Genomic DNA, 72,089 nt, shown 5'->3' on the forward strand with positions numbered 1-72,089 from the left:
TGCAAAGGGTTTAAAAGTCAAACATTACAAACTACATATAACAAGAAAAACACGTAAAACACAAAAACATGACAAACACATGCTAAACCGTGTCAATTTCATGTCAAATTTTAAACACGGACATGACACGACACGAAATTGTGTATTTTACACATAACACGAATACAAATTTGAATTTCGATTTCGTCACAATTTTGTTTTGTTTCGTATCATAAATTGACACCCCTACTCATTTCTTATTAATTTATATACGAGTGTTCAGATTACATGACCAAGAATGTATGAGATTGATGGGTTTTAGCCATAAGAACATCCTATGTGCTCATACAAACCCTAATGCTTGGATCTAGGTTTCTCTATTGTACATGCAAGTTATCCAAGACTATAAACCCTAATTCTAGCATTCAAGTAATCATATTAACATGAGAATAGGTTTAAGATGTTACCTTGATTGTTATGTAGTAATAACAATCACAAATCTCCTTGTATTGACTTTAGAAAGCCTAGAGTCACAAATGTCACTCCTCTAATGGTTCACAAACACCATAAGCAAGAGGATGAAGAGGAGAGAGGATGGAGGCTGACCTAAAACGTGTGTAACCCTAGAATGAAGCTTCACCACGTTTTTGAGCCTTAAGGGTTCTATATATAGTGAGGCTATTAGGGTTATCTAACAAGGAAACCCTAATTTGGATGCTTAAGCCCTAAGCAACCCATGGATCCCTTTCCTTAAGGCCTTGGACGATTTCCCCATGGGTTTCCCCATAGAATTCGTCCACTCCTTAATATAAGGCAATCCATGGCCCAAATTGCAATTATCTTATAATTACAATTCCAGTCCCTTAAGTTTAATTAATCTCTTTTAGTCACAAAACTAATTACCAATTAATTCTTGACTAATATTAATTAACCAATATTATTTCTCCTTTAATATATTATTCTCATAATATATTAATAAATCATATTTAATCCTTTCTCTCCATAATTCATCCTATCAAGTTGCTTTGGTGAAGGCAACCCAAAAGGACCATGCACCATCGGGTCAAGTACATACCAAAATAGTTATGGACTTAGACACTAATCCAACAGTCTCCCACTTGGATAAGTCTAATAACTATTATGCGTATGAATTCAGATCCTGATCTGCAATTGTAGCTTTCCAAAGCCGTTGTCAACTCTGATCCTATCAGATACGCGTGTCCTTTAGATAAGGGATCATATACTCCTCCATTCTAGATATCGTAAGACATGATTTCTAATCATTCTTCTTTGTACCATATCTCGACTTCCGATTTATGACGACTAACTAATTGAACAAATCAAATTAGCCCTAGCCCGGCTGAGCATTTACGTTTGTCATCACTAAATCATCGAGGGGACCAAAGATATCGCTTTTATCCTACTTTGGATAAAAGGAACGGATAAACTTTGATACAATGCTTGCTTGCACTTACTCACCAAATCACACACAACAATATGTTTTATAACACCAAGTTACTAGTGCGTTTACATATTATCAATGTGCAACCGATTTGCAAGATACAACTCACACATCTCGGTTTCAAGAATATAAGATGTTATCGTCTCACCAATCACTCGTGATACAATTCATGGAGTGATCCAAGTGAGTGTGGGTTTAATCCAATGCTCAAATTCACATTCATAAGCACTCATGAACGTTGTAGCAAACATTTGCTTATGTCTAATGCCATTTAGACAATCCACACACCAATTCACGACAGTCTTCATTCATACCTACTTCCAACATATGAACGAATGTGGCCCGTTCGAATAATTTGACTGTTCTTAACCAATTAATATATTCAGGAAGTCAAAACATGCAAAGTGAAACACAAGAATAATACTAATCCCATATGGCCTCAACCCTTTGAGCATAAATAAAACACCTTTTATTTATCACCATATCGATTACTCATTATTTGTTGTTTCGGTTAATCAACTTCTTACTTGAATTATTACACTTGTCCCATGCTCCGAGCATGCACACAATGTTTACCTATGGTTCTTACTTTGTGAAATAGATCAAATTGAACACATTTCCAACCATTCTCATTTCACAACTCCAAATCCTTTTCCATAAGTTTAAGAACATCAAATTCTTGCCACTTATAGAATATGTTAGATTCTAACATTTTATGCAATGATCCTTTCGTAATATCACTGCACCAAAGTCACAAAGACCATTGCCAATGATATTACAAATTCCTCTATCGGAGATTGTTACAAGACAATTCCTTAGATATGATGTCTCTCACTCAAAGTACTTTCCTTTGAACATCCTTTTGCATAAAAGTTTCTAATCTAGACATATATTTTCAATATTCAATTCCCAATATGGACACGTTTCCATATTTTCCATATGACAACTTATAGAATCTTATCTATTCATAATAATGTCGATATGGTCCATCCAATATGGAAACATTTCCATATTTTCCAATACTATACTTCCAACTACTCACAAGCGACCAATCATCGGCGAACTTTGGATTGTCCTTTGATAGTTGTTTAATTATTTTAGTCAAAACCGATTCTAGTCCCTTTTCCCTCTAAATGCGCTAGACATTTGGAAAATTTTAGAATGGTCAAATATTATAGCCTATGCAATCGATCCTATACTCGAAGCGTGTGGGACACGATGCATAATGTCTTACATAAAGATTTGATACTTTATCAATCTTCCGCCATAATAGTTCATTTGCTATGTTCTCAAAATTCGAATTATGAAGAGGAATGCCGTAATCATAATCGAAATTTAAGAACACACTATGTACCTTTGACTAAATTTATTAACATTCCACAACCTAAGCCTTTAGATTTGGAATGAAGCATAATATTCTCTCCCTTAATTATAGCAAAACAACTTTACAACCCTTACGACTTTGCAAGGTATAACTCTTGTTTTCTATAATTAATATTGCCAACTTGCAATACGTGCCTTAATAATCATACAATCATAACATTTATGCTCCCACTATCATGATGATTATTATAAACATAACACTTATGCTCCCACTAGCTTCGACATGTATTCATAAACATCTTAACTTTCAGAAAAACAATACCTATTGAATTTCTTAAGTCCATGTTTCTAATACTTAATGCTTTGATAACCTTTTATCAAGGCTTTTTGAACTTATACACCTTTGCCTTAGATAGTTCATATGTGTGTCTAAACAATTAAGACTAATTGCCAAACCTCACAATTCAAATTATGGAAAGGGATACTGTAACCATAATCAAATTCGAGAATGCAATTTTTCAATCACTATCTTCTTAAAATCTCTATTAGTGAAAGCATTTCCTCACAGTCATTTTCATGAAGGAGGGAATCTTATGACACTTAGATTTAAACGGTGTATGTGTTCCTATCCATGTGAATTTGTTAAAACCAAAGTTTACGACAAATTCAAACTCATATGGATCGAACTTTCTTAATCTCGATTTCTTGCCTTATGGTAGCACAGCTGCCCACCATGTCTTCCAAGTAGTTAAGTAGCTCACCCTTTCCTATCAATGTACCTTTCATTGATTAAGGTGCCTTGCCTTTTATGCGTTCAAATGAGAACTCATAGACTCACATGCATAATTAACTCAATTGGAATGGCACAGAAACAAAATAGTGTCAACACGATAGGTTGTAAACCTCAACTCGTGTGCTAGTGATGATCGATAAGGTCTATTTTGATTTGTTCTTGAAACCTTTCAAGAGCATTAAGACTCCCACTGACTCCTTGACATATAAGATTCTCTTGTCAATAAACATTTCTTGACAAGCAAATATTCAAGAGTTAGTGTAGCTTTTATCAAAACACTTCATAAATTGGTCCTAGTTGGTCTTTGTCTTATCCAAGACATCACAACTTTCCACATTTGATGAATGTTATAAACCTTCTTAATACTTATCACTCAATTTCACAATCTTAGCTCTAAGACTTGTTTTGGAACGAAGTATGATTGACTTCTTGATTTAACCATTTCCTCAATTCTTGATTCCTCTTCTTAGACATACAATTGTACTAAGACTCACTTAGAGGATCAATTGAGATATGGTTCTTAATCATTAAGACCTATCATAAAACATAAAAGGTACTCTCCCTTTCTTCTTAGAATGGAGAAACTATTATCTTTCTGCCTACTTGATTCTTCTTATTCGTTCTGCTTAATCTTGTAAGTATAATCATATTTGCTAAACCTTTAGTAAATCATGATGAATATCATTGTTACTCTTATGGTGGACTTGATTAACACGCAACTTTGTGTGCTCGATCTCCTAGTCTTATTGGGTTAAGAACATATGATTTTGGACATCAAGCGCCTAATAGCCATACAAAGTCATAAAGTTGGAAACTTTATGACTCTAACATCATTTTGGGCTTGAATATGAGTTTTAGACGGAAGGGATTAATGGAATAAGCTCTTAATGAAATTTTGGAACTGGGCAGTGTAAGCTGGGTGTACCTGGAGGTACGTTGCGCGTACGCGGTCAGCGTCCTGCTTTTTGGTCAACATTAGAGTAAGTTGGGAGTTCTCTCTTGGTACGCAGGGCGTACTCCGCTGGGAAGGGATATTGACTTTTGGGACCTTGACCGTTGACTTTGACTTTAATCAGGGTGAACCAAGTTTGACTTAAGGGTATTTTAGGTATTTTGAGCTATAGGTAAGCCTTGGTCTCTATTTGTTGAATATGTGACCTGTAGAGCCCGCTTTCGGAGCAGAGATTCATTCAAATTGTTTTCAGGCTGGGAGGTGAATTTTCCTCACTGTAGTTTCAGGTCGAAGGCACCAAGGCCAGACCATTGGATTGATATCCTGGTTTACCGTATGTTGCTATGTTGTAGTGCTTAGTTAGATATGTATCCTAGCTTATATGATGTTGCTATATGGTAGTGATCTGTAGATCTGCCTGCTTATCTATTGACTGATTATATATTTAGATGTTATGTATATGTCGATATGTTATGGTTTTTGGTTGAGGCTTTACTACTTTGTGTGTGAGTCAACAAACCAGGGGTATTCCAGTCTGATGACTAAGTGGGCCTGAGGGTATTCCGGTTTGTCACAACCGACATTTTTCTAGGAAATTTTATTCTCATGTAAACATCATCCATTGTAAAAGCTTGTACTATAAGTGAATAATATACTCTATGCTCATTCTGTTGGAATAGTGTCTACGGCTGCAACTATATTAGGCAAGTATTTGACCCGATTGTGCATGGTAAACTTCTAGATCTGATTTTGTATTGTTCTTATACCTAATTAGTCATTAGAAGTCTTGGATTCAAAGCATGTTTAATTAGAGAAACCTAGATCCAAGCATTAGGGTTTGCATGTGCACATAGGAATGTTCATATGGCCAAAACCCATCAGTGGTATCAGAGCCTAGATTGGTTTCTATTAAATTGTTGCTTGTTTGTTTGAATCTTACTTGTAAAATTCGAATTTTGTGTTTCTGAGTCATGGACTCGGCGAGTCCCATTGTGTTTTGTGATTAAAAGTTTTGATTTAGAAAATTTAAATTTCAAACCCTAGAATTTTACAAGTTTAAAATACAACCCTATACTAATATAATATTACAAGATTAATATATATATATATATATATATATATATATATATATATATGTATGTATGTATAACTAAAATGCTAGTCTTACCGTTAGTAGGCCTCATTCACGAAGCCGATCTATAAGGTGGGTATAAGGTTGCGACCTATAAAATGGCGCTTAATGGGTGTACACTCACACCCACCGCTTGCTTGATCGGTGGAGGGTCGTTAGCCGAACGGGTAGGATAGGGCAACTTCATCCTCTCATTAAAAGTATAATATGAAATACAAAGTAACTACATGTTTTTTAAAATTTCCCAATCTTAGTTACTTTAGGAAAAGTGAATTGATGCAATCCCATGAAATTACACTTTGCACCCTTGCTAAGAAGTTAGTGGAGCGTGTGTGGTTTACCGGCACAATAATTGGTTCTAAGCAAAGGTGGCAAAGGGTGATTCATTGTTTATCATAGTTCGATGGAGCGTGTGTGGTTTACCGGCACATCGAATAGGTGATCGTTACAATGAAGGCACCATGTGAATTTGCATGGTAATTCACACCCGCTTTGTGATCCTCGGTATCCCAGTCACAAACAAGAGGGGCATATCGAGATTTAAACATGCCATTGAAATGTTTCAATGAATCTCATCTAAACCTAGGAATTCTTAAATTCATTTAGAACTTAAAGTTAGGTTTTCATGGTGGAGAATTAGTGAATCGTCATTCACTTACCTTCAAATTGTTTGCATGTTAGATTACGGCATCCCTTTTCTAATATGTAAATATTGTTGTTGGATCCTAGCCCTAATTTTTCTTATTGGGTGATAATTAGGGATTCATATTCTAATCTATCTTTGTCCTTTCTATTTGTAGATGTCGAACGCGAACAACGTTGCTGCTAGTTCTTTCACATTGATGAGCCTTTGTCAAAAGGTCACTTTCGATGGGACGAACTTTAGCGAATGGATAAGATACATTCGCACTATTGCTCGCTACGAGGACAAGGAGTATGTCCTCGATGAGAAGCTCGAGAAAATCAATCCTGAAATCGCTACTCCGGCTGAAATGACCGCTTTTGAAACTCACGAGCGTGATGCAACGAAGGTTCATTGCATCATGATAGCCACTATGAACTCCGAATTCCAAAAGTCCTATGAGGACATGTATCCGTACGAGATGCACCAAGACTTATTGGAGAGATACCACCAAAATGCGAGACAAGAGCGTTATGAGATTTTCACTAACATGATTTCCGCTAAGATGGGTCATGGAGAGTCTCTTACCGTGCACCTGCAAAAGATGCAAAGGTATGTCGACCGTCTTCGCAAGTTGAATGTTGACTTTGGGGAAGACTTGGCGATAGACATGGTGCTTCACTCTTTGCCTCCAAGCTACAATCAATTTAGGATGACCTACCACATGAACAAAAAGGAGGTCACCCTAAGCAAACTCCAAGGTCTCTTGAGGGTCGCTGAGAGCAACTTCAAGGACAAGTCTATTGCACCAACTCCTAATCCACCCGCTGCTCCTGTTTTGGCTATTGGACAAGGAAAGGGAAAGAAGAGGAAGGCTTCATCTAAGAACTATCGCAAGGTTAAAGCCCGAGATGGTGCCTCTTCTAGTGGGACCAAAGTTGATCCTGCTAAGCCCTGCCCTAACCCAAAGGAGGCAGAGTGCCACCACTGCCACAAGATAGGACATTGGAAGAGAAGCTGCCCAGAGTACCTGCAAGCCATCAAGGAAGGAAAGATCAAGCCGTCTTTCACAGGTATATACATAATTAAATCTAACGATTCGTCTCATGCTATTTCTTGGGTTCTTGATACCGGTTGTGGTTACCACATTTGTTCTAATGTGCAGGTATATACACAATTAAATCTAACGATTCATCTCATGCTATTTCTTGGGTTCTTTATACCGGTTGTGGTTACCACATTCGTTCTAATGTGCAGGGACTAAGAAGAAATAGGGATGTGGAGCATGGAAGGATTAATCTAATCATGGGGAACAGAAGATCGTCGCCTGTGACCAAGATTGGAGTGTATTCTTTAGTGCCTAGGAATGGTTTAAGTTTAGATTTGAACAATTGTTGCTATTCGCCAGAAATGGCTAGAAACATCATTTCATTTCATGGTTTGTTTAGACAAGGTTTTAGATTTTCTTTTAATAATGAGAATGGTTCTATTTTGGCTTATCTAAATGGTGTCTTTTATTTTGAAGCGATAGCGTGCAATGGAATTTATGAAACTGTTATGATTGTTGATAACTTAGGAAATGATGTTTTGAACATAGATTCTTCCAATAGTATGGATAAAGCATCCTTGTGGCATTGTCGTCTTGGACATGTCAACAAGAAACGCATAGCCCAACTCCAAAAGGATGGAGTGTTGGAGTCATTCAACCTTAGGGAAGATGACACATGCGAGTCTTGTTTGCTTGGAAAGATGACTAAGTCACCCTTCGCTGGTTCTTGCGAAAGGGGTGAGGGTCTATTGGACCTAATACATACCGATGTATGTGGACCGTTTAGATCAACCACGAAGGATGGGAACCGCTTCTACGTGACTTTTACCGATGACTATACTAGATATGGGTATATCTATTTAATCAAGCAAAAGTCAGAAACTTTTGAAAAGTTCAAAGAGTTCAAGAATGAAGTGGAGAATCAATTGGGTAGGAAAATCAAGATGCTTCGATCCGATCGAGGTGGAGAGTCTTGAATTCCACGATTATCTCAAGGAGTGTGGAATAGTTTCACAATTGACGCCTCCTAGGACACCGCAGTTGAATGGTATGGCAGAAAGGCATAATCGAACCTTATTGGATATGGTTCGCTCTATGATGAGTCGTGCTTCACTACCTATCTCTTTTTGGGGGTATGCCTTAGAGACTGCCGCCCATATCCTTAACTGAGTCCCTACTAAGAAGGTTGCCAAAACACCTCACGAGATGTGGACAGGGAAAGCTCCCTCGTTAGCACATATCAAGGTTTGGGGTTGCGAGGCTTTCATAAGACGAGATACTCACGACAAGCTTGAACCTCGTAGTGAGCGATGTATTTTCATCGGCTACCCACAGAAATCCTTTGGATATATCTTCTATTGCTGAAACTTCTCCAAAGCAAACACTATGGCCAATAGCTCCTTCTCCGTGGTTGAGTAGTTGCTTTGAGCATTGTCTAGTTTCCTTGATGCATAATAGATCACGTGGGAGGCCCTCCCGTTCTTTTGACCCAAAACGGCGCCTATCGCATAGTTGCTTGCATCACACATGATCTCAAAGGGGAGATCCCAATTTGGTGCTTGCATGATGGGGGCGGATGTAAGCAACTCTTTGAACTTGTCAAAAGCTTCTTTGCACGCCTCGTTGAACTCGAAATCAACCTCCTTTTGCAAGAGTTGGCACATTGGTCTTGTTATCTTTGAAAAATCCTTGATGAACCTTCGATAGAAACCTGCATGGCCCAAAAAAGAACGAACTTCCCGAACACAAGTCGGGTAAGGTAAGCTTTGAATAACATCAATTTTGGCCTTATCTACCTTAATTCCTTTTTTAGACACAATGTGACCCAAAATGAGACCTTGACTCACCATGAAATGACATTTTTCAAAATTTAGAACCAAATTTGTCTCAATGCATCTTTTTAAAATTTTGGTGAGATTGGTCAAACACTCTTGAAAGGAGTTGCCATATACCGTGAAATCGTCCATAAAAACCTCAATTATGTTTTCAACGTATTCCGAAAAGATACTAACCATACAACGTTGGAAAGTGGTCGGGGCATTACACAATCCGAATGACATTCTACGGTATGCGATAGTGCCAAATGGACATGTAAAAGTTGTCTTTTCTTGGTCCTCCGGTGCCACCGGGATTTGGTGAAAACCGGAGTACCCGTCTAGACAACAATAATGGGATTTCTTGGCCAACCTTTCTAACATTTGGTCAATGAAAGGCAATGGGAAATGATCTTTTCGTGTGCTTGCATTGAGTTTGCGGTAGTCAATACATACTCTCCACCCGTTTTGCACACGGGTGGGGACCATCATACCTTTGTTGTTTTCGACCACGGTGATTCCCGTCTTCTTTGGAACGACTTGCACCGGGCTCACCCACTTGCTATCCGAGATTGGATAGATCATCCCCGCATCTAGGAGCTTCAAAATCTCTTTCTTGACCACTTCCATCATTGGCGGATTCAACCTTCTTTGTGCGTCCCGTCTCGGCTTGCATTTATCCTCCATTAAGATTTTGTGCATACAAGTGGAGGGGCTCAATCCCTTGATATCCGCAATCGTCCATCCCATGGCTTCTTTATGCTCCTTCAACACCTTGATGAGTTGTTCTTCTTCAAATTCGGTTAAGTGAGTTGAAATGATAACCGGAAGGGTTTCATTCTTTCCCAAATAGGCATACTTCAAGTGTTGAGGTAAGACCTTCAATTCCAATTCGGGCGGTTGAACAAGGGATGGGGGCAATTTTGTATGAGTTGGGGGCAATTCAACTTGCTTGACATCTAATCTTGTGGATTTCTTCATCTCCATTTTATTTACCAACTTCTCAACTTCCGGATCCAAAGAATAAAGTTTTAATTGCTCGGCTAGCTTCCCACAATCGAATCCTTTGCTTAAGATCATCTCCAATATATCACCGTTAGATAACTCGAACAATTCTTGAGTGATTGGCTCGACAACATCAACAAAGTACAAAGATGAAACATCACTAGGATATCTCATGGCATCATAAATATTAAAACTTATTGTTTCGCCATCAAACTCCATTGTCAAACTTCCCGCATACACATCGATCTTCGTCCTAGCCGTCTTCAAGAACGGTCTCCCAAGCAAGCTTAGAGCCGATTTGGAGGACACTTGCTCATCTAGATCAATCACATAGAAATCCGTCGGGAAAACCAATTGGTTCACTTGCACTAGGACATCTTCCAAAACACCTCTAGGAAAGACACTTGATTTATCCGCAAGAGAGATTATGACACCGGTTTCACTTAAGGGTCCGACATTCAATGATTCATACACCGAATAGGGCATGACATTGATAGAGGCACCAAGATCAAGCATAGCACTACTAAAAGTGACATCTCCAATCTTGCAAGGAACCGTGAACATCCCGGGATCTTTGCATTTGGGTGGAAGTTTCCTTTGTAAAACCGCGGATGCGTTTTCATTCATCAAAATTTTCTCATTTCCCTTCAACTTCCTCTTGTTGGTGCAAAGTTCTTTCAAGAACTTTGCATATCTCAGAATTTGCTTGATTGCATCAAGTAGAGGGATGTTTACTTCCACCTTTCGGAAGGTGTCCAAAATCTCTTTCTCCTCCATATTCTTCTTTGAAGTTGCAAGTCGGGAGGGGAACGGTGGTTGAGTGGTTATCGGTGTTACTAAAGGGGTAGTCTTCTTTGGGGCTCCGACTTGTGCATCGTTCTTGACTATAGGTTGTTCAATGGGAATGATCTCTATTTCTTTTTCTTCTTCCCTTGGCTTCTTCTTTGAAGTACTTTCTCCGGCTTGTTTGCCACTTCTCAAGGTCACCACATTGACATTTGGGTTCTTTTCGGTTTGAGAAGGGAGTTTACCACGGGATTCCAACTTGCTTATAGATGTAACTATATCTCCCATTTGTGCTTCAAGGTTGGAGATACTAGTCCTTGTCTCTTTTTGGAATTGTTGGGTACTAGTGGCTAGAGATTTAACAATGTCTTCAAGAGACATTCCGAAGCTACTTGGTTGAGATTGAGGAGGTTGTTGATGATGATGTGGAGGGTGTGGTTTGGTTTGATAGTGTGGTTGTTGATGTTGGTATTGAGGTTGTGGTGGTGGATAGGACGGTCTAACCAATGCATTTTGAGGCAATGATCTTGAGTTGTAGCTCATGTTGGGATTTGGCTTCCAACTCGAATTATATGCATTTTGGTAACCGGATGGTTTGTTGTGGTAGTTTTGGAACTCTCCCGTGGCATTCACATGTTCCGCATCTTCTTGAAGGATGGGACACATATCCGTAGGATGTCCCATTGTTGCACATATTCCACACACCATCACTTGTGGAGTTTGTCCCATGGCTAGCTTTTGGACAACGGAGGTTAGATCTTTTATTTGAGACTCAAGATTTGATGTTCCCACTTCATTGACTTTGTGTTGTGTGTCTCTCTTCATGTCTTGGCGAGGGCCAAAATGTTGTGAATTTGCGGTTATGGTGTTGAAAAGTTGTATTGTTTGTTGTGGGGTTTTACTAAAGACATCTCCACCACTTGAGGCATCAACTAGTCTTCTCTCCATTGGCAACAATCCCTCATAGAAGTGTTGAATGAGGAGTTGTTCCGGAATTTGGTGTTGTGGGCAACTATAGCACAAGTTGTTGAACCTCTCCCAATAATCATGGAAAGTCTCATTTTGACATTGGCGGATTCCACAAATCCCATTTCTAAGACTTGAGACTCTTGAGGCGGGATAGAATTTATCAAGGAAAGCTCTTTCCATGTCGGTCCATGAGTTGATCGACCCCGGTGGAAGATAGAATAACCAATCTTTTGCTCTATCGGCCAATGAAAAGGGGAATGCCCTTAGCTTGATTTGGTCATCGGTTGACCCTTGTGGCTTCATGCTAGTGCAAATAATGTGGAACATCTTCAAATGCTTATGAGGGTCTTCATTCTCCAATCCATGAAAAGTTGGTAGATGATGGACTAAACTTGACTTCAACTTCGAGCCTCCTTCCAAAATCGGGTAATTGATACCGGTTGGAGTTTGTGTAACATTGGTATCCATCATTTGCCTCAAAGTTCTTTCGGGAACTTCTCCTCCGTCCGCCATTGCAATTGGTTCAATAATGGGTGGGTTTTGTTGTAGGGGTGGTGTTTCGGGAATTTCTTGGCGAGGGTCGGGACTAGAATCGGGTTCTATATCATTTAATGAAGCGGTTTCAACTTCCGGGTCCCCGTGGGGGTTAGAAGTTTGACCAAGTTCAACTCGTTTTTCCTTTGCCAAATGCCTTGCTTCTTTTTCGATTTTCGGATTGTAAATCAAGTCACCTGTACGCTGAGATCTGGGCATAGAGAAACAAATTGATTAAAAATAAACCAATCCCCGGCAACGGCGCCAAAAATTTGGTGGTTGTCGAGGCCAATACAAATAATAACCCTAAATATTACACACTAACATAGTGTATAGTGGTAAAGGGATCGAATCCACGGAGATTGGTTCAATTTATAACTCTATGAAAAATCTCTTTGTAAAAATACTTGTAAAATGACAATAAAAATAAAATGGGGGGTTTTGATGTTTTGAAATACTTGAAACAAACTAGAATTAACTATGATTTAAATAGACATATGCAACAAAAATAAGATTTTGATGTAAAATCAATAAGGGAGAGATGGTTGACTTAAAGTTTCCTCACTTTGACTTTTGATGAACATATCATTAGAATCCAATGGTGCAATACTTTGATTTAAATCCTTAATTTGGCTATAGCAATCCAAGGAGCTTGAGATTACCTAGACTTTTCTTAATTGTTGAAATGGCTAGAGAAGCTCATAACAATTTCCTTAGTCAAAGTCACTAATTCCAAATAGCATGTAATTAGTGAAAGTCAACTAACATTAAGAACCAAAAAGTCACCAAATCCAAGAGGGGTCAAATGCTTTCACCACCATGTTGGAGGAAATGTTTTTATGATTGTGTGAAGCAAAAACAACACAAAAATCATTTGTTGCTTGCTAATTTGAGGATCATTTACTTAATCAAGAAATTAGCCAACTAATCACCACAAACATATTTAAACTCATGAATAAAAACATACTAGTAGTGATAATATGATAAAACACAAAACAATTCCATAAAGATTTAAGAACAAGTTCATGGATTCTTCAACATCCAACAAAAGTTCAAAAGATTCAACAAAAAGTCAACCAAGATTTGTTTAGCCAAGCATGGCTAAACTCAAATGAACAAAGTTAGATAAGATTGTACCAAACATTTGACAAGATTCAAGAGATGAAAAGAAGATATTCTTCAAGTGTTCTTGGCCTCCAAAAGTGCTCCAAACTCCAGAGAGAAAGTCTCAAAATCGGACCTCCAAGATTAGGCTAAAGAGGCACACCAAACTTCCCAAAATAGAGCTCTTAGCAAAATCCCGAAATTGCCCTAGTCAGGAACCCATGCGGGCCGCGGGGAATCTTACGCGGGCCGCGGGCTCTGACGGGTATTTTTGGGCTTCTTCAAGTTTTGGGCCCCCACAGCTAATCCATTGGCCCAGTTCGAATCCAATCAACTCCTAGCCCATTTTTCTTCAGTATTTCTTCAACTAAAGCCCAATTTGTCCATCCACATCACTCTAAACTTTCGCAAACTCCCAAATATTGATCTTGCACACTCAAGAATTCTCCCGCGTATTTCAAATTTAAAGCTCAATTCTTCCAAGCCTTCAAGCAATTGACAAGTCCACCCCATGAGTCACCTTCATAGCCATCAAGCACGAAATACCCAATTCCCTTCAAGCCCAATCGCCTCCCAAGAGTGCCGCTCCGCTAGTTTCCAAGAAAATCTGCAATAATGCTCAAGAAACTAGAAAGCACCTGAAATGGTCCTCAAGTAAGACAAGACTAAATGAACTTGGGACAAACTACCCTAGAAATAAAAAGAATGGATAGAACCATGGAACCTGTTCGATGTTAGTCAACATGGTCAGAATTGATCTCGCTGCTGTCTCACAACTTTTTCATCCGATGACAATGGGACCAAAAACCACAGCCAGGACAACTCATCTAGGTGAATAAGTAGGGATGGTCAGTCGTAGTCTTAATGGAACATGCATACAATGAAGAACATATGTAGTAGCGAGAAAGCAACTGGATGGGCTCGGGTGGAGCTCTTCTTTAAGTGCACACTCTGATCTCACGTCTGTCGGTTTCTCTCATGTGTAACTTGGTTTAATCGCTCGGGCACCGTTGTAGGAATCGGTTCACTTAGTGTTGGCCCAAACCTCCCATAGTATCCGACTCGACAGTCTCCCTAACATCACCAATTTGCGAAGAAAAAAAACAACTCGATCTATATACAATAAAACAGACCTATACAAATGAATATCAAACGTCGGGTGACCAAGATGTTGGGAAATTTGTTCAATAATTGAACCGGCCACCTATCTAAGATAGTTGCAACTGAAAATTTGCATGCTTTTTTTTTTAATAATTGAAGGTAATGTATTAACTATCGAAATTTTTAACAAGAAACCCTTTGACTCAAAATTTGGTTCCCAAAGGTGTGTAAGTGGAACCGAAAGGGTAATGATATAATCTGAATGGCCTAAGTGTGAAAATGACCATGTGTGGAGCATAAAGATGTAATGTAAGCTCCTTTTCAAACTTGTGGTTTTTCAAAGATAATGAAAATGTCCAAATGTGGACTAAAAGACTCTCTAAAATTCTAAGAAAATCGCAAAAAGATATGGTGATGTAAAGAGACTGGATATGGATTCTACTCGGGGACAAGCACCAATGCTTCATCCTAACAGTTCAAACATGATCAAGTGTGATCCTCTCGGCGGTAGTGACCGCAAGGCTAAGAACATCCATTGCTATAGTATATCCAACAGTTGTTAGTATTGTATGCATAATTTTTCATGAAACTACCTGGCCATGATCACTTACCCCTTTAAGCTACCAGCATCTGATCCCAAGTATGAAATCCCAAACTGCAGCCAATGGTCCCGGTTCGATGGGTGAGATAGCAACAAGATCCTGGACCAATAATGATACAATAATTGTGAACCTGTTCCATGGTATCCAAGAGAGGTGAGAATAAACAGACAACAAAAATGCATGAATGCTAATGCCTTAGGCTAAATGTTATGCAAAAATATAAAAGGTGAAAAAGAAGAAAATAAAATCTTTTTGGAATTTTAAATAAATAAAAAAAATGAATGAAAATTAGCTTAATAATAAAATGTTAAGCAACCTAGTTAAAAATGCATGAAAAAGTAAAAGGTAAGGGAAATGCCCCACCCCAAGCTTAAGAACAAGCATTGTCCTCAATGCTTAAGGAAAGGGCGGAAAGGACCTAAATCGGAGGGTCGGGCGGCGGGAAATGCCCGTGGCGATAATGGTAGTCCCATATATCTTGGACCTGGCGGGAAATGGGAGGGAAGGACTGCTCCAATCGATCAACGCGACTCGCCACATCTTGGATGGCTCTCGTATTCTCTTGCGTTTGGGTATCGATGCGCTGCACCGTGGAGAACATTGTGGCAAATTGATCAAAGAACGTAGGGGGGAAATATGGTGGGACTTCGTGTCCCCCCTGCTGCTGCAGCTGGAACTGAGGCTCGACGAATTGCTGTGCAGGCTGAAACTGGTCATCCTCATCATCTACAGGTGGAGGGTAGTCTGATGGAATGATCCATTGCTCGATATCGGTCGGCTTAAAACTCCCTATATACTCATGGGGGTGAATGAGGTATGGTTGGTTGTCAAGGATCCACATGGGACCGACGACCGAATCCCGGATGAGTTGCATTCGGCGAAGTGCGTTGCCGTCAAAGCTAGAGGGGCCGGAAGCCTTCTCGAATGGAAGAGTAGAGAGATGAAGTTGAAGCGGTGGCCGGGATGCAATGAGGGTGATTATTCCCCCAATGAAAATGTCTCCTTTGTCCATAGTTGTGAGGTTGTAACACTTGGTGAAGAAAAAGGAGGCAAAATCAGGCCGCGGACCGTTCTCACGAGTCATGCACCAAAGGAAAAATAATTCCGCCTTTGAAATTTGTCCCACTTCGGAGCGGGCGAAAATGGTGCATGTGAGAACTCGATGCGCTAGGCGCAAACATGGGTGGATTATGGAGGAGGCCTTTGACGAAGACGATGAGTATTGTGGCTCGTTGGTAATTTGTTGCCAAAAGTGATGCTCATTGAAGTTTCCGGGCCATGGGTCATATTGTTAATATAGGTTGTCCACTGGAGTGCCCATCAGGGCGTTCACGACCCAATGCGGTAGGGATCGTTTCTCACCGAGCATTTGGAAGGTGACAGTTTGGGCTTCCTCCTCGGAATTGAGTGTGGCAAGAAATTCCAAGGTGGGTTCAACATAGGTGGCGACGTGGTTATAGAGGAATTGACCCCACCCGATGTTGTTAAATAACGCTTGGACTCCATCGAGCACCCCAAGACTAGCAAAAGATTCCCTATGGAGGAATTTTGTTGACTTGACTTGACGCTTATTTGAAACGAGAAAATCATAAGTTTTACGATCCTCGCGATTCAACAAACGAAACGGGGGATCCTTGGATTTTCCCTTCGACCCTCCCTTAGAGGAAGTTGCTCCCGTCCCCGTTTTTGCACGCTTTGACATTTATTCGGGACAAAATTTTACCAATAATAATTTTCAGCCACAATAAAGGCACACAATACCAACAACAAATGGGAAATTGGGATGTAAACAATCAAGTTATAGGAATGAGATTACCCAATTTCTTAGACCCGGGATGAACTAGTGCCACCAAAAAGATTTCATCAAGACATACCCCAAGCTTGCAATTTTGCTCCGTATTTGACGCTTTAATCGCTAAAACAACCCCACAAACTAGCTTCAAGATGACATTCCGGCGAATGGAGTGGCGGCACCCGGAATTAGACGGAAATTTTTCGTGAGTTTTTGCGAGAAGATTGGTATGCCTAGAAAGCTCTTGATGAGAGAAACAAAACCCCGTGCTCGGATTCTCCAATGGTGGCCGGAGTTGGCCGGAAAACGCGAAAGAAGGTGGTGGTGGGTGGTGGTGGCGCCCGGAATTCCGGCCACAGATCGGACCGGAATTTGGGTGGGGTTTGTAGAGGATGAAAAATGGAGAAGAATGGCGGTGGTTTCGCGAGATTCCGACCGGTAGAACTCCGGGAAAATGGATTTTAGTGAGAAGTGGGTTTAGTGTTCTTGAGCTTCTAGAGAGAGAATGAAGGAATTTGTTAGGTTAGAATGAAGAAGAAGGGTGCTGGAGGTGTTTAATCTTTGGTCAAGGAAGGTCAAATCCGGATCAATGTTGGTCAACTCAGTAAACCTCTTGGTCAACGAAAGTCAAGGCAGTCAACAGCTCAAAACATCAGTCAAATCGACCAACACGCGGGCTGGGCGCGGGCCGCGTGCTGGCCGCGTCTAGCATCCTCGAATACAACAGAAACAAAAGCAAAAAATACGACTTCTGCGCAGGTTGGCCGCATGAGCTGGTTTGCTCAAAAAATTGTCAAGTGCTTCGAAAATCCACGCGGGTCAGGCGCGGGCTGGCCGCGGGTACTGAATTGAATTTGAGCTTTTGGTCCACGCGGGCTGGACTCGGGTCGCGGGCTGGCCACGTCTACTTGCTAGAAAACCTTCTGAACCTTCTGACCTTTTATGCGGGCTGGGCTCGGGCCGCAGGCTATGTTGCACATCAAAAATTGGATTTTTCCAAAAAAAAACTGATTTTTAAGCCAAAACGATCCCCGTAAGGCCCGTTATCAAAAATTTGACAAAATTTGGAGTAAAATGGGGATCGATTGGTGAAACCTTTCAAAAATTGGAGTAAAATGATTTATTAGAATTTGAAAAAATGGTGAAAGCACATTGCTTTCCAAAAATGCCCTTCTTTAACGTCTTTGGCGAGACGTTCTCCTAGCTTTTTTTCAACACATCGGGACATCCAAATGGATGATTTCAAGGGCATTAGCACTGTAACCTTCATAGAATGGCTTCAACCGGTGCCCATTGACTTTGAAAATTTGTCCCGTCTTTTCGCTTTGAATTTCCACCGCCCCATGGTCAAAGGTCTTAATCACAACAAAAGGTCCAATCCATCTTGACCTTAGCTTGCCTGGAAATAACTTCAATCGTGATCGGTATAGTAAGACCATATGCCCCGGTTCAAAATGCTTCCGGGTGATGGACTTGTCGTGGAAGAGCTTCGTTTTCTCCTTGTAAATCCTTGCGTTTTCATAAGAGTCGTTTCTCAATTCTTCTAGCTCTTGGAGTTGAAGTTTCCTATGCCTTCCCGCCTCGTCAATGTTGAAATTGCATTGCTTGACCACCCAAAATGCACGGTGCTCTAACTCGACGGGAAGATGACATGGCTTTCCAAAGACCAACCTAAACAGGGACATTCCTATCGGGGTCTTGTACGCAGTCCGATAGGCCCATAAGGCATCGTCTAGTCTCAAACTCCAATCCTTCCTTGTCGGATTCACTGTTTTCTCTAGAATAGACTTCACTTCACGATTCGAAACCTCCGCTTGACCATTTGTTTGAGGGTGATAGGCGGTAGAGACACGATGGGTCACGTTGTACTTTTTCAATAAAGCTTCCATCATTTTGTTGCAAAAGTGCGTCCCTCTATCACTAATCAAAGCCCTAGGCACACCAAATCTCACAAACACATTAGATTTTAAAAACTCGATAACTGTTTTGGCATCATTCGATCTTGTGGCTTTGGCCTCAACCCACTTAGAAACATAGTCAACCGCGAGCAAGATGTCAATGTTTCCAAACGAAACAGGAAATGGGCCCATGAAATCAATCCCCCATATGTTAAAAATTTCACAAACAAGGATTGGATTTTGGGGCATTTGGTTCTTTTGCGAAATGTTTCCCGTCATTTGACACCGTTCACAACTTTTGCAAAACAAGTAGCAGTCGCGTGACATGGTTGGCAAAAATAGTCCACATTCAAGAACCTTTCTCAAGGTTCGGCTAGGTCCGAAGTGTCCCCCACAAGCAAATTCATGACAAAATTGCAAAATGGATTGGTGCTCTTGTTGGGGTACACATCGCCTAATGATTTGATCGGGACAATGTTTCCACAAATAAGGCTCATCCCACATATAATATTTTGCATCACTTTTCAACTTTTCTTTTTGAGCACGTGTGAATGTGTCGGGATACCTTTTTGTGACCAAAAAGTTAACGATATCGGCATACCAAGGAATAGATTGAGTAAGGGAAAAGATATGCTCATCCGGAAACTCGTCCCGCAACGGGAGAGGAGTTTCATTTGAAGTGATCCGGCTTAGATGATCGGCCACGAGGTTCTCGCATCCGCTCTTGTCCCGGATTTCCAAGTCAAATTCTTGTAACAGTAGGATCCACCGGATGAGTCTCGGCTTTGCATATTTCTTGTTCATCAAGTACTTGAGAGCCGCATGATCCGAATACACTATGACTTTGGTGCCAAGTAGATATTGCTGAAACTTCTCCAAAGCAAACAATATGGCCAATAGCTCCTTCTCCGTGGTTGAGTAGTTGCTTTGAGCATTGTCTAGTGTCCTTGATGCATAATAGATCACGTGGGAGGCCCTCCCGTTCTTTTGACCCAAAACGGCGCCTATCGCATAGTTGCTTGCATCACACATGATCTCAAAGGGGAGATCCCAATTTGGTGCTTGCATGATGGGGGCGGATGTAAGCAACTCTTTGAACTTGTCAAAAGCTTCTTTGCACGCCTCGTTGAACTCGAAATCAACCTCCTTTTGCAAGAGTTGGCACATTGGTCTTGTTATCTTTGAAAAATCCTTGATGAACCTTCGATAGAAACCTGCATGGCCCAAAAAAGAACGAACTTCCCGAACACAAGTCGGGTAAGGTAAGCTTTGAATAACATCAATTTTGGCCTTATCTACCTCAATTCCTTTTTTAGACACAATGTGACCCAAAATGAGACCTTGACTCACCATGAAATGACATTTTTCAAAATTTAGAACCAAATTTGTCTCAATGCATCTTTTTAAAATTTTGGTGAGATTGGTCAAACACTCTTGAAAGGAGTTGCCATATACCGTGAAATCGTCCATAAAAACCTCAATTATGTTTTCAACGTATTCCGAAAAGATACTAACCATACAACGTTGGAAAGTGGCCGGGGCATTACACAATACGAATGGCATTCTACGGTATGCGATAGTGCCAAATGGACATGTAAAAGTTGTCTTTTCTTGGTCCTCCGGTGCCACCGGGATTTGGTGAAAACCGGAGTACCCGTCAAGACAACAATAATGGGATTTCTCGGCCAACCTTTCTAACATTTGGTCAATGAAAGGCAATGGGAAATGATCTTTTCGTGTGCTTGCATTGAGTTTGCGGTAGTCAATACATACTCTCCACCCGTTTTGCACACGGGTGGGGACCATCATACCTTTGTTGTTTTCGACCACGGTGATTCCCGTCTTCTTTGGAACGACTTGCACCGGGCTCACCCACTTGCTATCCGAGATTGGATAGATCATCCCCGCATCTAGGAGCTTCAAAATCTCTTTCTTGACCACTTCCATCATTGGCAGATTCAACCTTCTTTGTGCGTCCCGTCTCGGCTTGCATTTATCCTCCATTAAGATTTTGTGCATACAAGTGGAGGGGCTCAATCCCTTGATATCCGCAATCGTCCATCCCATGGCTTCTTTGTGCTCCTTCAACACCTTGATGAGTTGTTATTCTTCAAATTCGGTTAAGTGAGTTGAAATGATAACCGGAAGGGTTTCATTCTTTCCCAAATAGGCATACTTCAAGTGTTGAGGTAAGACCTTCAATTCCAATTCGGGCGGTTGAACAAGGGATGGGGGCAATTTTGTATGAGTTGGGGGCAATTCAACTTGCTTGACATCTAATCTTGTGGATTTCTTCATCTCCATTTTATTTACCAACTTCTCAACTTCCGGATCCAAAGAATAAAGTTTTAATTGCTCGGCTAGCTTCCCACAATCGAATCCTTTGCTTAAGATCATCTCCAATATATCACCGTTAGATAACTCGAACAATTCTTGAGTGATTGGCTCGACAACATCAACAAAGTACAAAGATGAAACATCACTAGGATATCTCATGGCATCATAAATATTAAAACTTATTGTTTCGCCATCAAACTCCATTGTCAAACTTCCCGCATACACATCGATCTTCGTCCTAGCCGTCTTCAAGAACGGTCTCCTAAGCAAGATTAGAGCCGATTTGGAGGACACTTGCTCATCTAGATCAATCACATAGAAATCCGCCGGGAAGACCAATTGGTTCACTTTCACTAGGACATCTTCCAAAACACCTCTAGGAAAGACACTTGATTTATCCGCAAGAGAGATTATGACACCGATTTCACTTAAGGGCCCGACATTCAATGATTCATACACCGAATAGGGCATGACATTGATAGAGGCACCAAGATCAAGCATAACACTACTAAAAGTGACATCTCCAATCTTGCAAGGAACCGTGAACATCCCGGGATCTTTGCATTTGGGTGGAAGTTTCCTTTGTAAAACCGCGGATGCGTTTTCATTCATCAAAATTTTCTCATTTCCCTTCAACTTCCTCTTGTTGGTGCAAAGTTCTTTCAAGAACTTTGCATATCTCAGAATTTGCTTGATTGCATCAAGTAGAGGGATGTTTACTTCCACCTTTCGGAAGGTGTCCAAAATCTCTTTCTCCTCCATATTCTTCTTTGAAGTTGCAATTCGGGAGGGGAACAGTGGTTGAGTGGTTATCGGTGTTATTAAATGGGTAGTCTTCTTTGGGGCTCCGACTTGTGCATCGTTCTTGACTATAGGTTCTTCAATGGGAATGATCTCTATTTCTTCCTCTTCTTCCCTTGGCTTCTTCTTTGAAGTACTTTCTCCGGCTTGTTTGCCACTTCTCAAGGTCACCACATTGACATTTGGGTTCTTTTCGGTTTGAGAAGGGAGTTTACCATGGGATTCCAACTTGCTTATAGATGTAACTATATCTCCCATTTGTGCTTCAAGGTTGGAGATACTAGTCCTTGTCTCTTTTTGGAATTGTTGGGTACTAGTGGCTAGAGATTTAACAATGTCTTCAAGAGACATTCCGAAGCTACTTGGTTGAGATTGAGGAGGTTGTTGATGATGATGTGGAGGGTGTGGTTTGGTTTGATAGTGTGGTTGTTGATGTTGGTATTGAGGTTGTGTTGGTGGATAGGACGGTCTAACCAATGCATTTTGAGGCAATGATCTTGAGTTGTAGCTCATGTTGGGATTTGGCTTCCAACTCGAATTATATGCATTTTGGTAACCGGATGGTTTGTTGTGGTAGTTTTGGAACTCTCCCGTGGCATTCACATGTTCCGCATCTTCTTGAAGGATGGGACACATATCCGTAGGATGTCCCATTGTTGCACATATTCCACACACCATCACTTGTGGAGTTTGTCCCATGGCTAGCTTTTGGACAACGGAGGTTAGATCTTTTATTTGAGACTCAAGATTTGATGTTCCCACTTCATTGACTTTGTGTTGTGTGTCTCTCTTCATGTCTTGGCGAGGGCCAAAATGTTGTGAATTTGCGGTTATGGTGTTGAAAAGTTGTATTGTTTGTTGTGGGGTTTTACTAAAGACATCTCCACCACTTGAGGCATCAACTAGTCTTCTCTCCATTGGCAACAATCCCTCATAGAAGTGTTGAATGAGGAGTTGTTCCGGAATTTGGTGTTGTGGGCAACTATAGCACAAGTTGTTGAACCTCTCCCAATAATCATGGAAAGTCTCATTTTGACCTTGGCGGATTCCACAAATCCCATTTCTAAGACTTGAGACTCTTGAGGCGGGATAGAATTTATCAAGGAAAGCTCTTGCCATGTCGGTCCATGAGTTGATCGACCCCGGTGGAAGATAGAATAACCAATCTTTTGCTCTATAGGGGAATTCCCTTAGCTTGATTTGGTCATCGGTTGACCCTCGTGGCTTCATGCTAGTGCAAATAATGTGGAACATCTTCAAATGCTTATGAGGGTCTTCATTCTTCAATCCATGAAAAGTTGGTAGATGATGGACTAAACTTGACATCAACTTCGAGCCTCCTTCCAAAATCGGGTAATTGATACCGGTTGGAGTTTGTGTAACATTGGTATCCATCATTTGCCTCAAAGTTCTTTCGGGAACTTCTCCTCCGTCCGCCATTGCAATTGGTTCAATAATGGGTGGGTTTTGTTGTAGGGGTGGTGTTTCGGGAATTTCTTGGCGAGGGTCGGGACTAGAATCGGGTTCTATATCATTTAATGAAGCGGTTTCAACTTCCGGGTCCCCGTGGGGGTTAGAAGTTTGACCAAGTTCAACTCGTTTTTCCTTTGCCAAATGCCTTGCTTCTTTTTCGATTTCCGGATTGTAAATCAAGTCACCTGTACGCTGAGATCTGGGCATAGAGAAACAAATTGATTAAAAATAAACCAATCCCCGGCAACGGCGCCAAAAATTTGGTGGTTGTCGAGGCCAATACAAATAATAACCCTAAATATTACACACTAACATAGTGTATAGTGGTAAAGGGATCGAATCCACGGAGATTGGTTCAATTTATAACTCTATGAAAAATCTCTTTGTAAAAATACTTGTAAAATGACAATAAAAATAAAATGGGGGGTTTTGATGTTTTGAAATACTTGAAACAAACTAGAATTAACTATGATTTAAATAGACATATGCAACAAAAATAAGATTTTGATGTAAAATCAATAAGGGAGAGATGGTTGACTTAAAGTTTCCTCACTTTGACTTTTGATGAACATATCATTAGAATCCAATGGTGCAATACTTTGATTTAAATCCTTAATTTGGCTATAGCAATCCAAGGAGCTTGAGATTACCTAGACTTTTCTTAATTGTTGAAATGGCTAGAGAAGCTCATAACAATTTCCTTAGTCAAAGTCACTAATTCCAAATAGCATGTAATTAGTGAAAGTCAACTAACATTAAGAACCAAAAAGTCACCAAATCCAAGAGGGGTCAAATGCTTTCACCACCATGTTGGAGGAAATGTTTTTATGATTGTGTGAAGCAAAAACAACACAAAAATCATTTGTTGCTTGCTAATTTGAGGATCATTTACTTAATCAAGAAATTAGCCAACTAATCACCACAAACATATTTAAACTCATGAATAAAAACATACTAGTAGTGATAATATGAAAAAACACAAAACAATTCCATAAAGATTTAAGAACAAGTTCATGGATTCTTCAACATCCAACAAAAGTTCAAAAGATTCAACAAAAAGTCAACCAAGATTTGTTTAGCCAAGCATGGCTAAACTCAAATGAAAAAAGTTAGATAAGATTGTACCAAACATTTGACAAGATTCAAGAGATGAAAAGAAGATATTCTTCAAGTGTTCTTGGCCTCCAAAAGTGCTCCAAACTCCAGAGAGAAAGTCTCAAAATCGGACCTCCAAGATTAGGCTAAAGAGGCACACCAAACTTCCCAAAATAGAGCTCTTAGCAAAATCCCGAAATTGCCCTAGTCAGGAACCCACGCGGGCCGCGGGGAATCTTACGCGGGCCGCGGGCTCTGACGGGTATTTTTGGGCTTCTTCAAGTTTTGGGCCCCCACAGCTAATCCATTGGCCCAGTTCGAATCCAATCAACTCCTAGCCCATTTTTCTTCAGTATTTCTTCAACTAAAGCCCAATTTGTCCATCCACATCACTCTAAACTTCCGCAAACTCCCAAATATTGATCTTGCACACTCAAGAATTCTCCCGCGTATTTCAAATTTAAAGCTCAATTCTTCCAAGCCTTCAAGCAATTGACAAGTCCACCCCATGAGTCACCTTCATAGCCATCAAGCACGAAATACCCAATTCCCTTCAAGCCTAATCGCCTCCCAAGAGTGCCGCTCCGCTAGTTTCCAAGAAAATCTGCAATAATGCTCAAGAAACTAGAAAGCACCTGAAATGGTCCTCAAGTAAGACAAGACTAAATGAACTTGGGACAAACTACCCTAGAAATAAAAAGAATGGATAGAACCATGGAACCTGTTCGATGTTAGTCAACATGGTCAGAATTGATCTTGCTGCTGTCTCACAACTTTTTCATCCGATGACAATGGGACCAAAAACCACAGCCAGGACAACTCATCTAGGTGAATAAGTAGGGATGGTCAGTCGTAGTCTTAATGGAACATGCATACAATGAAGAACATATGTAGTAGCGAGAAAGCTACTGGATGGGCTCGGGTGGAGCTCTTCTTTAAGTGCACACTCTGATCTCACGTCTGTCGGTTTCTCTCATGTGTAACTTGGTTTAATCGCTCGGGCACCGTTGTAGGAATCGGTTCACTTAGTGTTGGCCCAAACCTCCCATAGTATCCGACTCGACAGTCTCCCTAACATCACCAATTTGCGAAAAAAAAAACAACTCGATCTATATACAATAAAACAGACCTATACAAATGAATATCAAACGTCGGGTGACCAAGATGTTGGGAAATTTGTTCAATAATTGAACCGGCCACCTATCTAAGATAGTTGCAACTGAAAATTTGCATGCTTTTTTTTTTAATAATTGAAGGTAATGTATTAACTATCGAAATTTTTAACAAGAAACCCTTTGACTCAAAATTTGGTTCCCAAAGGTGTGTAAGTGGAACCGAAAGGGTAATGATATAATTTGAATGGCCTAAGTGTGAAAATGACCATGTGTGGAGCATAAAGATGTAATGTAAGCTCCTTTTCAAACTTGTGGTTTTTCAAAGATAATGAAAATGTCCAAATGTGGACTAAAAGACTCTCTAAAATTCTAAGAAAATCGCAAAAAGATATGGTGATGTAAAGAGACTGGATATGGATTCTACTCGGGGACAAGCACCAATGCTTCATCCTAACAGTTCAAACATGATCAAGTGTGATCCTCTCGGCGGTAGTGACCGCAAGGCTAAGAACATCCATTGCTATAGTATATCCAACAGTTGTTAGTATTGTATGCATAATTTTTCATGAAACTACCTGGCCATGATCACTTACCCCTTTAAGCTACCAGCATCTGATCCCAAGTATGAAATCCCAAACTGCAGCCAATGGTCCCGGTTCGATGGGTGAGATAGCAACAAGATCCTGGACCAATAATGATACAATAATTGTGAACCTGTTCCATGGTATCCAAGAGAGGTGAGAATAAACAGACAACAAAAATGCATGAATGCTAATGCCTTAGGCTAAATGTTATGCAAAAATATAAAAGGTGAAAAAGAAGAAAATAAAATCTTTTTGGAATTTTAAATAAATAAAAAAAATGAATGAAAATTAGCTTAATAATAAAATGTTAAGCAACCTAGTTAAAAATGCATGAAAAAGTAAAAGGTAAGGGAAATGCCCCACCCCAAGCTTAAGAACAAGCATTGTCCTCAATGCTTAAGGAAAGGGCGGAAAGGACCTAAATCGGAGGGTCGGGCGGCGGGAAATGCCGTGGCGATAATGGTAGTCCCATATATCTTGGACCTGGCGGGAAATGGGAGGGAAGGACTGCTCCAATCGATCAACGCGACTCGCCACATCTTGGATGGCTCTCGTATTCTCTTGCGTTTGGGTATCGATGCGCTGCACCGTGGAGAACATTGTGGCAAATTGATCAAAGAACGTAGGGGGGAAATATGGTGGGACTTCGTGTCCCCCCTGCTGCTGCAGCTGGAACTGAGGCTCAACGAATTGCTGTGCAGGCTGAAACTGGTCATCCTCATCATCTACAGGTGGAGGGTAGTCTGATGGAATGATCCATTGCTCGATATCGGTCGGCTTAAAACTCCCTATATACTCATGGGGGTGAATGAGGTATGGTTGGTTGTCAAGGATCCACATGGGACCGACGACCGAATCCCGGATGAGTTGCATTCGGCGAAGTGCGTTGCCGTCAAAGCTAGAGGGGCCGGAAGCCTTCTCGAATGGAAGAGTAGAGAGATGAAGTTGAAGCGGTGGCCGGGATGCAATGAGGGTGATTATTCCCCCAATGAAAATGTCTCCTTTGTCCATAGTTGTGAGGTTGTAACACTTGGTGAAGAAAAAGGAGGCAAAATCAGGCCGCGGACCGTTCTCACGAGTCATGCACCAAAGGAAAAATAATTCCGCCTTTGAAATTTGTCCCACTTCGGAGCGGGCGAAAATGGTGCATGTGAGAACTCGATGCGCTAGGCGCAAACATGGGTGGATTATGGAGGAGGCCTTTGACGAAGACGATGAGTATTGTGGCTCGTTGGTAATTTGTTGCCAAAAGTGATGCTCATTGAAGTTTCCGGGCCATGGGTCATATTGTTAATATAGGTTGTCCACTGGAGTGCCCATCAGGGCGTTCACGACCCAATGCGGTAGGGATCGTTTCTCACCGAGCATTTGGAAGGTGACAGTTTGGGCTTCCTCCTCGGAATTGAGTGTGGCAAGAAATTCCAAGGTGGGTTCAACATAGGTGGCGACGTGGTTATAGAGGAATTGACCCCACCCGATGTTGTTAAATAACGCTTGGACTCCATCGAGCACCCCAAGACTAGCAAAAGATTCCCTATGGAGGAATTTTGTTGACTTGACTTGACGCTTATTTGAAACGAGAAAATCATAAGTTTTACGATCCTCGCGATTCAACAAACGAAACGGGGGATCCTTGGATTTTCCCTTCGACCCTCCCTTAGAGGAAGTTGCTCCCGTCCCCGTTTTTGCACGCTTTGACATTTATTCGGGACAAAATTTTACCAATAATAATTTTCAGCCACAATAAAGGCACACAATACCAACAACAAATGGGAAATTGGGATGTAAACAATCAAGTTATAGGAATGAGATTACCCAATTTCTTAGACCCGGGATGAACTAGTGCCACCAAAAAGATTTCATCAAGACATACCCCAAGCTTGCAATTTTGCTCCGTATTTGACGCTTTAATCGCTAAAACAACCCCACAAACTAGCTTCAAGATGACATTCCGACGAATGGAGTGGCGGCACCCGGAATTAGACGGAAATTTTTCGTGAGTTTTTGCGAGAAGATTGGTATGCCTAGAAAGCTCTTGATGAGAGAAACAAAACCCCGTGCTCGGATTCTCCAATGGTGGCCGGAGTTGGCCGGAAAACGCGAAAGAAGGTGGTGGTGGGTGGTGGTGGCGCCCGGAATTCCGGCCACAGATCGGACCGGAATTTGGGTGGGGTTTGTAGAGGATGAAAAATGGAGAAGAATGGCGGTGGTTTCGCGAGATTCCGACCGGTAGAACTCCGGGAAAATGGATTTTAGTGAGAAGTGGGTTTAGTGTTCTTGAGCTTCTAGAGAGAGAATGAAGGAATTTGTTAGGTTAGAATGAAGAAGAAGGGTGCTGGAGGTGTTTAATCTTTGGTCAAGGAAGGTCAAATCCGGATCAATGTTGGTCAACTCAGTAAACCTCTTGGTCAACGAAAGTCAAGGCAGTCAACAGCTCAAAACATCAGTCAAATCGACCAACACGCGGGCTGGGCGCGGGCCGCGTGCTGGCCGCGTCTAGCATCCTCGAATACAACAGAAACAAAAGCAAAAAATACGACTTCTGCGCAGGTTGGCCGCATGAGCTGGTTTGCTCAAAAAATTGTCAAGTGCTTCGAAAATCCACGCGGGTCAGGCGCGGGCTGGCCGCGGGTACTGAATTGAATTTGAGCTTTTGGTCCACGCGGGCTGGACTCGGGTCGCGGGCTGGCCACGTCTACTTGCTAGAAAACCTTCTGAACCTTCTGACCTTTTATGCGGGCTGGGCTCGGGCCGCGGGCTATGTTGCACATCAAAAATTGGATTTTTCCAAAAAAAAAACTGATTTTTTAAGCCAAAACGATCCCCGTAAGGCCCGTTATCAAAAATTTGACAAAATTTGGAGTAAAATGGGGATCGATTGGTGAAACCTTTCAAAAATTGGAGTAAAATGATTTATTAGAATTTGAAAAAATGGTGAAAGCACATTGCTTTCCAAAAATGCCCTTCTTTAACGTCTTTGGCGAGACGTTCTCCTAGCTTTTTTTCAACACATCGGGACATCCAAATGGATGATTTGAAGGGCATTAGCACTGTAACCTTCATAGAATGGCTTCAACCGGTGCCCATTGACTTTGAAAATTTGTCCCGTCTTTTCGCTTTGAATTTCCACCGCCCCATGGTCAAAGGTCTTAATCACAACAAAAGGTCCAATCCATCTTGACCTTAGCTTGCCTGGAAATAACTTCAATCGTGATCGGTATAGTAAGACCCTATGCCCCGGTTCAAAATGCTTCCGGGTGATGGACTTGTCATGGAAGAGCTTCGTTTTCTCCTTGTAAATCCTTGCGTTTTCATAAGAGTCGTTTCTCAATTCTTCTAGCTCTTGGAGTTGAAGTTTCCTATGCCTTCCCGCCTCGTCAATGTTGAAATTGCATTGCTTGACCACCCAAAATGCACGGTGCTCTAACTCGACGGGAAGATGACATGGCTTTCCAAAGACCAACCTAAACAGGGACATTCCTATCGGGGTCTTGTACGCAGTCCGATAGGCCCATAAGGCATCGTCTAGTCTCAAACTCCAATCCTTCCTTGTCGGATTCACTGTTTTCTCTAGAATAGACTTCACTTCACGATTCGAAACCTCCGCTTGACCATTTGTTTGAGGGTGATAGGCGGTAGAGACACGATGGGTCACTTTGTACTTTTTCAATAAAGCTTCCATCATTTTGTTGCAAAAGTGCGTCCCTCTATCACTAATCAAAGCCCTAGGCACACCAAATCTCACAAACACATTAGATTTTAAAAACTCGATAACTGTTTTGGCATCATCCGATCTTGTGGCTTTGGCCTCAACCCACTTAGAAACATAGTCAACCGCGAGCAAGATGTCAATGTTTCCAAACGAAACAGGAAATGGGCCCATGAAATCAATCCCCCATATGTTAAAAATTTCACAAACAAGGATTGGATTTTGGGGCATTTGGTTCTTTTGCGAAATGTTTCCCGTCATTTGACACCGTTCACAACTTTTGCAAAACAAGTAGCAGTCGCGTGACATGGTTGGCAAAAATAGTCCACATTCAAGAACCTTTCTCAAGGTTCGGCTAGGTCCGAAGTGTCCCCCACAAGCAAATTCATGACAAAATTGCAAAATGGATTGGTGCTCTTGTTGGGGTACACATCGCCTAATGATTTGATCGGGACAATGTTTCCACAAATAAGGCTCATCCCACATATAATATTTTGCATCACTTTTCAACTTTTCTTTTTGAGCACGTGTGAATGTGTCGGGATACCTTTTTGTGACCAAAAAGTTAACGATATCGGCATACCAAGGAATAGATTGAGTAAGGGAAAAGATATGCTCATCCGGAAACTCGTCCCGCAACGGGAGAGGAGTTTCATTTGAAGTGATCCGGCTTAGATGATCGGCCACGAGGTTCTCGCATCCGCTCTTGTCCCGGATTTCCAAGTCAAATTCTTGTAACAGTAGGATCCACCGGATGAGTCTCGGCTTTGCATATTTCTTTGTCATCAAGTACTTGAGAGCCGCATGATCCGAATACACTATGACTTTGGTGCCAAGTAGATATTGCTGAAACTTCTCCAAAGCAAACAATATGGCCAATAGCTCCTTCTTCGTGGTTGAGTAGTTGCTTTGAGCATTGTCTAGTGTCCTTGATGCATAATAGATCACGTGGGAGGCCCTCCCGTTCTTTTGACCCAAAACGGCGCCTATCGCATAGTTGCTTGCATCACACATGATCTCAAAGGGGAGATCCCAATTTGGTGCTTGCATGATGGGGGCGGATGTAAGCAACTCTTTGAACTTGTCAAAAGCTTCTTTGCACGCCTCGTTGAACTCGAAATCAACCTCCTTTTGCAAGAGTTGGCACATTGGTCTTGTTATCTTTGAAAAATCCTTGATGAACCTTCGATAGAAACCTGCATGGCCCAAAAAAGAACGAACTTCCCGAACACAAGTCGGGTAAGGTAAGCTTTGAATAACATCAATTTTGGCCTTATCTACCTCAATTCCTTTTTTAGACACAATGTGACCCAAAATGAGACCTTGACTCACCATGAAATGACATTTTTCAAAATTTAGAACCAAATTTGTCTCAATGCATCTTTTTAAAATTTTGGTGAGATTGGTCAAACACTCTTGAAAGGAGTTGCCATATACCGTGAAATCGTCCATAAAAACCTCAATTATGTTTTCAACGTATTCCGAAAAGATACTAACCATACAACGTTGGAAAGTGGCCGGGGCATTACACAATACGAATGGCATTCTACGGTATGCGATAGTGCCAAATGGACATGTAAAAGTTGTCTTTTCTTGGTCCTCCGGTGCCACCGGGATTTGGTGAAAACCGGAGTACCCGTCTAGACAACAATAATGAGATTTCTCGGCCAACCTTTCTAACATTTGGTCAATGAAAGGCAATGGGAAATGATCTTTTCGTGTGCTTGCATTGAGTTTGCGGTAGTCAATACATACTCTCCACCCGTTTTGCACACGGGTGGGGACCATCATACCTTTGTTGTTTTCGACCACGGTGATTCCCGTCTTCTTTGGAACGACTTGCACCGGGCTCACCCACTTGCTATCCGAGATTGGATAGATCATCCCCGCATCTAGGAGCTTCAAAATCTCTTTCTTGACCACTTCCATCATTGGCAGATTCAACCTTCTTTGTGCGTCCCGTCTCGGCTTGCATTTATCCTCCATTAAGATTTTGTGCATACAAGTGGAGGGGCTCAATCCCTTGATATCCGCAATCGTCCATCCCATGGCTTCTTTGTGCTCCTTCAACACCTTGATGAGTTGTTATTCTTCAAATTCGGTTAAGTGAGTTGAAATGATAACCGGAAGGGTTTCATTCTTTCCCAAATAGGCATACTTCAAGTGTTGAGGTAAGACCTTCAATTCCAATTCGGGCGGTTGAACAAGGGATGGGGGCAATTTTGTATGAGTTGGGGGCAATTCAACTTGCTTGACATCTAATCTTGTGGATTTCTTCATCTCCATTTTATTTACCAACTTCTCAACTTCCGGATCCAAAGAATAAAGTTTTAATTGCTCGGCTAGCTTCCCACAATCGAATCCTTTGCTTAAGATCATCTCCAATATATCACCGTTAGATAACTCGAACAATTCTTGAGTGATTGGCTCGACAACATCAACAAAGTACAAAGATGAAACATCACTAGGATATCTCATGGCATCATAAATATTAAAACTTATTGTTTCGCCATCAAACTCCATTGTCAAACTTCCCGCATACACATCGATCTTCGTCCTAGCCGTCTTCAAGAACGGTCTCCTAAGCAAGATTAGAGCCGATTTGGAGGACACTTGCTCATCTAGATCAATCACATAGAAATCCGCCGGGAAGACCAATTGGTTCACTTTCACTAGGACATCTTCCAAAACACCTCTAGGAAAGACACTTGATTTATCCGCAAGAGAGATTATGACACCGGTTTCACTTAAGGGCCCGACATTCAATGATTCATACACCGAATAGGGCATGACATTGATAGAGGCACCAAGATCAAGCATAACACTACTAAAAGTGACATCTCCAATCTTGCAAGGAACCGTGAACATCCCGGGATCTTTGCATTTGGGTGGAAGTTTCCTTTGTAAAACCGCGGATGCGTTTTCATTCATCAAAATTTTCTCATTTCCCTTCAACTTCCTCTTGTTGGTGCAAAGTTCTTTCAAGAACTTTGCATATCTCAGAATTTGCTTGATTGCATCAAGTAGAGGGATGTTTACTTCCACCTTTCGGAAGGTGTCCAAAATCTCTTTCTCCTCCATATTCTTCTTTGAAGTTGCAATTCGGGAGGGGAACAGTGGTTGAGTGGTTATCGGTGTTACTAAATGGGTAGTCTTCTTTGGGGCTCCGACTTGTGCATCGTTCTTGACTATAGGTTCTTCAATGGGAATGATCTCTATTTCTTCCTCTTCTTCCCTTGGCTTCTTCTTTGAAGTACTTTCTCCGGCTTGTTTGCCACTTCTCAAGGTCACCACATTGACATTTGGGTTCTTTTCGGTTTGAGAAGGGAGTTTACCATGGGATTCCAACTTGCTTATAGATGTAACTATATCTCCCATTTGTGCTTCAAGGTTGGAGATACTAGTCCTTGTCTCTTTTTGTAATTGTTGGGTACTAGTGGCTAGAGATTTAACAATGTCTTCAAGAGACATTCCGAAGCTACTTGGTTGAGATTGAGGAGGTTGTTGATGATGATGTGGAGGGTGTGGTTTGGTTTGATAGTGTGGTTGTTGATGTTGGTATTGAGGTTGTGGTGGTGGATAGGACGGTCTAACCAATGCATTTTGAGGCAATGATCTTGAGTTGTAGCTCATGTTGGGATTTGGCTTCCAACTCGAATTATATGCATTTTGGTAACCGGATGGTTTGTTGTGGTAGTTTTGGAACTCTCCCGTGGCATTCACATGTTCCGCATCTTCTTGAAGGATGGGACACATATCCGTAGGATGTCCCATTGTTGCACATATTCCACACACCATCACTTGTGGAGTTTGTCCCATGGCTAGCTTTTGGACAACGGAGGTTAGATCTTTTATTTGAGACTCAAGATTTGATGTTCCCACTTCATTTACTTTGTGTTGTGTGTCTCTCTTCATGTCTTGGCGAGGGCCAAAATGTTGTGAATTTGCGGTTATGGTGTTGAAAAGTTGTATTGTTTGTTGTGGGGTTTTACTAAAGACATCTCCACCACTTGAGGCATCAACTAGTCTTCTCTCCATTGGCAACAATCCCTCATAGAAGTGTTGAATGAGGAGTTGTTCCGGAATTTGGTGTTGTGGGCAACTATAGCACAAGTTGTTGAACCTCTCCCAATAATCATGGAAAGTCTCATTTTGACCTTGGCGGATTCCACAAATCCCATTTCTAAGACTTGAGACTCTTGAGGCGGGATAGAATTTATCAAGGAAAGCTCTTGCCATGTCGGTCCATGAGTTGATCGACCCCGGTGGAAGATAGAATAACCAATCTTTTGCTCTATCGGCCAATGAAAAGGGGAATGCCCTTAGCTTGATTTGGTCATCGGTTGACCCTTGTGGCTTCATGCTAGTGCAAATAATGTGGAACATCTTCAAATGCTTATGAGGGTCTTCATTCTTCAATCCATGAAAAGTTGGTAGATGATGGACTAAACTTGACATCAACTTCGAGCCTCCTTCCAAAATCGGGTAATTGATACCGGTTGGAGTTTGTGTAACATTGGTATCCATCATTTGCCTCAAAGTTCTTTCGGGAACTTCTCCTCCGTCCGCCATTGCAATTGGTTCAATAATGGGTGGGTTTTGTTGTAGGGGTGGTGTTTCGGGAATTTCTTGGCGAGGGTCGGGACTAGAATCGGGTTCTATATCACTTAATGAAGCGGTTTCAACTTCCGGGTCCCCGTGGGGGTTAGAAGTTTGACCAAGTTCAACTCGTTTTTCCTTCGCCAAATGCCTTGCTTCTTTTTCGATTTCCGGATTGTAAATCAAGTCACCTGTACGCTGAGATCTGGGCATAGAGAAACAAATTGATTAAAAATAAACCAATCCCCGGCAACGGCGCCAAAAATTTGGTGGTTGTCGAGGCCAATACAAATAATAACCCTAAATATTACACACTAAAATAGTGTATAGTGGTAAAGGGATCGAATCCACGGAGATTGGTTCAATTTATAACTCTATGAAAAATCTCTTTGTAAAAATACTTGTAAAATGACAATAAAAATAAAATGGGGGGTTTTGATGTTTTGAAATACTTGAAACAAACTAGAATTAACTATGATTTAAATAGACATATGCAACAAAAATAAGAGTTTGATGTAAAATCAATAAGGGAGAGATGGTTGACTTAAAGTTTCCTCACTTTGACTTTTGATGAACATATCATTAGAATCCAATGGTGCAATACTTTGATTTAAATCCTTAATTTGGCTATAGCAATCCAAGGAGCTTGAGATTACCTAGACTTTTCTTAATTGTTGAAATGGCTAGAGAAGCTCATAACAATTTCCTTAGTCAAAGTCACTAATTCCAAATAGCATGTAATTAGTGAAAGTCAACTAACATTAAGAACCAAAAAGTCACCAAATCCAAGAGGGGTCAAATGCTTTCACCACCATGTTGGAGGAAATGTTTTTATGATTGTGTGAAGCAAAAACAACACAAAAATCATTTGTTGCTTGCTAATTTGAGGATCATTTACTTAATCAAGAAATTAGCCAACTAATCACCACAAACATATTTAAACTCATGAATAAAAACATACTAGTAGTGATAATATGATAAAACACAAAACAATTCCATAAAGATTTAAGAACAAGTTCATGGATTCTTCAACATCCAACAAAAGTTCAAAAGATTCAACAAAAAGTCAACCAAGATTTGTTTAGCCAAGCATGGCTAAACTCAAATGAACAAAGTTAGATAAGATTGTACCAAACATTTGACAAGATTCAAGAGATGAAAAGAAGATATTCTTCAAGTGTTCTTGGCCTCCAAAAGTGCTCCAAACTCCAGAGAGAAAGTCTCAAAATCGGACCTCCAAGATTAGGCTAAAGAGGCACACCAAACTTCCCAAAATAGATCTCTTAGCAAAATCCCGAAATTGCCCTAGTCAGGAACCCACGCGGGCCGCGGGGAATCTTACGCGGGCCGCGGGCTCTGACGGGTATTTTTGGGCTTCTTCAAGTTTTGGGCCCCCACAGCTAATCCATTGGCCCAGTTCGAATCCAATCAACTCCTAGCCCATTTTTCTTCAGTATTTCTTCAACTAAAGCCCAATTTGTCCATCCACATCACTCTAAACTTCCGCAAACTCCCAAATATTGATCTTGCACACTCAAGAATTCTCCCGCGTCTTTCAAATTTAAAGCTCAATTCTTCCAAGCCTTCAAGCAATTGACAAGTCCACCCCATGAGTCACCTTCATAGCCATCAATCACGAAATACCCAATTCCCTTCAAGCCCAATCGCCTCCCAAGAGTGCCGCTCTGCTAGTTTCCAAGAAAATCTGCAATAATGCTCAAGAAACTAGAAAGCACCTGAAATGGTCATAAAAATAACAAAAGGGAAAATATGCATGGAAATTAACTAGAATGCGAATGAAATATGCTAAAAAAACTAGAAAAAGAAGTAAATAAAATGAAGCTATCACTCGGAGAGGCTTCCTATATTTTGGGAATAAGGATAGTAAGACAGAGAAGTAAGAGACTAATAGGACTTAGTCAGAACACTTACTTAGAGAAGGTACTAAAACGTTTTAGTATGGAAAACTCGAAGAAGGGAGAATTACCGATACAAAGTAATGCCAAGTTGAGTAAGACTCAAAGTTCGAGTACCGAAGCTGAGATAGCTGAAATGAGCCGAGTACCATACCCTTCCGCAGTTGGCTCAATCATGTACGCTATGACTTGAACTCGCCCTGATGTAGCCTTTGCTTTGAGCATGGTTAGTAGATATCAAGGGAACCCTGGCAGAGCCCATTGGATTGCGGTAAAGAATATCCTTAAGTACCTTCGGAGGACGAAGGACTGGTTTTTAGTCCTCGGAGGGAGTGATGACTTGAAGGTGCGAGGGTATAGTGATGCCAGCTTTCAGACCGACAGGGACAAATACCGTTCGTAGTCGGGCTTGGTCTTTACCCTGAATGGAGGAGCAGTGACTTGGAAAAGTTCCAAGCAAGAAACTGTAGCTGATTCAACGTGCGAATCAGAGTACATTGCAGCGAGCGAAGCGTCAAAGGAGGCGATATGGTTGAAGAACTTCATTGGTGATCTTGGAGTTGTACCTGCCATAAAGGAGCCCATGGAGATTTTATGTGATAATGAAGGAGCGGTTGCCTTGACCAAGGAACCGAGGGATCATGGTAGATCTCGACACATTGACAGAAAATATCACTTTATTAGACATCGTGTAGAAGAAGGACAACTCATAGTGAAGAGGATATCATCGGAAGATAAGCCAGCAGATCCACTTACGAAGAGACTGAGTAGGGTTAAGCACTTGCAGCATGCTAGGAGTATTGGGCTGAAGGATGATATTAGCATAGAGTAGATAGTAGTAGAAATGTGTAATAGATAAATGTAGTTAACATTTGAAGATTAAATAAAAGAGTATTATTTATGAGTAATGTTACTGTCTTATGTTAATCATTTACTATTGTTTCATTTTTTGCATGTTTTGACTTCCAGAATAATTGAGTTTATTAAGAATAATCGAATTATTCAAATTATCCACAATCGTTCATATGTTGGAAGTAGATATAAATGAAGATTGTCATGAATTGGTGTGTAGATTGTCTAAATGGTTTTAGACATAGCAAAGGGTTGCTGCAACATTCATGAGTGCTTATGAACTAGTTTTGAGCATTGGAACAAACCCGCACTTGCTGGAATCACCATATGGAATATGATATAAAAGGGTGATCGCAAGACGATAATATCATATAGTCTTAAAACCTAGATATATGGTTTGTTATTTGTTAATTGGTTATACATTGATAATGCGAAAACGCATCAGTAACTCGGTGTTATAAAACGCATTGTTGTGTATAGTTGATTAATGAATAAGTAAATACATATAAGTCGAAGTTTATCTGTAACTTTTATCCCAAGAGGATAAAAGCGATATATCGGCCGCTCGATGATTTGATTTGACTTATGTGTCGGGCCCGGTCAGAACTGAATTGATGTGTTCGATTAAGTGCTATGTCAAATAAATCGGAGATCGGGAAACCAAAATTCTAGACTAATTATTCCATAGAATTGTCAGCAGTATATCTAACAGAGGACTGTACGATCCCTTATCTAAAGGACAAGATTGATTAGATCAGAGTTTGACAGCGTCTTTGAGAGCTACGATTGCAAATCGAATTGTACTTGTGCATATAGTTACTAGACTTATCCAAGTGGGAGACTGTTGGAATAGTGTCTAAGGCTGCAACTATATTAGGCAAGTATTTGACCAGATTGTGCACGGTCCTTTTGGGTTGCCTTCACCATAGCAACTTGATGGGATGATTTATTATGAGAGAATAGATATTATTAATATATTATGAGAATAATATAAGGAATAATAATATTGTTATTTGATTAATATAAGTCATAGATTAATTAGTATTAATTTGGTGAATTAAATATATTAATTAAATAAGAGGGTATAAACTGTCAATTGTTTGATAGTTGCACTTTGGGCTGTAAATCCTTAAGGGATAAGGGTTGGACGATTTCTAGGGCTTGGGATAAGCCACAAATCGTCCAAGGCATTATCATGGAAAGGATTTGGATTGCTTTAAGGAAAGATTATCCAACTAGGGTTTAAGGGTGAAACCCTAGGAGCATTACAAGTATAAATAGACCCCTAGGGCAAGGGAAATCGGCACCTCTGCTAAAGCAAAGAAACCCTGGCCGATTTCTAATCCCTCTCCTCTCTCTCAAATCATCCTCCTTGCTAGTTGGTGTTTGTAAGCCATTAGAGGAGTGACAATTGTGACTCTATAGCTCCAAGACAACAAGATCAAACGAGAGATTCAAAGGTAAACTTCTAGATCTGATTTTGTATTGTTCTTATACCTAATTAGTCATTAGAAGTCTTGGATTCAAAGCATGTTTAATTAGAGAAACCTAGATCCAAGCATTAGGGTTTGCATGTGCACATAGGAATGTTCATATGGCCAAAACCCATCACATTCAAATACATCTCATATGTTCAAATAAGGGTTGGAAACCCTATAAATCCCGGTTCAAGTTAATTATGGACTAGGATTCTCTCATTGGCCCTAAGGGACCAATAAATCATCAATTCGACTATATTGGACCCAATTCTTCAATCTATAACATTTTGGGCCATTTGGGCCTATGATTCATTCTACCTCCAATGGGCTATGATGGGTCATAAATGATTTAACTAACCCTAATGGGCCATAAACCCATTCCTTGTATCATTTTGAGTCGTGAACCTTCTTAAGGGCACAATGGGCCGCAAATTTATTATTGGGCTTCATAAATTCGATCAAGTTAAGAGAATGCCCAAATTACTTCAATTCCTTGCTCCTAACCCAAACTCTCGGCCCATCTAAAAAAAAGAGATAATGTGTGGTTAATTTGGAACTGGACACCTCACTATTGCTTAAAGGATATCCATGTTATTTAGCCAACAAATATCAATGCTCAACTGGTGTAACCATCATGCAATTACCACTTAAACCCTCTATTCCTTTCCTCCTTAAAACTCAAGGCCTAAGGCCATTTCTCCAACTTCATTCCACATCAAAAGTTCTCTCTAGAACTCTCAAGAAAATACTCCCTCGCATCTCCTTGCAAATTTTCATGAATGGTACATCTTCAAGGAATCCTCTCCAAGTTTTTCAACCATAATTGGTAAGTCCTCACATATCCAAGTGCTATAACTTCATCTTATGTCAATACACTCCTTCTAAACAAGTGTTTGTAAATCATACTCTTAGAACCCTCCTAAGTTCAAGATCCACTCAAGAAAGCTTGCTAGGATCAAAAATCTTCTTCCACTTCTTCATCAAAACAAATCCATCACCCCAAGGTGAGTTCGTACCCCCTATTTTCGATTTTTACTTGGTTTTGTGGTAGAATACAAGTTGCTTTGTGTAGATCTATGTGTATATGCATGAATATGTGTGTTTTTCATGACTTATTTGTTGATTATGTGCTATTTACTTCATAAATCTAAAAATATGTTAAGAATATTAAGTTTATCACTTGGATCTATATGAAAACCTTCAGAGAAGTATGTGTTATCACATATAATACATGTAAACTAGTAGATCTGGGATTTATACACTTAAAATAGCAAAAATGAGTGTTGTGTTCAAAGATCTATAAACTAAACACAAAATTCAGCCTTTGACAGAAAAGTTTTGGTCCAATCTTGAAATGTTTTGACCACCTTAATGATAATATTTTTTCAAAACTATTTTACACGCAAAAAATTCAGGTTTATTTCTTTAAAATGACTACTCTCACGTTTTCATACGATGTTTCTACAATTTTTGGCGAATTTTACAAAACTGCCTATCAGATTTGAAATAATTTCGGACCAGCCTCTGAAGGTGACCAATTTCACACTTGTTAGAAGCCATTAAAAATTATGAGAAAAATTTTGAACAAATTAGACAAAATTTCCAAACTTCTAGAATTTACGGATCCAAATTTCGACTTACGATGATTTTTCTATAAATTTTTCAACAATTAGGTCAGAAAAGCCAAAAACCAGAAAACTGTGCGTGTTTACAAAAATCAAGCCAAAAATGATATTTTTGACAAAAATGGGTTTAAAATGTTATTTTTACCACAAACTAGTCATAAACACAAGTTTTGAACATAATGTGGACTAAAGTGCTATTTTTACAAAAATTGGGCCTTAATTGTAAATTTTTGGCTTATTGGGTCAAGAACGTCATTTTTACAAAAAGTTGGCCTTTTATGCTATTTTAGGGAATACTTGAACCAAACCAACAATAAACTACCAAACGAATTAAGTTTGATCATTTCTAGGTTATTGGGCCATTAGTGGCCCATTTATATGTTTGATAGGTTTTGTAAACTATTTGCATGCTATTTGGGTCTATAAATACCTTACATGTGAAATGCGTCTTAGTTGTCCTTTTACATATATTTCGGGCCCATGTTATATAATCTCATTCATATTAGGTTTTGAAATGACTCACATGTTTAGCGATGGCCTAGTGACTCACTTACATGGTTCGTGGGCCTGGAATGAGTTTTATACGTTTATCTTTGCGTAAATTCGATTAAGGATCTAGTGAATTTTTTCGGTTGACACCTATTAAGTGTTCAATCGTAGCCTGTAGTTATAATTAGAGTCTCTTGGAGGGAGAGCGGGGTTTTGTGTATACTGTATAGATCTATACAGGAATGACACCCCACACCTGAGCTGTTCGCTACAGTTAGACTACATCGGTCTAGGGTAACTATAACCTTATTCTATTTTTCAGTCGGCGTTCACTAACGCCAAGACATGCGAAATTGTCATTATTTAGTATGGTTATAACGGCTCACTTAGATGAATTAACGTTATGAAGTTTGCAGAAGACTATTTTCTTTTATGTTGGATTACTCGAAAACTTACTCACATTGGTACCCCACCTCGGTGTCGGTACGACAACATTAACTATTTTCTTTTATGTTGGATTACTCGGAAACTTACTCACACTGGTACCCCACCGCGGTGTTGGTACGACAGCATTAACTATTTTCTTTTATGTTGGATTACTCTGAAACTTACTCACACTGGTACCCCCACCTAGGTGTTGGTACGGTAGCATTATCTATTTTCTTTTATGATTGGATTACTTGGAAACTTACTCACACTGGTACCCCCACCTCGGTGTTGGTACGACAACATTATCTATTTTTCTTTTATGATTGGATTACTTGGAAACTTACTCACACTGGTACTCAACCTCGGTGTTGGTACGATAACATTAACTATTCTTCTTTTACGGGCAACATCGGGTTGTCCGGGGATATTCTATTTAAATTTTCTTCAATCACTTTTGACATTCTATTAAACAATAACACACATGCATTAATACAAGATCAGACATAAACCTACCAAACTATTTTAAGAAAATACAAGATTTTCTTGTGATTACAAAGTTATACAAATCATTTTCTCAAATATACTTATGAACTCACCAACATTATATATGTTGACGTTTTCAAAATAACTTGTATTCTCAGGGAATCTGTAAGCATAAGAATCAACAAGAATAGGGGACTTTGTTTTTTGTACTATTAAACATCATACATTGAATGTTTTGGTCATGTTATTTAAAAGATTATACCTGATGTAAACAATGGCAGTTGTATTATATTATGCATGATAATGATGAAGTTATGTTTCATTTATATTCACTATAATGATATTTCAAGATGAAGTCACGCACAAGCCCCAGAACATTTCCGCCGTCTGGTTCGGGGGTGTGACACAGTTCGATGACCGAGTGGACCCATTGTATATTGGCATTCCAGTCCGATGACGGATTGAGACGAGGGTATTCCAGTTCGAATGGCTAAGTGGACCCATTATATATTGGCATTCCAGTCCGATGACTGATTGGTCCGGGGGTAATCCAACCTGATGGCTGTGGACCCGTGGGTATTCCAGTTCGATGACTGATTGGACCCAACACGCTTGTTTGTATATGTTATGTTGTGTGGTGTACTTTAGGGGAACTCATTAAGCTTTGGCTTACAGTTTTAGTTTATGGTTTCAGGTACTTCAGAGGATCATGGGAAAGCACAGGCGTGATCGTACACAACTTACTGTTTTTATGGCTTTGGGTCTTGGGAAAACTCTGATTTTGAATCTATGTTTTTGGTGTTAGACTAGATGTCTAAGCCCATAATTATTATTGGTATGTACTTGACCCGAGAGTAGCATGGTTCATTTGGGTTGCACTTCACCGGAACAATTTGTATGGATAGTCTTTTGAGAATAGTATGTCTATGATTTATTAATATATTCTAAGTTATAATATATTAATATGAAATCATATTATTTAATTAGTATTGATCAAGAATTAATTTAGTGATCAAAAGGAACTAACTAAATATGGAATCTTATATATATATATATATATATATATATATATATATATATATATATATATATATATAATAGGCCAAGTTCATTTAGGAGTTTTTAATCCATGGATCCTATGGAAATGAAAGGTCATGGGTATTAGGGTTTACATGAATGTAACCCTAATCCTCCATACTATATAAAAACGTCTTTGGCACATGAAATGACACTAGTGTGAGAGTGAACAAGAGTGGGCTGATTTCTAGTGTGATTACTATTCTCTCAAGTTTTCCAAGGTGTTTTGGTGATTTGTGATTCCAGTTGAGGCATCCACATTATTGGTGCTAGGATCTTAAAGCTCCAAGGAATCAACTACAAGAAAAAAGGTATGTCATCTCAATAAGTTTTATATTACAAGTACCCCATGGTATGTTAGTTAGGATGAGAACCTTGAAAAAATCATATTTGCATGTATAATAGAGAAAACATAGATCCAAGGTTTCTAGGGTTGTATGTACACCATAGGAGTGTTAGGATGCTCATAACCCATCAGTGGTATCAGAGCCTGGTTTTGGTTTTCAATTATACTTGATGCAATAGCTTAAAAATCGAAAATTTTGGCTTTCTGGGGCAGTGGACTCGCCGAGTCCAAGAGTAAACTCAACCAACTCGCCGAGTTGGTTCCTGCACTTGACGAGTTGGTGCTCCAGAGGGGAGATTTTCGACTTTTAAGGTTGGAATTGGACTAGAATCAATACCCTAAGTTGTTTTTGAACTTATAAACCTGTTTTTGATGTGGTAATGATCATGCTAATCCAATTTCAAAGATAATTGTCATAATTTCAAGATTTGTATTAGTTTATATGTTCTTGGTAATTTCTTGAAGATTGATGATATGAATTATCTTGTTCTTATAAGTTAGTTTAGATTGATAGAAAAAATATATGATATTTGTTTTGGATCCAAATTGATTTAAAAGTTGTTCATAAAATGTGTTTTTGTAACTTGTCCTCGAGTTATTTGAAAAGTCTCATTTATGATTTTAAAACTCATAAGATTTCCATAAGTTATGAAAACGAAGAGTCTCATTTTTAGATGTTTTAAAGTCTTCCATAACTTGTCCTCAAGTTATGGAACTTGAAGAGTTTTTTCATTAAAACCATTTTAAACTCATAAGTTATGGAAACCAAAAGTTTTTTTGAATTGTTCAAAACTTGCCCTCAAGTTTTGGAATTTGTAAGGTCTCACACACACTTTAATTCCAAACCCAAGAGTTTTAAAAGTTAAAATTCAACCCTTATACTTTATAGTATTATAAATTAATATATATATATATATATATATATATATATATATATGTATAAGAGCAAGTCAGTCTAACTGTTAGTAGGCCTCATTCATGAAGCCGGTCTATAAAGGGGGTATGAGGTTGTTGCCTATAAAATGACAGCTTAATGGGTGTCCACTCTCACCCACCGCTTCCTTGACTGATGGAGGGTCGTTAGCCGAACGGGTAGGACAAGGACTATAATTCTCATTATAAGTATAACTATATATATAAAGTAACTAAACCTTTTATAAATTCTCAATCTTAGTTACTTTAGGAAAATGTGAAGTTGGTGCTACCCCATGAAATTACACTTTGTACCTTACCAAGTCGTTGGTGGAGCATGTGTGGGTAACCAACACACTAACTAGGACTAGTAAGAGTGGCAAAGGGTCACTTAATGTTTATCATAGATCCGTGTAGCGCGTGTGGGTAACCGACACATCGATTAGGTGATAAAATTAAGGGCACCAAGTTAATTTGCATGGTTATTCACACCTTGTTTGTGATCCTCGACATCCCAGTCACAAACTTGAGAGGGCACAATCGAGATTTAAACATGCCATTGAAAAGTTCAATGAATCTCAACAGATATAGGAGTTTCAATCCAATTAAAACCTAATACCTATTTCGTTTTTCATGGTGGAAATTGGTGAATCGTCATTCGCCTACCTTCAAATATTTTGTAGCTTGGATTACGACATCCCTCTTCCAAGTTATAAAATATTGTGTTGGATCCTAGCCTTAATATTTCGTATTTGGAGTTCTATTAAGGACTTAAATCAACTAACTTGAATTTCTACCATTGTAGATGTCTGGTTCAGACAATTATGGTCTTTCCAAACCCCTTGGAATAAGCTTTCCTAATGAAGATGATATCCCGCGATTGGATCATGGAATCATACTTCTCTTCCTCCACCTCCTCCAATTATTCTCACTGACCCACAAGCTCAAAGACTTGAAAAATTCAAGTTCACTCAAGCCCTACTTGCAATGAAACATGAAGATGGAAGGCATGTGTGTTCTCATGTCTTGGAGATGAAGTCACCTATCGACAGGCTGAGAGTGTTGGGTGTCAAAGTCTCAAGGAAGTTGGCTGTTGACTGGGTTCTTCAATCACTTCCTGAGTCGTATAGTGAGTTCATTAAGAGCTACTATGTGACAAACCACGACATGACCCTCATTGTTCTTACTTATTTGCTTGTTGTTGCTGAATCAGAAATGTTTTGGCTCACTGGAAAAGAAAATTTGGGTGGAAGATCTACTTCTCAAACTTCCATGGACATTGACAATGGTAACATTAGAAGTCCGGACAAGTTTTCTCTTCCCAATGGAAAGGGATCGGCCTTGGTAAACCGGGTTGACCAAAAGGTAAAGGGAAAGGCTAAGTCTGTGATAGTCCCGTGTACCATTCCCAAAGAGTCTATATGTTTTTATTTTCAAGAGAATGGGCATTAGTTGCAAAGCTGCCCTGACTACCTGAAAGATCTAAGAGAAGGAAGAATCAAAAAGTTTAACTCTGCTTTAGGTAAGTACACTATCTAACTCTGTTAAGTTTGTAATTGTTGATTCTTAATACATGATGTGACTAGGTTGCATTTTGATGTTTGATAGGATCAAGCAAAGGGAAGGAAACTTAAAGGAAGAGTATGTTGAATCTGATCGCGAATATGGATTTCAATCGCATGGTTCGAAGATCAGATTTTTGAGCTGTTGCTTAGGAGTTATGATAGATGTCTATGAAATATGTAATAACATAGTTTTCATTTAAAGTTGCATTGTAAGGAAAAAGTTTTTTCCACATTTTATAAATAAATAAAATTTTGTTTTATTTTATTATATCTCATTGCAATGGCATTTATAAAAAAATTGATGTTTGTATGTTTCTAGCAATATTGGAAATATGAATTTGATTCTTTCATTTGTGGTAATGTCTAAATTTATCAAATAAGGAAATATTCTCATCACCCAAGTTTTCAATTGGACCGAAACTTGGAATCATGCAAGTTGTATAGTATGATGAATGAGGATTTTCATCTTTGGAAAATTAAGACTAATTCCTTGTTCACATGTATATGCGAGTCAAGTGATGGACTAAGGGATCGAGTACACATTTGTGTGCACTGGTCAAGTCCACCACAAAAGATCGATAAGACTATCCGTCATGATTTACTAAATTTTCGTAAATATGGTTATACTTAGAAGTTTAAGTATAATTCTGAAACGTTGGAAAAGTTTCAATGTATGGTAGAACGTGTCACACCCCAAAACCAAGAACGGTGGAAACGTTTTGGAGCGGAGGACATCATGTACAATATCATAACAATGCAAAGTAGTAAATAAGCAACAACATCATCCATTACATTAATAGTATAATTTCATACAGGTGTGTTCTTTAATAGTAATAAGACATCAAAAATGAATAATCAAAATAAAAGATGAGTCTTGAAGATGCTCCGTCTTCTCAAAACCTGGTCATCGGTACCTGTCTATTGGTGACATGAGAATACAAGTTATTTTGAAAGAGTAGATCAACATTTAAGCTGGTGAGTTCATAAGTATTTAGAGTCAATGTTTGTATAAGTTTGAAGAAAATGTGTGTAACTGATCAATGTAAATGTTTGTACATGTTCGAAAACTCCTAGAAAATCCTATATTTTCTACTAGTATAAAAAGTAGTATTCTACCAAGACCCGACTGTTTTGTATGTTTGTTTCTTTGTAAAAGTGAATGCTTTTCCCAAGTATGACTATCATTACCAAAATATAGTTTTATATTACCCTTTATGTGAGAAGATCACAATTTGAATATAGTTGGAAAATGTATATGTGTACTGCAATATTATTTGTATTAACTACTGAAGTAATAACCACCTTAAAACCAATGGTTTAGTTAAGGCAAAATGTGATATGATTGTTACCATACTAAACTAACTATAACATGATGATGAAAGACGTCGGAAGAAATGACATTTGGCACCCGTAGACTTGCAAATCCCACTGTATGAAGAGAATTGTAATCGAGATTTTACGAAAGCAAATATGATTTGAGTGATTGAAAAGTAAGAATACGAAGAGTAAATATTAATCAGATCTTATATTGATGAAGACTGATTATAGAATAAGCAGAAAGGATATTTGTGTTTCCGAAAAGTTGTTCTCTACTTCTATCCTCAGTCCCTATTTATAGGGAACATGAGTGTACAAAAAATATACTAAGTCTAAACATTACACTTCGCACAAAATTGACTTAGAAAAATAACATAAAGATGCGAAACTATACAAACACAATATTCGACTTTTACAATTTTGCTTCTACAATCTCCCCCTTTGTAAACAGTCGAAGCTATTCAGTCCATAAGCTTTTGAACAGCAGAGTGAATTGTCTTTCGCACTTCTCCATACCAGGAAATCACCTTCTTGAGATCCTTCTTGTCTCCTTCATTGTTCTTCTTGCAATTGTTCATACGAACAATAAAGTGCGTATATTGCGAAGAAGTATATCTTTCCACCTCTGAGACTTTAAATAAGAATTTCTTGGGCTTCCCCTTCGTATCTCTTCCTGAAAACACCATGCCGAAAGGTTTCAGGCATATTCCCCCAACAACATATTTTGATAATGCTGACTGGGATAAGGTTTCTTCCCAAGGAACGTTCACTTCTCTTCCCAACACAGTCGCCAATTCTTCATCAGTTAGAGCCAAACAATCGAAGTAATTGCCGATGTATGTCTTAACATGTGCGAAGCCTATCTTGAACACTTCAGTCTCAGATCCTTTGAGCTTATTCTCTTCTATATGCTTCAAAATGAGAGCCACTTGAATCAAATCGTTGCAGTTCATCAGAGGAAAATCAGTTACAGTGAAGTCATACTGCTTGTTGACGGCTCGAATAACAAAGTAACGGAAATTTTGAAGCATGTCTTCAAACATCGTATCTTTCTTGATTGTTAACTCCTTTTTGATCTTCAATAAAGACCAAACTTCATCCGGATTCTTCCTCAATACAACATGAAATCTGATTTTCATGTGTATGTAATCATCAGGATTATCAAACTTCTCGCTAATCTTGTATTGAGCAGTAATGAAGAGCATTTCGTTGATTGGAAAATCTAGCTGACAATTGTCTGAATTCACAATATCATAACTTCTCTTTGGCTTCTTCTCGAATTCATACATTTCCCTCCCCACAACTTTTCACTCTATGGTTTCGTAAGAGTAAAGCTTCGCAGGATCTCCTTTGTTCATCGTGGGAGGATCACTTGCCCTTTGCCTCATAATGCTTTGCACTTGCCTCATCCTTTCTAACTCTGCCTCAGCCTCAGCTTTCTTCTCCTCCTTCGATTTTTCGTACAATATACCTTTTCCTTTTCCCACAACATCTGTTTGAGGTTTTGAACTCGAACTTCCTTCTTTTGCCCCAATCGAAATTCCTTTGGCAATTGGTCTTGTGGTTATTGTAGTTGAAGAAATTGGCATTGTAAGTATTGGAAGTGTAGACTTAAGCTGGGTAGATATAACTTTTCACACTGTCTTCACATCCTCCTCTTTACTTAGATTTTTCTCTCCCCCTTGCACCCTTGTGAAAGCAGGTGGGGCACTCTTTGGTAGTAAAGAGGTAAAATTTGCGATTGGTGCAAGAGCTTTCTGAATTGCTTGTTCCAAAGTATTAACCTTTAGAGACAAGAAATCAGGAGTGAGAATTTGATGAGACGAAGATTGCGAAACCACGGTTTTCAGCTCAGTCACCAACTTGATCAACTGATCAAACTTCTCCCGGGTTTCTTTATGATTAGCTTCAAGGATAGGGGCAACAACAACCTTGTGTACTTCTGTAGCAACCACATCAATCTTCTTTTGAATTTCGACATGTTGAGAAGTAATATCCCTGAGCTCCTTCGCAAGTTCTGTTTTCAACTCTTCAACCTTAAAGTTGACATCCTCCCGAACTTTCTTCACATCCTGTACAAAGAGAACATGGCATTCTTTTGCAACAACTTTTAAGTCCTGGACCACCGAAGAAAAATTCCTCTCTTGAGTCTGAATGCGAAGCTCATTATTTTTATCAGACTGATCAACCTTCTCTATTATTCGCTTCTCAGCACCCTTAAGTATAATATCAACCTCCATTACTGAGATAGAAGACATCCTGCCAGAATCAGCTTGCGACTGAATAATGGCATTCAACTTATGATTCAGGATTTTAAATTGCTTTCCTGTCATAAGCATATGATCAGGTATATCCTCCTCCTCTGAATCAAAGTGAATGTCTTCAAGTACGCCTCCAAAGGCTCCTCCGTCAGTTTCATTATCAGATAAAGGTTGCGAATGTTGAGGAGTCTCTGGTGATTGTGAGGGAAAAAGGGTTGTAAATGGGTTTTGAAGTGGATGATCAAAAATGGATGAGGTTGTGGATAGTGTTGTAGATGGAAATGATAAAAGTGGTAAAGAAATGGGTAAGGTGATTGGTAAAGTGGTTTCAACACTCGTGATAGGTGCCCCCATATCAGATACATTGACAACCGTATCTGAAATAGGTACATCCTCAGAAACTGATTTGGTAGTGACTATTTCGAGTGGTTGTAAGGAAACTTGCGAAACTTGAAAAGTTGATACAGGTGGATCAGAAACAGTTACCGGTGTAGAGATTAGTGGGGTGTCAAAAACCACTTTTTCATCTGAGGACTCATTGCGAATAATAAGCTTTCGCTTTTTCAACAATGTTTGTTGCATTTGTTTCGCAACATCTTGAGCACATTGTCTCTTAGATCTTGGAGAGACAGGAGCTAGAATATTGCGAACGGTAACCCCTTTACTGCTCACATCAGTCTTGCGAATCTTTTTCAATACCCCCGATTTTGAGGGTATTGTATCCTTCTTTGATTTTAGTGAGGTTTCCACTATCTGAATCTCCTCATCTTGACCCTGTTTCGCATATTGAGCAGTTGCATCATTCTTAAGAGCCTTCTTCTTCTTTGAGGGTTTGGTTTCAATGCTTAACAAAATGCCAGTCTCCACATTTGGATCGAAAGTCTTCATGTAGCACACCAACACCTTGTGAGTTGGAGAAACCTTGTTAAGCATCACATCTGGAATACGAGCAACATGGGTAAATATTTCCTCATCATCTTCAGCCACCTTTGGAAATTGATATAGAGAAAATTCTGCAACCTCCGCATCCTTTGGTACTGAAATTCCCTCCTTTTCATAGACCTTTTCAAGGATCAAGCTCCAATACCTTGCACAAGATATTCCTTTTTTCGAATTTGTGTTTTCCATACTCTTAACAAATTCCTTCCATAACTGAGTTGCATAGTCTACACTGATGTCATAATACAATCTCATTACCATGGCATAAACCTCCATACGCCCCCTATCTAGACCAACTGTTCGTCCTGTTAAGCATCTGAGAAAAATGCCAAACAGAAAATTCCATATACACGGTAACCCTGACTTTATGAAGTCACTGATCTTCTCCAGAGTGGGTTGATGGCCCATTTCATTGAACATGTGGATGACTTGAGAATTAAAGGGTTTGAAAAATGGAGGGTTGTTTGGAATCTGCAAGAAATCAACAAACATCTTCTTGGAAAGTTTAACCCGTTTGTTGTTCATCAAATTAAAGGTTATCACATCAGTAGTATGGTTATATGATGCCGTTGAAGCTACCAAAGATAACCATGTCATCGGAACAGAGAAGGAACTAAACATGGCAGTGGACAGGGAGGATCGTTTCAGGGCAACGATGAGCATCTTCAATCCTTCAGGATAAGAAGAGACATTCGGATCAACTTGATAATTGGTGCTTTGGATTTTCATCAGAGATTGAGAAAGAACTTCATTAGTGTTGGATTGAGTGGCTGCCATTGTTAGGGTTTGAAAGAGATGAAGTTGAACAAGTTTGAATCTTTTTAGGTTTGTGAAAGTTCTGTTTGCGTAATCGTATACAATGATCTTGATCCCCCTTTTATAGTTTCCCCAATTTGATTTGAAATTAAAGCGGGATACATTTAATGTTATCTGATGTGGCACCTTGAAAATCGGATCATGACTGCAAAAGATAACCATGCTTCAAAAAGTAACTGTCACATCTCCTTGAAAACCGGATAGAATATCAACCATCTTGAGTATACAGCCTGCCAAGTTTTCCGTTATAGAATTTGAATCGTTAAAACCTTCGCATGGAGACAAGGCTCTTTCACTTTTGGGATGTAAAGTGAAGTCATATGCCAGATTTGCGAAATCATCAGCCTGAGTTGGTTTTACTCAGAACCTCAAGGATTTCGTGTGTGTAAGTGTGTCAAAGAAATAAGATAAGAATCAAGAAAAAAAATTTGGATTTCTGTGATGTCAAAAATAAATTTTGACACAAAAGCAAATGAACCCCAGGCAAAGGTTGCTTCGTTAATCATCAAGAGAGATGTTCAACAGCTTGTGTAGTTTCCCGTGAATTACAATCGAATACTTTTAGATAAGTATCGACGAGCTTCTTTTAAAATATATTTTGGATTGGTTTCAAATTTCATTACATATCAGCCTTAACATAAGGTGAGAAATTGTAAATGAAATTACTTGTTTGACCAGTGTAGTCAGTGACAAGTTGGCTTTTGAAAATATTTATCATGACTAGGATTTGCGAATAAAACTCATACAGAAATCATATTCATAAAAAAATTGTTCTGGATCTTGTTAGGTAACAAACATCGTGGGTTGCGAATATTTGATCAAGACCACACATGCGAATTGAATATGATTTGGAGTTTCGAAATTTTGGTACTAAAACAAAAGTTTCGTTAAATCTGGAACAATGTTCCCCGTCAATTCCTTAAGGTTTATGATGTTTGGGTTTCACTTCCATCACGGTCTCATGATGTTAGATCATAAACACAGACTTGTGATTTGTCTAGGTTTTGATTGGTTTGATCAAAGACCTCAAGGACAAATCTCTTCGAAAATTTAGATTGAAAGAATTGTTTGGTATAAAAAGATTGGTTAAGAATCGAAGTGTACCTCTGTTATAATGGACAAAACAGAAAACTCTTAACTCATATGAGAAGAGTAAGGTAGCTCTTTTGACTTATGCGAATATAAGCCTTTTGGGAAGAAATTTTCATGTGATAATTTCATTAAGGCTTTCTTTTCTCACACATAGAGTCTTGTTGAGGCTTTTGGTCTACATACAACAACATGCTTCTAGGGACATCCTAACTAGTTTTAAAATAAAATTGATACCTTCCCATAGAAACATATATGCATGACCTCTACGCATTAAGCCCTGTACTAAACTCACAGCACACAATGTTTAAAGAACAAATAAAACAAAACTATTTTTGTGATTTTTGAATTTTTCAAAATTAAAAATTAATTAACAAAATAAAATCTTTTTGGATTTTTAATTTTTCAAAAACAAACATGAATAAACATAAAATCTTTTTGAAGTTTTTGATTTTTCAAAATTAAAAACTACAAAATGAATCGCAAACCTAACCTTAGTTGTTATGATCGCAAATGCGAAAAGATGTGGATGCGAAACCATGTGAAGCCTCTGAATGAACAGTAACATCTGAACAATTTTGACTCATAACTGCTGAACGATACTTTCATGTTTGAGTTTTTGGAATTGAATTCGCATCAATCATCCCCAAACCTGCTAAAATTCTAACAAATGATTTTTCATCAAGAGGTTTTGTAAAAATATCAGCAAGTTGTTCAGTTGTTTTAACAAAATGAATTTCAATATTCCCATCTTCCACATGATCTTTGATAAAATGATATCGAAGAGCAATGTGTTTTGTCTTTGAATGTTGTACTGGATTATGACAAATACGAATTGCACTTTGCGAATCACAATACAAGGGAATCTTTTTCATGTTAATTGCATAGTCACGAAGTTGACTCTAAATCCAAATAATTTGCGATGTGCAAGCAACAGCAGCAATGTATTCAGCCTCAGCAGTTGATATAGCCACACAAGTTTGTTTCTTCGATTTCCAACTCACCAACTTCCCATCCAATAGTTGACATCCACCACTCGTACTTTTTCTATCCAAAGTACATCCTCCTAGATCAGAATCTGAAAAAGCTTGAATGAAAAACCCCGTTTTCGAAGGATACCAAAGTCCTAACGAAACCGTTCCCTTAAGATAGTGAAAAATATTTTTCACTGCAGTCAAATAAGGTTCTCTGGGATTAGCTTGATATCTAGCACAATTGCAAACCGAAAACATAATATCAGGTCTACTTGCATTTAAATACAATAAAGAACCTATCATGCTTCGATAAAGTGTTAAATCAACAACAAGAGCATCTAACGAAGGAGTTAGTCTTGTTCCTACATCCATTGGTACTCTTAGTTTCGTGCTATTGGTCATTCCAAACTTTTCAAGCAAGTTCTTCGTATATTTTTCTTGATTGATTAAGATTCCATCCCTGTTCTGTCTTATATTCAATCCAAGAAAATTATTAATTTTTCTCATCATGCTCATTTCAAACTGACTTTTCATTAGATTTTCAAATTCTATTGACAATGCTGGGTCAGTCGAGCCAAAAATAATATCATCAACATAAATTTGAACAAGCATTAGATGATTCCCAACTTTCTTGCGAAATAATGTGGGGTCTACTGATCCTTGTTTAAATTTAGATTGTTTCAAGAAATTTGTAAGTGTTGCGTACCAGGCTCTTGGAGCTTGTTTTAATCCATATACAGCCTTATCTAGGATGTAAACATGATCAGGATGTTCATCGTTTATAAACCCTGGTGGTTGTTCAAAATACACTGTTTCTTCTAGTTCTCCATTTAAGAATGCACACTTAACATCCATTTGATAAACATCAAAGTCTTTGTGAGCTGCATAAGCTAAAAATATGCGAACTGCTTCAAGTCTTGCAACAGGTGCAAATGTTTCTTCATAGTCTATTCCTTCTTGTTGCGAATAACCTTTAACCACTAGTCTAGCTTTATTGCGAATAATATTGCCATCTTTGTCAGAAGGTTTAGACATTAATCTCCAAACCTTGTTTCGTTCAAATTCAGCCAGTTTAGATTGCATAGCAACAACCCAATCTGAGTGTTCCATAGCATCCTTCACTGTCTTTGGCTCTATTTTCGAAATAAAGACATTAAACATACATAGTTCTTGGTTCGCATTCAGTACCTCATTTTTTGCACGAATATGAGCTCTTGTCAACACACTATCTTGTGGATTTCCAATTACCTGTTCTTTTGGATGATTTCTTGTCTATTTCTCAAGTGGTGGAAAATTAGGATCAAATTCCAATGGTGCATCTTCATACATATCTTCATTTTCAGATCCTGCATCAGAAAAATTTTCATTTAGTTCATGAAACTCATCATTTTCATCAAGATTAATTGTCTCTGTTTCATCATGCTCCCCCTCAACATAATGTTCATCTTGATGCTCCCCCTCAAAATGATGTTCTTGTTGATTTTGCGAATGCTCCCCCTCAACTTGATGATTCATATTTTCATTCTCCCCCTCGAAAGTTGACTGACAATCTTCATTGTTGATCGTATGCTCCCCCTCCATACGAACATCAGACACCCTTTCGCAAGATATTGACCTTGTAATAATTGTCGAATCATCAGTATGTTTTGAGGATTCTGATGTTTGATTGTCAGGTGCATTATTTTCCGCTTCAAATGCCCTGTCAGGTATTCCGAAAATTAAGTCATAATCAAAATCATATATTTCAGAATTATCAATTTGTGTATCTGAATTAACAAGAATGGATTTATTTTCAAATTTACTATCCATTTGTTTAAGATAGTAATCATCAAATGTTAAATTGAAAGTTTCTTCAACTTTTCTGGTTCTTTTGTTGAGCACTCTGTATGCAACTGGATTGTGCGAATAGCCTAAGAATATGCCTTCATCAGCTTTATCTTGGAACTTGGACAAAGTATCTTTGAGATTCATTATAAAACACCTGCAACCAAAAACATGAAAGACTTGACATTAGGTTTCCTATTATTGATTATTTCATATGGAGTAACATTGAATCTTCGATGAATGAATGATCAATTCTGAGTAAAACATGCAGTGGAAATTGTTTCAGCCCAAAGATATTGAGGTAGATTCGCATATGTTAACATGGTTCTGGCTGCTTCACATAGAGATCGATTTCTTCTTTCAACAACACCATTTTGTTGCGAAGTATATTGTGATGAGAAATTATGTGAAATGCCTTTGCTTGTGAGAAAAGAATCAAGAGTTTGATTTTTAAACTCAGAACCATTATCACTTTTAATTTTGCGAACATTCTTTTTCAGACTAAGCTCAATGTTTTTGATAAAATCAATCATCGTCTGATCAACTTCAGATTTTAACCTGAGAAAAAAATACCCATGTGAATTGAGAAAAATCATCTACAATAACTAAAATGTACCACTTTTTATTGATTGTAGCAACATTCGATGGTCCACATAAGTCAATGTGAAGAAGTTTCAATGGTTCTACAATTTTTGAATCGATCACAATCGGATGACCTTTTCTATGTTGTTTTCCTTGTTCGCAAGCTGCACACAGAGAATCATTGTCAAATTTTAGTACAGGTAACCCTCGAACTAAATCTTCAGTGACAAGTTTGTTAATATTTCGAAAGTTCAAGTGTGACAATCTTCTATGCCAAAGCCAGCTGACATCTTTAGATGCTTTTGATAGTAAACACAGAGTAGGTTTCCCCACAATTGGTTTGATGTCCAGTGTAAACATATCACCATATCTTTTGGATTTGAGAAGTACTTCATTTGACTTTGCATTTGAAATGATACTTCCTTCTTCATTAAATACAACTTGGTTTCCAGTACCAACTACAAGTTGTGACATACTTATCAAATTATGTTGAAGTCCTTCAACATAAGCAACTCTGTTCACAATGAATTGTCCATTTGTGACTTTCCCATAGCCTTTCACTTGACACTTGTGATTATTCCCAAATTTGACTACTTCTGCATTTTCCAAGCTTCTATAATCTCGCAAGTTTTCCTTTCTTCCAGTCATATGATGAGAGCAACCACTATCAATATACCATTTCGTATCATATTGCTCGTCACACATCACCTGCATTTATTGGAAAAATTTAGGAACCCAAGACTTGTTGGGTCCATCATTAGTAGAATGAAACAAATTCTTTGAATTTAAAAACCATGTTTTCACTTTGTTTGTGACAGAATCCATTATATCAACATCATCAGATCTAGATATTGAAATATAGTCATTCAATAGTTTTGGATTTCCATTGATTGTAATCTCATCCTTCACAACATTCGCATTTTTGATAACTTGTTTCCATTTTTGAACCGGAACTTGCGAATTATGAGATGATGAACTAGCAGTGGAAGAGTTATTTGCGAACTTGTCAAATGCATTCTTGATTTGTTGCTCTGAAAACATCCTACTTTGATATTTTCTTCCTTTCCCTTCAAACCAACGATTTATCGTACTTACATCAGATTTTCCTTTTGTATATGAAATTTTGGTCAGTTTTGAGACTGAAGGATTTGGAAAATTTGGTTGTTTTGGTGAAAATTTCACTTTTGCTTGAGTTGAATTTTTCAAACTTGATGAAGTATTCGTGAATTTGCCAACATTTTGAAACTTTTGATTATTTACAAATTTTTGCGAATTCTCAAATTTTCAATTGTTGTCATATTTGCGAACATATGGAATTTTGTCAATAGAATTTATTGGTTTATGAAAACTTGAGTCTGTTTGTTTATTTTTGCTTTGAAATTTTGATGATGTTGTTTTTGAAATTTGTTCTTTTTTCAGCTCTTGGTTTGTCATTAGACACAACTTGCCAGAAAATTGCTTTTCTTGCTTTTCTTTTTGAAACATTATTTTCTGTTGAATAATTTCCAACCATCAATTTGAATTCATGAGAATTTAATTTTACTTCTGCCTTTGGTTTTTCAACTCTTTCAAAATCTTGGTTTGCTTTTTCACCTTGAACCACCCACTTTTGTAATGACTTTTGTTTTTGAAACACATAAGGATCTTGAGTTAAATTGTTTTCTTCTGTGTTTTGATTTGCGAAAAAACCTTCAGTAGTTGACCTTAGATTATCTTTTTCAATCATTTTGTTAAATTCAGGATGAATTCTCTTAGCATTTCCAGTAGTGACAAAAACTTGATTTGGAAAAATGGTTTTATCAGTGCATACAAAATTTGGATATACCACAGTGTTGGTTTCCAAATAATGTGCGCCTTTGTCATTTAAAATTTTGTCAAATTCTTTTGTATTCTCAAACACTTGATCAACCACAACTCGTGGAGGTATTTCATCTGAATCTTTTACTTCTTCTTTGTTTTCATCAGTATCATCAGATTTCCAACTTTCAACTTCCACATTATCAAACTTACAATGTTGCGAAGTTGAAGGTTTATCAATTTCATCCTTTACTATCGAATCAACTATAATTTCTTTACCTTTGATCTTAGATGTGATATTAATGATTGACAATTGAGAACAATCAACCTCTTCTTCCTCTTCTATCTCACTGATTTCACTCACATTATCTGAATTGTCATCAATATCAGCATAATTGAATTGAGAGGCAAGAGTTGAAGTTTATGTTTTCTTTAAGATTTTCACTTGTTCACTCTTTGTCAAACTTTCATTGACAATGTTAACCAACTCATCAGCATTCAGAAATTCATCAATTTTGACAATACCATATGGATATCTATCATCAGGTATTTTGTCAAATTGAGCAATTGTACTTTCTCAATCATAAGAAACAACATCAACTTTTTCACGTTCATATTCAAGAAAAGGTAAAAGTTTCCTATGTTGTTCTTTGCTAATATCAGAAGAATGATGTAAAGCGGTTAATTTTGCATACAATCGTTTGGCAGAATTACAATATATGTTCCTTTGTGCTAGCAGCAACCTAACATCATTTGTAAGATTATTCCTATCACAATCTACATTTTTGATCTGCAATTCAAGTTTTTCTACTCTGCTCCTTTTTATTTTTAATTCTCTTCGTGTCTCACCTAGTTGCATATTTAATTTTTGAGCTTCAGTACTAGCAGACACAATAACAGAATCAAAATAAGCCACATTATCATCAAATGAAATGATTTCAGCATCATAAGCAGATAATGGAATATTAAAAGATTCAAGTATTGCACGTACCTTGGTGGTCATGGGTGATTTGTCTGTGGATTTGGATACGAAGCATCTCTCTGAAATGTCCTCTTCGCAATCTTTAAAACTTGCGAACATGGCTCCATGTGTGGGATGCCTCATTTCTTCATCATCAGATCATGATGACCAGATCTGATACGTTCCACTCTCTTCATCAGTAGATTCACCATTCGCAACTAAAGACACTCCTTTTGTCTTAGCGCAACTCTTCAATCTTTTCAGAATAGTATGCTTCATCTTTAACTTTTTCTTTCTTCTCTTATTTGTTTCGCAACATGCAATCGGCTGCGAAGTGATTTGCACCATTGCAGTAGTGACAGTAAATTCCTGAGTCACCTTTCAGCTTTTTCACTTCTTTCGCATGTTTTTGTTTCTCTTCAGCTTTCTCCATTATCTTCCTCTCCTCTACTCCAATTTTTGTGACTCCACTTTTCGCATCACTAGCCTTTCCTTTTGGATTAAAAGGCTTTTTGAAAAACTTCTTAACTCTGTTGTTTGAGTAGAATGCCACAGCTTCATCATCAGAGTTCATCAAAAATCCTTCATTATCTGAACCATCTTTTTCATTAACATCAACTTCTGATACCTTTGAAACAAGATCCAAATGACCTCCAATACTCAGTTTTGATTCTTCATACATTTCTGAAACTTCACTTTCATGTGTTTTCAGCTGATTGTAGAGATCATTCAAATGTGTTGTATCAAAACTCTGTTGATTCTTAATCATCATGCTCACACTTCGCCATTCCTTACGAAGGCCCATAATGAAAGTTAAATTCAAATCCATGAGAGACCTAGTGATTCCATACCTATTGCAGTGAAACATAAGCTCATTCAGACGATCATAGTAATTTTCAAGAGTTTCAGCATCCTTTTGTCTGAATTCCTTCAGTTCAACTAGACATTGCTTCACAGAGTTGATCTTCGTCTTTTCGCTACCTTGATACTTCTCTTTTAGAGTGTTCCAGATCTCCTTTGCTGTTTTACAACTACGAATGTAATTATAAACCACAGGAGGAAGAACACCTCTTAGTTCCCTCATGCACCTCTTTTCATTATTCTTCAACCGTTTTTGTTGATCAGCAACTTCAGCAGATGCAGTAGATGGTCCAATTGGTTGAACATTAGCAGGAGCTTGCACTGTTCCATCGATACAATTCCAAAGTTCTTCATCAATTCCATTTAAGTAATCTTCCATTCTATCAGCCCATTGACCATAGTATTCTGGAATTAACATCGGAATTTTGGTTGAGGAACCAAGCAAGTGAGAGAAGGAAGTCATTGTATTCATGTTGAAGTTCGCCATTGATGACCACAGAAAATTTCAGAAAGCTTGAAAAACTTGATGAATTTGAGAATTGATCAATTGAATTGATCACAAATCACTGATCGATTACTCGACTAAACAATTCAAAGACAGAATCAATTCAAATCTGAAGATCAAATTTGATTTTCAAAACCAAAATGCGCGGAAAATTTTGAGTAAAGTTGCAACTCAAAAAGCAAATGATTCTAACACGAAAATCAGATCGATGCAGTTTGAATCTTGCTCTGATACCAATTGAAGAGAATTGTTATCGAGATTTTACAAAAGCAAATATGATTTGAGTGATTGAAAAGTAAGAACACGAAGAGTAAATATTAATCAGATCTTATATTGATGAAGACTGATTACAGAATAAGCAGAAAGGATATTTGTGTTTCCGAAAAGTTGTTCTCTACTTCTATCCTCAGTCCCTATTTATAGGGAACATGAGTGTACAAAAAATATACTAAGTCTAAACATTACACTTCACACAAAATTGACTTAGTAAAATAACATAAAGATGCGAAACTATACAAACACAATATTCGACTTTTACAATTTTGCTTCTACACTGTAGCGAACAACAAAGGTGTAGGATAGTCAATCCAGTATAGATCTATACGCAAACTCACGCTCTCCCTCCAGGAGATTCTGGTTGCAAAACGTGACATAACGAAATGGTAGATGTGTCTTGAAGTAGTATCTCACATTATGTTATCTCTAAATCTTGTTATAGTATACTTGTTATAGTAATAGTATTTTATGTATAGTATTCTCTGTATAGTATCCTTTGTATAGTATTCTCTGTTATAATATTCTCTGTCTAGTATTCTATGTTATAGTATTATACGTTATAGTATTCTCTGTCTAGTATTCTCTGTTATAGTATTCTTTGTTATAGTATTCTTTGTTATAGTATTTGTATATGATAGTATTCTCCTCAACTATACCTATTATAGTTTACTAGTAATTTATGTAGTTTGAATGAATGAAGGTATGCCTTTGCTACCCAAAGGTATTGAATTGATTCATAGTACTTTTATATCTACATATGTATACATGATATATATCTAATATTTAAACGACCTTTGGACAAATAACTGATACCCTAAGTCCACATCCAAACAAGGAAAAGGAAATAAGGCGATTTAGCAGTCCTAAGTCCTTTAAACACTATTTATATAACTATACATATATAGACATGCTTTTGACAATATATATATATATATATATATATATATATATATATATATATAAGTTTAAAGAGGTTTTGTAATACATTTAAAGAGTTTAACAATAAATATTAATGACTTGATGTCAGTTTATAAAACGATTTAAAAGCAGTTTGATTGATAATACAGTTTGAAAGTATACGAAATCCTTTGTTTGAAACACAGTTTGAAGCATATGAAATCCTTTGTTTGAAACATAGTTATAATCACATGTGATTGATTATATAACTATCATGTTTTCTACTTGTATTCCCCCCCCCCCCCCCCCCATAAAAGCATTTAAAATCATTTAAAAGATAAGTTAAGGGGTATGAACTCACCTGTAGTGAGTGGTTTGGATGAACGAGTGGTATAGGATGCTAAGTGTCAAGTGGAGACTTGAGCACACACACACAGATCCTATTTAACATATAATGACACATATATGTATCTAATTAGTGTTTTATAAGACCTAATCATGAAATAAAACAACCTTAGGGACTAGTAAACATTTTTTTGAAGTGTTAAATCACATATAGTTGCATATAAAGGGTGTATGGCCTCACTTTGGAGTTTACGGCCCAAGTGTAAGCATCCCCATGAGTTTACGGCCCATGGGTTTGCGGCCCAATGAGTTTACGGCCGTAAACTAATGGTAATTTGCACTTATGTGTGTTTTAAGGTCTTACAAGTCACAATGAAGTGTTCTAGACTTGATTCCAAGGCTTAGGAAGAGATTAGGACTCATTTGCACCCTTAATTAGGGTTTACGGCCCAAGGAGATTGCCTTGTCCGTAAACTCTCTTTTGATCTTGATTTCTTGATGTTTTCAAGGTGTAAACTAAGTGATTCAAGCATTTAACAAGCTAAGGCAAGAGTACTTACAATATAGAAGCTTGATGGGGTGATTAAAGTCCAAAAACACTAGTGTGTGTTCTTGGTGTTCTTGGTGAAATGAAGAACACTTGAAGATCTATAAAAAATGGAGTGATTTCATGGATGAAATCAATGATCCTTACTAGATAAAGTGTTGTAACAACAAATCAAAGGAAGGAATTCTTACATTTTTGGAAGATCAAGATGAAGAACTTGATGATACTTGAGAGAGAGTGGGAGTTCTTTGACTTGAAATGAAGGAAAGGAGGAAAAATGATGTAAACTCATGCATATAACATGAGTTCACGACCAAGGATGAGTTTACGGCCCAAACTCATGAAGTTTGGCCGTAAACACCTCATAATGGGGTTTAAGGCTTAATTGATGCACATTAAACCCTAGAAGATACTTCCTAACACTTGATTCTTGAATGCCATATGATTAAAACACCCAAATAGACTCTAAACAGTGCTATAAGATAGCAAAAACAAGTCTTACTTTGATTGAATTAATTGACTATACAAGATAGAAATTTCGAGTTGTCACAAAACGAATGAGAAGAATCAAATTAGGCAGAAAGATAAAAGTTTCTCAAATCTGAAAAGATGCGAGAGTACTTTAGTATCATGTTTTATGATCATCTTAATTATTATGAAACCATATCACAATTGATCCTCTAAGTAGAACTTAGTGCATTCTTATGGCTAAGAAGAGGAGTCATGAATCGCTGAAATGGTTAAATCAAGAAGATGAGTCATACTTCGTTCCAAAACAATTCTTAGTCATATTCCAAGATTGTAACTTGAGTGACATATCTTAAAGAAGGTTTATAACACTTGTCAAATGTAGAGTAAAATGTTTTCTACTCTTGTACATTTGAAATTGGTAAGTTGTAATGTTTTGGATAAAACAAAGACCAACAAAGGCCAATTGTGTGAAGTGTTTGTCTTGATAAGAATCCGCACTATCTCTTGAATATTTGTCTGTCAAGGAATGGTTCTTGCAAGAGAGTCTTATATGTCAAGAGGACAGTGGGAGTTTGAAAGATCCTGAAAGAGTTTCAAGAACTAATCAAGAATAAAACTTGTAGTTTATCACTAGCACACGACTTGAGGTTTATAACCTATCGTGCTGACATAATTCTTGTTTCTATGCCCATTCCGGTTAAAGTTGATTATGCATGTGAGTTCTATGAGTTCTCAGTTGCTTGCATAACAACTTGGAAGACATGGTAGGGCCTTGTGCTGCTAGATGGCAAGAAATTAAGATTGAACAAGTTCAGTCCATATGAGTTTGTATTTGTCACTAACCTTGTCTTGTGATTATGGTTTTGATAAATTCATATGGATAGGAACACATATACCATAAAATCTAAGTGTCATTAGGTTTCTCTCCGATTCATGAAAATGATGATGAGGAAACGCTTTCAATAAGTAGATTTTAAGTAGATAGAAATTGTGATATTTGCATTCTCAAAGTCGTTAGTGGAGCGTGTGTGGTTAACCGGCACACTAACATGGACTTGTGAGAAATGACAAAGGTCTAAACAATTGATACTATGATTACGACATCCTTTTTCGTAGTTCTAATATTGTTTAGACACATATGTTATTTGTCTAAGAAAAGGTGTATGATTTTGATAAAGTCTTATCAAAGCATCTCGTATCAGAAATATGAACTTTGATAAGAAAGTCAGTAAAGTATTGATTTCTGGAAGTCCAACTGATTTATGGATACATGTCAAACCTAGTGGGATCATAAGTGTTATGATAATAATTATCATGTTAGTGGGAGCATGATTATTATGTTTAGTGTTGCAAGTTAGCAATGTTAATTATAGAAAACAAAAGGGTTTCAATTCGTGAAGTTGCGCGGGGGGGGGGGGGGGGGGTGAAAAGTTGTTTATTATAATTAAGGGAGACGAAATTATACTTCATTCAAATTCTAAAAGCTTAGATTGTGAGTTTTTAATCAAATTTAGTCATAATTACATTATTTGCATTCTAAAATTCGATTATGATTACGACATCCTTTTTCATAATATGAATTATGAGAACATGGCAAATAGAAATAAAAATATTATAACAAAAGACTGGTCTAGTATCATGTCTTTATGTGAGACATCATGAATCGTGTTCCATATGCTTCGGATATATGATCGATTACATGTGCTGTAATATTCATCTGTTCTAAAATTTTCCAAATGCTTAGGGCATTAAGGGGGAAAAGTACTTGAACTGGATATGACTAAAATGATTAACCAATTGTCGAGGACAATATGTGGTTTTCCAAAGATTGGTTGCTCATGGAGAATTGGAAGTATAAGTGTTAATTTTGGAAGGACCATATTGACATATTCTGGAAAGAGGCAACTCTTGTTCAAAAGTGATAGTCAAAATGGGAATGTGGAAATGTTTCCATAGGTGGAAGGTATTCATTAAATCTATGTAAGATTAGAAAAACTTAATGCAAGAAGGATGTTCAGAGGAATGTACTTTGAATTTAAGACTTCGTTGCACATTGACATATCTAAACGCAACCAGTAACTTGGAATAAGATTCGAGTATTGGATTCAACCTGGAATAAGATTCGAGTATTGGATTCAAACCACGCTCATTTGAATCACTTCATGGATTTTATCACGAGCGATCATGATACGATAATATCTTATATTCTTCAAACGGAGACATGTGAGTTATAGTTGCACGTTAGTTGCACGTTGACATATGTAAACGCAACCAGTAACTTGGTTGTTATAAAACATATCGTTGTGTGTAATTTGATGAGTAAATACAACTGAACATTAGGGTCGAAGTTTATCCATTCCTTTTACCCTTGGAGGGATAAAAGCGATATATGTGTGATGGGTTTTATACAAACAATCCTATGTGTGCATGCAACCCTAGATTTGGATCTATGTCTTCACTATTAGATACACAACATTATGAACACATGAATAAAACCCTAATGTAGCTTGCTATTTTCGAAATTCACATAGAAGGTTAGATCACATACCTCTTGTTGTTATATTGCAATAACAACTTAAATCTTCAAACCCTAAGTCTTGAAAGCAAGCACCACAAGTGTAGTGCCTCTAATGGCTCACAAACACCACAAGCAATTGGAGATGCTATAGAGAGAGAAGGGGAGAGGTAGAAATCGGATCTAGATACCCTAGGGATCAAGTGGACGATTTCTTATGGCCTTAGGGGTCTTTATATAGGGTAGAGATTAGGGTTTCAGTCCTTATCCTTATCTAGTTGCTTGCCCACCAAGCAATCATAAGATAAGCCTTGAAAAACCCATATCCTTTATCCTTTGGACGATTTCTAGGATATCTTATCCTTGAATTCGTCCAACCTATAACAAGGATAACCATTGCCCTATTTTGCAACTATCACATAATTACAATTCAGCCCCTCTAGTTTAATTAATTACACTTGATCACAAAATTAATTCCTAATTAATTATTGACCAATATTAATTAAACAAATATGATTTCTCCTTTAATATATTATTCTTATAACATATTAATAAATCATAATAACCTCTCCCTCTATTTATTTCTCCAGTCAAGTTGCTTTGGTGAAGGCAACCCAAAAGGACCATGCACAACTGGGTCAAGTACTTACCAAATATGGTTACGGGCTTAGACACTAATCCAACAATGTGGGCCCCTCGATGATTTAGTGATGACACCCCTAAGTGCTTGGCCAAGCCTGATGTGATTTGATTTGTTCAATTAGTTAGTTGTCATAAATCAGAAATCGGGAAACAACAAATGGACAGAGAGAATGATTATAATCCATGTCTTAGTCCATTGATATCTAGAATGGAGGAATATATGATCCCTCATTTAATGGACACGTCATTTGACTAGGTGAGAGTTCGGCAGCGGCTTTAAGAGCTACGATTGCTAGTCGGGATCTTGGAGTCATACTTGAATAATAGTTTTAGACTTATCCAACTGAGAGAATGTTGGATTAGATGTCTAAGCCCATAACTATTATTGGTATGTACTCGACCCAATAGTAGCATGGTCCATTTAGGTTGCACTTCACCGGAACAATTTGTATGAATAGTCTTTTAAGAATAGTATGTCTATGGTTTATTAATATATTATAAGTTATAATATATTAATATGAAATCATATTATTTAATTAGTATTGATCAAGAATTAATTTAAAATTAATTTAGTGATCAAAATGAACTAATTAAATAAGGACTCTTATATATATATATATATATATATATATATATATATATATATATATATATATATATATATATATAGAATGAGCCAAGTTCATTTAGGATGGGCTAAGCTTGCATGGATAGTCCATGGAGTTTTTAATCCATGGATCCTATGGAAATGAAAGGTCATGGGTATTAGGGTTTACATGAATGTAACCCTAATCCTGGATACTATATAAAGAGGTCTTTGGCACATGAAATGACACTAGTGTGTGAGTGAACAAGAGTGAGCTGATTTCTAGTGTGATTACTATTCTCTCAAGTTTTCCAAGGTGTTTTGGTGATTTGTGATTCCACTTGAGGCATCCACATTATTGGTGCTAGGCTCTTGAAGCTCAAAGGAATCAACCACAAGAAAAAGGTATGTCATCCTACTAAGTTTTATATTACAAGCACCCCATAGTATGTTAGTTAGGATGATAACCTTGGAAAAATCATATTTGAATGTATAATAGAGAAAACATATATCCAAGTTTTCTAGGGTTGTATGTACACCATAAGAGTGTTAGAATGCTCCTAACCCATCATTTGGAAACAATGACTCTTTTGTAAACAATGATGTTAAATGGTTGATTTTGAACATTTTAAATTTCTTTAATTTTTGGAGTGTTACATTTGGTTTTATAACAAAAACATAAGAAATGAAATATAAAATATTTGTTTATAACCAAAGAATGATCAACTATTCGGAAACAAAATTTTGATACAACTTAAAAATTTTCATTTCTTTAGTTTTGTCAACAAAACATAATATTTACTAAAATTTAAATTTAAATTCAAATTCATTCAAACTTATGAACCAAAGAAGCATTCAAAATTTTGATAAAACTTAAATTTTTTTACTTTCTTTAGTTTTGTCAACAAAACATAATAGTTACTAAAATTTAATTCAAATTCAAATTCATTCAAACTCTATGAACCAAACACGCATTAAGGTGTTGTATGTTTTTTCGAAGCAAAAATGTGTGAAGTCTGCAGACCACCACTGCAACCCTCTGTAGCAGAAGAGGTGGAACAAACGGCTGCAACATTTAAAAAAAGTTTGTTTGTTTTTTAACGTCTGCAGACTGCTGCAGTAAGTTAAAGTAAGACGTGAAGAGGTTTGAAGCAGCTGGTTTAGTGCTACGCCATGCAGCACACACGCAACAGTTTTTAAGTCAGAAGTCTTTTGAAAAACAAACAGCTGCGAAGGGCCAAGTGCTGCGTGTGTGCTGCACGGCGCGATAATAAGAGGTCAGAAGAGTTTTTTTTAGAAAAAACAAACAGCACCTAAATTTAAGGAAATCTCTAGAAAAATCCTAAAATTTTACCCTAGTTCATGAAAAAATCTCAAACTAAAATTTGTTTATGAAAAAACATGAATTACAGATAAAAATGACGATTTGACCATATTTTCCCGGTTTACCGGTTTCATTACTTACATGTTTCATTAAAGTCTCATTATTTTATACTAATTTACGAATAAGTCCCAAACTAAAATTTAGTGATGATTTGGCCATTTTCTCCATATAACATACATTTTATCGGTTTCATTGCTGACATGGACGTTTAGTCATTAAATGAGATGATGAGATGAAAATATTGGGTTATATAATGTTATGTTTACCATAAAACTTGATATCTTGATATACTGTATATTTTTTTTGGAATATAAAATGTATTCAAAGAAGACTTCAATAATTATATAAACTAGCAACAACTGTATCATTTTTTACGTTTATAAGAAATTTCAAATCGTTTGTCTACTTTTATGTAACCCAATATATCCATCTCATCAAACATCAACTCATTTTCTGTCATTTTTTTTCCTGGAAATACATATTTTGTTGGTTTCATTGCTGACCTATATACATAGTCATAAATGAGCCGATGAGATGAATATCAAACTTTACAATAAATGTAACATTATATAACCTGTCGTATCCATCTTTTCAGCTAATTTAATGATTAAGTGTCTAAATCAACAATGAAACCGATAAAATGTATGTTACATGGAGAAAATGGCTAAATCATCATTAAATTTTAGTTTGAGACTTAAGAGGGTGTTTGAAAATACTTTTTAAATGACTTTTGCCTTTTAACTTTTCTAAAAAGTTAAAAAGATGTTTGGAAGATGGAAAGGTTCTTTTCAAAATAACTTTTAGTAAAGAAGAAAAAAGTGGGTTTTCAAAAGTCATGAAAGTGTCTTTTTGTAACTTTTGAACTTTTAAAGCTAAATCACACTCAAAAGTCACACTACCCAAACACTTTTTAAAAACAATTTTTGGCTTTTGCTTTTTTAAAAGAACTTTTACAAAAAGAACTTTTGAGCTTAAAAAGTAATCCCAAACACCCCTTTATTTGTAAATTATGGTAAAATAATGAGACTTTAATGAAACTAATAAGTAATGAAACCGGTAAACCGGAAAAAAAAGGGTCAAAGTATTTTTACCGATAATTCATGTTTTTTCGTAACCAAATTTTAATTTGAGATTCTTTTGTAAATCAAGATAAAATTTTAGAATTTTTCTACATATTTCACTTAAATTTACATTCACACATTTCACTGAGGGAAATATTTAACTAACAACAAAACTGCATATAAGAAATAGTAGAGGGACTATTTATGTATTTAACTATTTCTTGATCATAAACCCTCCCTTTCCTTTCTCGAAACACGATTGAATTCGACTTTCTCACCTGATCGCCTCTGCAAATCGGGAAAGACGTAGCACGGCCGAGAGTACAAGCGGACGAGGGAAACGCCGGTCCCGCCGGAACCTTGCTGAGATAGTTCTCCATTGGTCTCCGGTTAGTTATAATCATCGTTACATTATCTTAATATTCAGTGTTCTTTCTTTTTGTGCCCTAATATATCTTTTTTTGGATCATTTTTTTTCCTTTGTTACCATGTGATTAGGAATGTTAGAGATGATTAAAGTGCTGAAAGTTAGATGATTTACGCGATCTTGATGTTGTAATTCCAATTCTGTAAAAATAAAAAAAATCGTGAGCATCCGATGTTATGCATGAAACCCTATTTCTTGGCCTCTCTAAATCGAGACATAGTTTTGTTTCTCTTGTCTCTAATTATGTAAGTACGTTTTATTTGTAGGGTTTTCTTCCTGCTAACTAGTGGAATTGAGTTTGAACTCTTCTTATTCCGTGGAAGGATTTCTGTTAGCTTCCATGGAATGATTTTAGGTTAGTAGATTAACAATTACAGTCACTTTATAAAGGACTTTACTTTTCCCAAAATCAATTTGCACAGTCACATGCCTACTTGGGTTTCAATGTTGTTTTGAGTTCTGTATAAGATGAGTGGATCGCCTTTTAATAACTCACCTTATTGAAAAGGGAATCTGAAAGATGAATGTTGTTGATGGACATGTTTCCTTACTCATGATAATTTGAAACTCATGAACTTATCAATGTATACTATATCGGGATTTGTGTAGCTATAGTAATATTCATTAGTTTCAAGTTTTCATAGTTCCCTACCTCCAGAATAGTAAAATAAATCCAAAACTAAGCCCATTAAGATCTCTTGGATGATGTAAGTGTTACACAAAAAGTTATCTTATGCATCTTACAGTGATATACATTGATCATGTTAGTAGATATTTGGTTTTAATGAAATTGATGTTACTGTATTTAGATTATTCTGGTCATATGGTTTTCTTTTTGTTGTGTATTGAAGTTGCTTCCAACACAGGTAGGTGATGGCGATTGCTATGTATCCTGTTCACTAAAGGGAACTCCAGATTCATTCCTGGATTAATTGGAAGATATCACAGGGGACACAAATGGCTACTATGATGTCCAGTGATCTGGTGCATTCTAGAATGCATGAAGGTGGACCCCACAAACAGTGTGATAATAAGGTGGAGGAAAATGGTGGTAGATGGTATTTTTCTAGGAAAGAAATAGAAGAAAACTCACCATCAAGATCAGATGGCATTGATTTGAAGAAGGAGACTTATCTTCGCAAATCTTATTGCACATTTCTGCAGGATTTGGGTATGAGACTTCAAGTGTAAGTCAATTTATGTCTCTATGATAGTATGATCATTGTTTCTTGTTCTTTTTATGTTTATTTATTCATATAATTTCCAATATCACATAAAAAGTTTGTCTTTTGCATGGAAAATAACTAAAAACAATTTAATTTAAGTTTTGAAATTTTTTAAAGACATTATTGTCATTGAAGATTATGTATATAAAACTAAGATATATACACACACACACATAGGAATTTAGTAAAATTAAATAAATATTTAATTACTTTACATAAAAAAAGGAATTATAATTATAGAAGAAGAGAACACAAGAGTGTGGAACTTGTCTGTGCAAAAGACATGAATGCCCTCCTCATTAGTTTTTTTTTTTTTTTTTTTTTTTTGAAATAATAAATTGGATATGGTCCATGCAGGCCCCAAGTAACTATTGCTACAGCCATTATCTTTTGTCATCGTTTCTTTCTTCGCCAGTCTCATGCGAAGAATGACAGGAGGGTTAGTTATGTCATTTTACACTTTTTTGGGGAATCCATTTTTTACTTTTGTAATAAAATAAGGACATAAAGTAATATATTTAGAATGCAGACAGTTGCAACAGTCTGCATGTTTCTTGCAGGAAAAGTTGAAGAAACTCCTCATCCTCTAAGAGATGTTATCCTTGTCTCCTATGAAATCAATCACAAAAAAGACCCTGAAGCACTTCAAAGAATCAAACAAAAGGTAAGTAAATTGATTGGTATTTCTGTTCTGGCATAAGAAAAAGACGTAAATGCCCTTGTTGTTGTTATCGATGCAGGAGGTGTATGAAGAAGAAAAGGAAATAATATTAATAGGAGAACGTGTAGTTCTTGCAACACTTGCTTTTGACTTCAACGTGCATCATCCATATAAGCCACTTGTGGAGGCAATAAAGAAGTTTAAAGTTTCCCAACAGGCCCTTGCACAGGTGGCATGGAATTTTGTGAATGATGGGTAATGCTGTTGTATTCCTTTATATATTATATATAGTAAAGTGAGGGTGTGGTGGAGGGACTTTTTCGTCTTTTTGACATTAAAAAAAAGGGGGTGCAATGCAACTGCAGGCTTAGGACATCCCTGTGCTTGCAATTTAAGCCCCACCACATTGCAGCAGGTGCTATTTTTCTTGCTGCTAAGTTTCTTAAAGTCAAATTGCCTTCAGATGGTGAAAAGGTTTGGTGGCAGGAGTTTAATGTTACTCCACGTCAGCTTGAAGGTTAGTTTTTATTTTATTTTATTTTATTTTATTTTTTTTTAATTATTTTTTATTGTTTAAAATTTCCATTTTTTCATTGTTATTTGGTTTTAGTATGACTACAGACAACCACAATGTGCTTTCAGTATTATCCACTTAACTGTTTTCTGCAGTGATTAAATCGTGATACTTTTTGACCCTTAAGTTATTGTTATTATTATTATTTTGTAGTTTTGTAATTTGATCATTATTTACAGTTTAAGTGAATGATTTTTCAAAATTGACCCAAAACTACAGCTTTATCTGTACTGAAAATAGTATCTTCCAAATCTGAAAATGGTCTAGAACATATTTTCCTCTATTCCAAATATCATCTTCTGTGTTTAAAATTTTGGGTTAATATCATAAGAGACCTTATATATTGTGTTTTTCTGGATTAAACCTCAATTTTATTTTTTTCCTGAAAAAAACCTTGTGTTTTTCCATTTTTTTCGATTTGGCCCTTTTAGCAGTTTTTTTAACGAAAAAACTTATCAAATGTGATGGTTTTTTTGAAAAAAGTTAAAAGGTTGAGGGTCTTTCAGAAAAAAAAGCGGAGGGTTATTTCAGGAAAAGTGAAAAGAATGCAAGGTCTTTTTCAGGAAAAAAATAAAGTTGAGGCTTAATTTTGAAAAAACCCAATAGATAACCTTTTTTTTAATGATAACCCTAAATTTCAACAGTAAAAGTAGCTTGTTGAACTGTAAAGTTAAATGTGGATTTCTTTTTTGCATTGTAATATTTGTAAATGAGGACAAATTTGAAAATTTTATAACTTAAATTGAACAA

The 72,089-nt window shown here is 37.7% G+C and overlaps 3 protein-coding genes across 7 annotated transcripts in view; 1 reads left to right on the top strand and 2 right to left on the bottom strand.

Moving 5' to 3' along the window:
* Positions 1–8,666: 8,666 nt before the first annotated feature.
* Positions 8,667–32,079, bottom strand: LOC145049891 (uncharacterized). Its single transcript, XM_078998233.1, has 5 exons — positions 31,824–32,079; positions 30,447–31,016; positions 29,564–30,311; positions 19,843–20,579; positions 8,667–9,466 (listed from the first exon to the last, which is right to left on the bottom strand). Exons 1-5 carry the CDS (start codon positions 32,077–32,079, stop codon positions 8,667–8,669), a joined length of 3,111 nt encoding a protein of 1,036 aa, XP_078854359.1.
* Positions 32,080–32,115: 36 nt separating this feature from the next.
* Positions 32,116–33,663, bottom strand: LOC145049892 (uncharacterized). Its single transcript, XM_078998234.1, has one exon. The coding sequence runs from the start codon at positions 33,661–33,663 to the stop codon at positions 32,116–32,118; it is 1,548 nt and encodes a 515-aa protein (XP_078854360.1).
* Positions 33,664–68,683: 35,020 nt separating this feature from the next.
* LOC145053132 (cyclin-T1-3-like) overlaps positions 68,684–72,089 on the top strand; it is a 4,533-nt gene continuing 1,127 nt past the window's right edge. The window contains exons 1-8 of one of the 5 annotated variants that reach the window (XM_079001140.1): positions 68,695–68,840; positions 68,950–69,038; positions 69,145–69,233; positions 69,745–70,065; positions 70,462–70,543; positions 70,634–70,768; positions 70,845–71,020; positions 71,131–71,282. In XM_079001140.1, the coding sequence (XP_078857266.1) occupies positions 69,836–70,065; positions 70,462–70,543; positions 70,634–70,768; positions 70,845–71,020; positions 71,131–71,282 (775 nt within the window). In that variant the 5' untranslated portion in view covers positions 68,695–68,840; positions 68,950–69,038; positions 69,145–69,233; positions 69,745–69,835. Of the gene's footprint in view, positions 68,841–68,949; positions 69,124–69,144; positions 69,234–69,729; positions 70,066–70,461; positions 70,544–70,633; positions 70,769–70,844; positions 71,021–71,130; positions 71,283–72,089 lie in introns of all 5 variants that reach the window. The other 4 variants (XM_079001143.1, XM_079001142.1, XM_079001139.1 and 1 more) reach the window with 4 other exon arrangements.

This window comes from Lactuca serriola, chromosome 5, assembly GCF_051521515.1.
Source record: "Lactuca serriola cultivar US96UC23 chromosome 5, Lser_US96UC23_V15, whole genome shotgun sequence".
NCBI lineage: Eukaryota > Viridiplantae > Streptophyta > Magnoliopsida > Asterales > Asteraceae > Lactuca > Lactuca serriola.

Bases quoted from the DNA above. Each gene is read 5' to 3' on its own strand.
- LOC145049891 (XM_078998233.1), bottom strand. From the start codon at position 32,079: ATGGGATGGACGATTGCGGATATCAAGGGATTGAGCCCCTCCACTTGT. The intron at 31,017-31,823 runs GTATGATGGTCC...ACTATGCGATAG, and splicing joins CGTGGTCGAAAACAACAAAG to GCGCCGTTTTGGGTCAAAAG. The intron at 9,467-19,842 runs GCAACTACTCAA...ATTGTTGTCTAG, and splicing joins GACACTAGACAATGCTCAAA to ACGGGTACTCCGGTTTTCAC.
- LOC145049892 (XM_078998234.1), bottom strand. From the start codon at position 33,663: ATGAGCTACAACTCAAGATCATTGCCTCAAAATGCATTGGTTAGACCG.